The 72,089-nt window shown below is 37.9% G+C and overlaps 1 protein-coding gene across 1 annotated transcript; it reads right to left on the bottom strand.

Moving 5' to 3' along the window:
- Window positions 1-3,642: 3,642 nt before the first annotated feature.
- On the bottom strand, window positions 3,643-41,492 carry SLC15A5 (solute carrier family 15 member 5). Its single transcript, XM_026116978.2, has 9 exons — window positions 41,120-41,492; window positions 38,826-39,048; window positions 31,386-31,555; window positions 27,330-27,550; window positions 24,502-24,688; window positions 18,740-18,928; window positions 14,308-14,439; window positions 6,523-6,631; window positions 3,643-4,623 (listed from the first exon to the last, which is right to left on the bottom strand). Exons 1-9 carry the CDS (start codon window positions 41,490-41,492, stop codon window positions 4,479-4,481), a joined length of 1,749 nt encoding a protein of 582 aa, XP_025972763.2. The 3' UTR covers window positions 3,643-4,478.
- Window positions 41,493-72,089: the final 30,597 nt, after the last annotated feature.

A 72,089-nucleotide genomic window follows, 5' to 3' on the forward strand; every position in this document is an offset into this window, starting at 1 on the left:
TTCTGACTACTACTGCTGAGTCTTAACAACTCCCTCTTTCCCCTGCAAAGCTGCAGGCTTCAGCAAACAAAGCATTCCTTATAGCTAATTGGTACTACATGGAAACTCAACTGCTCTTATTTACAAAACTACAGATCTATGTCAAGCAAAGCCAATTATGCTTAATGTTTAAACTATTGCAGGTGCTCAATGACATTGTTGCTAGGCAGTAGAAGTGAAATTGCTCTTTTAATGCATCTTGTTCCAACTGGGAGCATGTGTTTTATCATCAGTGCAAACTTAACAGATGGAGATCTTAATCCTTACCAGTGAGCTCTTTTCACCCCCACCCCCCTCAAAATGGTGTCCTGTGTGTTTAAACTTCACTGAGGTGCCCAGTGAATTGTCTGGGACAGAACTTATCTTTTTCTGTACATGCATACAAGAATGCCGTATAAAACACGTTTAACCCTCAGAAAAAACTAAAACCAAAACAACAACAGAAAAACCCACACAATGCCAGAAGTAACCAGGGATACACATTGCTCTTCAAGTTTAGTAATGACCTCCTCACAGCATAGCACCTACCCTAATAGTTTGGATGAGAGTTGGTCAGCTGGTAGACAGTACACAACTGAATGAGGTTGTTTGTTTACGCATGACCTGGGAACCTCACTTAGGAAGCAATTTTTTCCCCCCCACACTATTTCAAAACTATGATTCGTTACGGTAAGAGTGAAAACATGCATTACCTCGTGCAATGCAACACAGATAGGTGATCTGAAACGCAGGCAATCAGATCTGAATATTTTGTTATCTCCTATGCAAATTGTCACAGATCAACAAAATGCTGAAGACAAGAAGGCTATCTTAACATTCTGCAGTTGCTTGTTACATTATTTCATATGCACACACATCTCCTTATTTATTCTGTCTCTCCATTTTGTTTTAATGTATTAACCCAGATGCTTGAAAAAGCTTCTTTTCAAAATGAAGAGTGAATCTACAGAATGCTTTACATTAATTTTATTGTGTGCTGGGATAAGATTTAGAAAAATTAGGCAAGGCTGCAGAAATCTATCAGTCAGTCACTCTTTTCTTTTGCCATCTATCCAAAAGTCCATACACATAACTAAGTCTGATAGGAAAAGCTTTTCTCCGGTCAACATGGGGAAGGTAGAGAGTTTTCTGTAGTCAAATATTCATTCCAAAGTCCATTCTAACCCTTCTTATTGTCCAAAGTACCTCTTTATGATGGCTGCCCAATTGCTTCTTTCTTCATGGCTGAAAGCCTTTGTTGCATGATTGCATGACAGGGAAGTCTTCCCTAACAGGAGTCAATTAATCCTTTCTTTCTTGCAGAATGAAACATCTACATCAGACAGTAAAATAGCAGTAGCTGCATTATGTTCTGTACAGTCACTAACTCCCAGATTTTGATTTCTGTTAAAGAACAATGTTAGGAAGTTTGAGTTCACTCAAACTCAGCATGCATCAGATGAAACATATCAGCAGCTAAGTTCACTATATTCAGAATTGGGAACTGAACCCAGGATCACCAGAGCCACAGGCTTCTACAAGTTGATTTTATCATCACAAGAACTAAATAAGTTTTGTCTCCAGTCACTAGCTTGACAAAAGTCACCAGGCCAGCACATTACAAGGCCATGCCCTTTCCCTCTAACATTCAACACTAAAATGAACATAAGCAGGAAAGGTTCCAAAGACTTAAGAAGTCTACTGCTTTGGAAAGCTCTCTGTCCTCAGAGAAACCTGGTCAAAACAGTGAGAGAGCAGAACAGCCCACTAAGAGTCATGGTAGACAGCTTTATATTACGAAGTGCTAAACTAATGAATGTGATGATGTGGCATACATATTTTCACCAACCAGAGACCTGACTTGATGACCCAGGAAAACCTTCTATTCTCATATGCCAAGAGAATCAAACATCACCAGGATTTAGAATTTAATTCGCTACCGAGCTCAGTAAAAAATTAATAACAGACTATTTTCCTTAAATCCCTATTATGTGAATTCTGCATTCTTGTCCTCAATCATTTAAAAATGCAAGTCAGACCCAATCTCATACAGTTGACCAGAAAAAAATTCAGTCTAGAAAAATATATTTGGACTCTTCATCTCAGATCCAATGATACTTGGGCCTTTAGCTTTCATATTTGAAAAATATTTTTTTTTTCAAGTGCTACAAATGATAGGCCAGCCTCTGACTCCAGAGACCCAAGGGACAGGCAGCCATTAAAAAGTGTACCAAGGCCTGGCTGCAAGTTGTACTCAGCACACATGTGACTCCTAAGAACCTGAGAAAGAAATTTCCTTGCCAGTGGCAAATCCACCAAACAAGTCTCCAATAACAAGTTTGATTTTTATCTTAAAAAGCAAGCTAGGTTTTTTGTTCTCTTATTGTTCTAAACTCATGTAACTTTTGTATTTTGGAGTAAAAAAACAAAACCAAAAAACCCAAACAGGTGTTAAGTGTCTGCAGCCCAGTTACTGGCTCATGTCTCAGATTTCATCCTTACATTAGACAGCTTTTGTGTGTCCCTCTGCCAGGCCAGCATGTTGAAAGAGGGTGCCTCCCACCAGTAGGGCAAGAGCCAGGGTTAGGCAAGCAGGCAGCCTTCCTCCTACATATCACTTCCCACAGAGCAAACAGTGAATTATAAACTCAGCTCTACCATCAAGTCACACACATTCCCACACCAGTCAGAAAGCACACCTCAGACATGGATCACCATATCAGATGAGCTTGTACCATGATTGTGTATGAAGACAGACACTTCTTGCATTTCCACCAGTGCATCCTATAATCACTTTCTCTTTTTCCATGAAAGATGATATTAAATATGTTCCACACAAATAACTCCCTTCCAGCTGGGTACCTCCCCTTTCCACAAAATCTGTTGCCACCTGGGCTTAAGCTAGTCCCTCAGCCACCTTGTAGCTCTTTTGCTGACCCTCATCTCCTCCACCTTTACTAGTTATTTCCCATGGGACGTACGTCAAATGCTTTACTGAAATGAAGGCATGTTATCTCTACCACATTTTGTTTAGAAAATGAGTTCTCATTAAACACAAGCATTAAGATAGTCTGACAAATCTACCTTTGATACATTTGATGCATTTTATTCCATATTCCTTTTATCGCATGACTTTAAATATTCTCTTTTAAAATTTTACAAAAACCTTAAATGCTAGTGAGATCAAACTAACAGCTCTGAGCTGTCCTGATGGTCTTCCTTTCTCTTAGATACAGTTACTACATTCTGCTCCCCCCTGCCTCAGTTCTATAGCTGCACCACTGAACATAGTTAACAGCAGAGAGGCTATTTCCTTTACTGTCTCTTTCATAGTTTCAGCACACAAGTTACCTCTGTGTCACTTTAGCACATTATATTCCTTAAATGTAGTTTCCCCTTTGGTACAGCATTCCTCATATCAGTAAGCATCCTGACTTGACTTCCATTTTCAATATAATCACCTGTAATATAAAGTGTTCCTTTAGTTTTGGGGTTCAATATGTACCCTTGTTGCATAAGGGCCCCACTTCTTTCCTTATTCTTTTTAGTAATACAACTTCAAAAAAAACTTTAATTACTAGATTAGCATCACTAACAATGCCCAAGTGAGCTAATTTTGGCAGTTTAGCACTATTTAGACAAAACACTTCTCGCTAATCATTTTTTCCCCTCACTTCCAACTGCATCTACCCTTTCCCACTCTTTTCCCTTCACCCCCTCCAACTGGGCTACCACTAGTAATTTTTATGTAAGAAAATTCTAGTCTCCAGTTCTCCTACTAGCACTTCTCTGTATGTCATCCTTTAGTGATGACAAATCCCATGGTGCTTCTGCCAAAAGATGCCTCAGCATAAACATTTCAAGCCAGACTTTATGGGCTTGTTCCCTCTATATAACTTCTAGTATATTTTTTGGTAGATCTCAAAGCAATTTGCAAGGAATGTTAGTCTAGCTGTGCTTGTTTCACTGAAGGGAAAATTAAAGAAGTGACCTGCTGAAATTTGGATAGCAGATAAGTAACAGAGCCAGGAAGACCATGCAAGTATCCCACATTTGCAAGCATCAACCAGTCAATACTACCTAAAAAATTCTTTTTAAATGATGCTGTCACAAAATAATTTGCTAAACAAATGTATATAAGAGTTTATTCATTTTGAACCATTATTAATTACAAATACATGTGGATACCTATCTCCCTATACAGATTAAAAACCTCTTTCCATCAACTATGCTAAGCAGTGAGCTCTCATTGTCCCCAACGTGCATTATGACAGTGCAGCATCCTACAACAGCAAATCTTATGATGCTTATATTACTTTGTAAACCTATAAATAACATTATTATTGCTAAGGTAATTCATAAATACATTGGTAGTTCCAATGAAGTATGCAGGTTAATTATTCATTAGAAAGCTGCTAGACTAAATTTTGATTGTATTTCCTAAAAAGAGTGCAATTTTATCAGGTCGCCTCCATAGGAGGCAAAATGGGAGAACGGTCCAGGACACTGTCATAAAACTTGATGGCTTTTTCATTCTGCAAAATTTTTTCTTCAGGAAGACTTCCTCTGAACTCTTTGGCATACTCCTGATTCAGATTGTTGTATCTGGGAGGGGAGATAGGGGAGAAAAATTGTAAAACAATCATCCTTTCCGGGATTAAATTCACCTATTGCTTTATTAGGTAATATTTTGCAAGTTGTAGTGTATTCTGGGTCCTGGGTTTCTAGAAGCCAAAAAAATAGGCTAGAGATATGGACTTTCCTGGAATCTTTCAGGATTTAAGGATGAGAAGTGCCAAACTGGATGTAGGTTTTAATAATAGTAGTACTGTGCAGTTTTAATAAAGAAATAGGAATTAATATCTGGAATAATGCTCAAGTGCTCGGTGCTCTGCAACCATGGTTTTCTCAGAGTTGTTTTGGTAAACTTTTTCTAATTCAGAGTTCTGAAGGCTGATTTTTTCCCCTTAAGTTAGTGTCTACTTGATAACCTCTCATGCTTTTTTTTTTCCTCCCCTCTATGCAAAATGACTAGCAGGAGAATTTTATTTAGCACAGAGCGAAACAATTACATTTGACCTCAAACAATATCTCACGTTAGTTTTGTTTTTCTTCTTGAAAAAAGAGGTACATTGATTTTGAAGTGAAATGTAATTTTGATTTTTTTTGTAATTTGTCTAGGAAGACTTAAAAGGAAATTCGGTGACTTTCAAAAAACTGCTAATTTGTGGCAAAATTATTTGTTGAATTCAATCTAACTTCATGACCACTTTTTGACAAGTCAAAACTTTAGTTTTCATCAGTAAGTGACATTTTACAGAAGAATTTGAAATGCCATTGTATAAAAGGAAAACACAAAGTACAGGGAGGAGAAACAGTTCTAACCATGGCTCGAGTTACAGTTAAAACAAGAAAAAAAGAGAACCACACACACCAGAATCAAGAACTAACCACTAGAATAAATGCTCAGGTGTGTCCTGTGCTACGTTCAAATGATTGACAACCTACTATGGTAATCGTTGGTGTTGCAAAGTTAAAACAATATTTAATAGAAAAAAAACCCAATGTTTTTCCTTAAAATTCTAATCAAATATTGCCCTTGGAAATCCTGTTATTGTCATTGTCAATTCATGACTCCAAAGTTTCTGAAATAATTTCACAGAACTGCAGCACAGTGCTGAGGATACGGAATACCTCTCACACATGCCCCCTTCCCACTCGCAATGATATAGGTTGCTTTCCATTCTGTTATTGAGTATTATGTACAAAACTGATAAGAATTAGCTGTGATTAAATATTATAGGATACATAGGCAGGCCACCTCTGAAACCATCCTGAATGCAAAGGTGATTACAAATGTGAATATGTGCATTATACAGTCGAAGCTCTATAGGTGGCTCAAAATTGCTTCCCACATGGGAGCGAATTGAACAATCCCATTGTCTCCACCAGAAAGTTGCATTTATATTATTGCCCAGCACTGCATCCGGAAATACTTGACCATTATCCTGTTGAGACTACTGCATAGTGTTGACCAGTAGTGCTCAATTGTCTTTTTGCAACCCCCTCACCTGCTATCCTATGTTTAAGATGTATGCTCTTGGGGACAATAGCAATGTTTACCATGTATTTGTACAAAGCCAAGTGCAGTGGAGTTCAGTTCCATGACTAAGATATCTTGGTGCTATGATCTTAATTCCATGCCAACATATTTATGGACTTCTGTAAAATCCTCTTCTTTCTTCAGGACATTTTTGTATTAATAAAACCCTTTAAATATTTAAGACTAATTACACATCGGTCTTTTTTTTAATCTTATCACATCATTTTTACTGTGCAATTTCTCTTTTCAAGGCAGAAGAAAAATACTGAACTCTGAAACCTGAATGATAATGTATGATCTATCACTACCAATTCTTCATTACACACTAGCTTAGAGATCTTACAAGAATTTCTTTCCATACCTGCAAATGAAACACCAAAGTTTCATTTTCTCACACATACCTGTGTGCAATGGTCCAGAATCCCAGGGTGTTCACCATCATTAAGGAAGCCAATAAGAAGAAGAATCTCTCCAATTTACCTTCATGCAACAAGTGTGGAAACCAGTTGCCTGGTAAAAGCAGACATTTGAAGCAGAATTAGTTTACCTTGCAGGATGAGACATGGCTCACATGAAAGACATGAAGATAAATTTGTGTAAGACAACCACAGCAGGTGCTTTGAACCTCCCCCTGCTCCATAGCTATTCATACAGACTTCATTCTCACAGCATCTATGTTTTCTGAGTCTACAGTGTACTATGCTCCTGCTTCGCAGACAGGCAATAGAGACTCAGAGAAACAAAAGAACTTTCCTGAGAAACATGAAGCACAGTGGAAAACCTAGGTTGGCACAGATATCACTTTAATGATGGTGCCATCTTACCTCTTCATTATCCTGTGCACATAACTAGATGAATGTCAAAAGTGTAAATTTTAGGAAGAGACAGAATTAAGGTCACCTACAGAAATTCTTATTCACTCTCCTCATGCTTTTAATAGGTTCTTAAAAATAGCAAGCTTTTTCAGTGCCTTGAATGGTACGCAATTACCAAGATGCTACCTTGCTTACTTTACCTTCCTTAGCCATGGGTCTGCAACAAGTCATTATCTTGTACACTGTATTCCTTTGCAAGAATCAGACTTTTTGCTACCATGGATTTTGCCAGTAGAGCATCTGAGACATTTTGGCAGCTTAAACACCACTCAACAGAGGACATTGCTACCCATAAACATCCAGAATCTTTCATGTTTATATGCTTGTGTGCTTCAGTTTGTTTTCAATGCTGTCCACCGCAAACCCTCTACAAACAATGAGCTCAGGTGGTAAATAACTATGGAAATCAAGATGCTTAATAAGAAAGCAAGCCCCAGTCCCTCTGCATCTGAAGACTCAGTACTTGAAGTACCATAATCTACTACAGAAAACCAAGGGGAAAAAAATTAGTGGATACAAAATATCACAGTAAGCTCTACAGTGAGATTAAAAAGCTCCTACACTATTTGGGGACACAGGTTGTGTATTGCCTTGAAGAAGAGAGACAGACTGTCTACACAGCAAGGTACAGACAGACAGACTGTGTATGCAGCAAGGTAGAGACGTGAAAGTATGTAGAGTGAAAAAGCTGGTGCTAAGAATCCAATGTCCACACTATATACACTACTCAAGGGGGTTTACATCAGACTAGATCCCATTAACAGCTGGAACGCATCACATTGTGATGCAAACTGATATACAAATACGCAAAGATGTTTGGGAGATTCAATTCAAAAACACATTTCTGGTCTGAACTAAAATACTAACATAGATAAGCCTCAAAGCACTTTTCTTTGCTCCCTGAAACTTCAGCATGAAATCCTCCCCCATCTGAACAGAGTAGCTATTCACTATTTGGATGAGCTAAAAGGAAGGGGAGGAGAAATAGCCTTCTTTGGCATAACTGTATGGTACAAACCATAATCTTAACTGTTCATTAATTGACCACAAGTGCCATCCATTGCGATTCTTAGCTTGTCAACTTTTTTTAATTAGATTTAGAGGGAAGAAACAGTTCCACAACTCAGAAGGGCCACCAGTCAAAGAATTACCCCCAAGATATTTACATTTTTCTTTTTCCTCCACATCCCAGAGTTGTGAACACATTTCTTTTCAAAGCCCTTACCTTTAGCTCTGCTGGGATTAATAGGGAACAACTGCCATCAGTGCAGTAGTTTTCCTCAACTCCTCTGCAGTTTCTGTGCCATGTTACCTTTCTGCCTGTCACCGAACAGCACCACCTCACCTCTGCACGTGCCATTCCTTTTGTAGCATTATCTCAGAGCGAGTTTTAAAACGTATCATTTAACATTGTCAGTTGACTGAGCTCCTAGGTACTATAACTTCATTTTAGTAGCTTATAAACTTTTACTGTCATAATTCACAATCAGGTAGTTTTTCATTTTACATCCCCCAGTGGCCAATAGAACTCAAGGAAAGAGAAGGAGTGTATCTGATGAAAAAGAAAGCAAGCATGGGGCTCTGTACTACAGCTTGTCAAAGCAGAGTTCACACTGTCTGTTAGATTATTTACATCGGCTAGTCTAACTATATGAGCAGCAGAAGTTTCATAATGGAACTCAGTTTACAATGGAATCTGAACAGAAAATATGTACTTTAAATAGTACAGAGCTGTTAAAAAAAAATCAAGCAGCTTCTAAGAGAACAGAGTGAAACAGACCTTTGAAACTGGCTTAATGCTAAGACAGACACCATATTCAAGTGTTGAAAGTGGCAATTGTTGATTTTATCAAGGTGAAATGCTAGCCTGGGAATCAGGAGATGCAGGTTCTACTCCCTACTTTTACCACCAGCCTCCTCCATGATGTAGGCCAAAGATCATTGATCTGTTTCCTCTCTCTTTTTTTTAATTGCCAGTGTTTAAAACCGAGACAATCACACAAAGCCTTTGAAAAATCAAGTATTACAAAACAGCAACAGCACAGGCAGCAGCAAAGATTTACTTGAGCCAGAATTAGCGTGGCCATGATGAGATTCCAGCTCTATGTCTAGATTATCGCCCTGGTCAAAGCAAAAGGCAGAAGCAGGGCTTTCTTTTCCCTTGTGTGAGGGATAATGATGTGGAGGCGAGGGCTCCTTTCTCTACAGGCAAGCAAGGGTGACAGCAGTACTGAAGATATCCAGATTCTTCTCCTACTGCCAAAAATGTATTTTCATGAATGGATACAGCAAAGATGAATTTAACCATTTCCTAGTTTCAATCAAAAATATTTAGTTCTCACTATTTTTTTAATGGAAATTGGAGTTTTCCATGAAAGCGGGGAAGACACGAACTGTATTTTCTTCTGTTTATGTTTGTGGCACAGAGAATCCTCCAGTGGCATGAAGTTTATAGCATAACAGCCACTGGTGCTGAAACTTCAAGCACAGTTTTCAGGCAGTGAAACTCTCTTTAGACACTTTAACACCTTATCCCACTAAAAGACAAGCTGTCTGCAGAATCCAACATCTTGCATTGATTGGGTTTGGTTCATGTTTTCAGGTTTTTACTCTCAGCTGTGAACGCTAGGAATTTATCGGGCCAGTTTGGTTTTGATGGAATAAGATGCCCTGGGCACTACTGTTTTGAAGAGTTCAGAATTTTCTCATCCTTTAATCAGCATGCAATATGCTAACAATTCAGTTTTCCCCCAAAGACACTGCCTTTGGGTTCTGTCAATCCTTTACTTTTCTATGGAGATTGCCAACGGAAGTGCCAATTACAAGGTTGGTTTGTCACACAGAGAATTGCTCACTGGGAATTAACTTTCTAAAACAAGCTCCTGATTTCCATTTTTATTCCAACAATGGAAATCCTGCATGAATCACCACAGGGAATTGGAAGTTTCCTTTAGCTGTGTATATTTTAAAGAGCCTTCAAAAAGCCTTTTTGGTTAGAGGTGAACTGGCTATGCTTTTCATGGCAAATTTAGAACAGATTAGGAGACGAAGACTAGGAACAGTCTGAGGTCTTCTTCCAGCCTGCTGCCACACACTGCTGAAATAAAGCACCTGGTGAACCTTCACTGACATTCTGCAGTCCTATCAATTTTGTATCAAAGATGCTCAGGTAGTATGAGAAGGAGCAATATTATAAAACACCTAGAGAAAACACCTGATCTTACAAACACAGGGAGAAAGGTAGGTGAACCAGTGATCGAGACATGGGCAAAAACACTTTCCTATGCTGCTCCTGGGGGATGACTGACAATGACAAAAAGATAGCGACACTTGCCATAAAAGAGGATGTTGAAGGGACTGTAAGCCAATGTTTGCACATATACTAGTGCACAGAAGGTATCTATTACTATGATGGCATCCTTAGAGTTCTCAAGGGATTCACAATGAAGGCCAAAGTTGCACAGGTAGGTATTCAGTTTGTTTACTGTTACCTAGATAACACCATAGTATTTTACTTTTGGGAAAATACCTAAGGAGCACAGGAAGAACATCTTACAGGTAAGCTTATTCTGTATGAATCTCACATTTTATAGCTAACCTGCAACTATAGACCGTGATTAGAAAAAAATTATAAATCAGACCTTAGAAAAGGATTGTATCTCCTTCAGTGATTTCACCAAGTTAGGGGATATATGAGTGTTTAATCATCTCCAAATTAAAAGCCTCAGTCTGCCTCTAATCCTTATTAGCTAAGTAGGCACTGGTGGACACTACCACCTGGACTGCAAGAAATATCCTTTAGCTTTATCATCTTCGGTATTTAAAAATCACACAAGGCTCCAAACTGAGGGCGGGGGAAGACCACACACACACAGTTCCCTGAAAATGAGTGGGAAAACTGTGTCTGGGGCAGTTTCCTTCCTCTGACATTTTTTTTTCTCCTCTCCTTACATATTTACATTAATATTTTTAGAAATACAGGTTCTGAAATGATTGGCATAGGAGGACAGGTTTGCCTTGCATCTTCTTCAGTTAAAATGTTAGGAGAGGTAAAAGAACTAAAAGAAAGCAATTTCCCAGCTTGTACCAAAAATATCACTGTCACCCATCATCTGTTTGCACTCGTCAGATTTCCAAAAAAAAAAAAAAAAGTCTTATTTTATCATATTCACACCATCCTCCACAGATGCCTTAAAAGTGATTAATGCAGCTTAGACTGTGACTGATATCTGATCAACTTTGCCAATAAAAAACCCAAACAAAGTTTAAGCTAGTGATATAAAACAGGATATAAAGGGGTTTAAATAATTTTTGTCAACACCTTCCATGCTTCAGCACTTCACAATACACATTGGAGGGTCTACTTTACTGTGCCCTGAATTGCCTCATGATAATCATGGTCCCATTGCTTAGAGATGGGAGAACCAGAAATAGTCTTGGCTCAAGTTCTAGAGAAACAAGAATCATGAAACAAGCCAAAAGCACCACAGCCAAAGAGCCACACACTGAACCTTGCTATCTTTTACAAAAGCATTGCTTAAACACTGCCTTCTTGTTTCAGCAAAAGAGAAAGAACTTTGATCTTCAGGTCTAACTAAAGAGAGTTTAGCTTTTGGGGGGAGAGAGGGGGAAAGACATTTGCCCCCTCCTCCCAGCACAGTTCAAGTTGGTTTGCTTTCCCTCCAGTTTCATAAATTATCCAGATACTGAGTGTTTTACAAGCTCCTTAAACAGACTTGGGAAAAAAAAAAAAAAAAAAAAAAAAAAAAAAAAAAAAAAGAGTGATGAGAGCTTAATTTGTGTCATTACCTAAGAGATGTCACCATTCTGTTCTCTGAAGCTCTGTCATCTTTAGAAGGTTCAATAGTTAACCACCCAGGTTTTATAAATTAAGAAAGGACTATGTTGCTGATCTTTGTTTTTTCCCTATCACAAGAACACCACATATATAGTATAGAGGAAAATTTGGAAGAAATATAGTATTTGATATTACTTACAGAAGGAACATAACACAGAAGAGAGTTTTGTATAAAGTGTTTCTTTTCAAACCAGGAAAAAAAACAACAAACCCAAATACATATTTTTGTTCTAAATAACTGATACCCAACTTCAGAAGTCTGATCCCAAGCCTACTGTGGTTTATGAATCAGCAGGACTAAGGTCTAGCAAAAGGGTGAGTAGAGGAGTATTCTAAATCTTTAGTCTGAGGGATTATAATGCAAATTAATATACAGGAATATTGCCTTTATTTACAAGCTGTGCATTGCATCAGTTGTGGTAACTTGTAATAATTCATCTAGTTGTAGCAGCAAAAACTGGGAAAGAGAAAGCCAGTGAGATGCTACATATTTGTAAAATAACCAAAAAACAAAAAACCCACACCACTGTGAGGACCCAATAATAAGCTGTTTACATGCAAATACAGAAAGTAATCACTAAGGGTTCTAACTGGAGAAAGTGTTAAATATTTTTCACTACATTTTCGCTATAGTTTTTCAAGCTTTGCATAGGAATTCCTTTCCGTAAGGACTTACTCAGGCCAATCAAAAAATCAGCCTGAACACAGACTGTCACCGAATCACTTCTGAAATTGCCACCCTGAGCCAAAGTCACCATTACAGTGTGGTCAGCTCCATGTACAGGAATGACAGTTCTGATGATGTAAGGAAACACATAAATCTTTTTTTCAGACCTAAGTAGATGCAGCTTCTTAAAAGGGAGAAGTACTTAAAAATTTTCTGGCTAAAGAATCTTAAGCAAAATACGAGAGAACATGGCAACTCCAGTCTGGGTGGAACTGGGAGAGTTCAGTGGGTTTTTTTTGGTCCCAGGCAGGATGAGAATTTGAAGCCTCCAATAAAACAGTATTTCTGGTAAGAAACAAATATTTTCTTTTTGGTCAATTAAATATTTTCAACCAGATTAGAAAAAAATCACTTTGATATAAAATTAGACAAAAGCTAATAAGTTACTGAATTGCAAACACAGCAAAAAATCAATCTCCTATTGTATTTTGTATAAAACAGTGCTATAACGGAATAAGTGATATATACAGTGGCATGACATAGGAAAAATGTTGTGATGCTGACATTATGCTAGATTATTTAGCAAAACCAACAAAAATGGCATTACAGGTCAAAAGACTATTCATTTGTTCAGATCTTGGAAGCATGGATTAAAATTTCTTGTCATACTTTCCCTTGTTTTTCTGCTGCACTTTTTTATATAGAAAAAAAAAAAAAATAGAGGAGCTGAAACCTAACCATGAGCAGTTCCAAAATCCTGCAACAATTGTAATTACAGCTGTCTTGCATTACAGTCAGCAGTTGTGCTCTATAAGAAAACAGCTCTCTGTAAGGCAGTAACAATGACGCTTATGAAGGTCAAGCATCTTTAGAAGTAGTGCTTCAACTAGGAGAACTATATTTTACATACGTAAACATATGGATTCCTGTCCTTTGCTTAAAGGACTCCGGTGCTTTATTTATTTACTTATTTATTTAAACTTACTTACAAAAGATATCTTCTGTATTGAACAAACATTCATTGGCAGAGGAAAAAAGGAGTTAAACAGAGGAAAGGCAGATTGCCCTCTCTTCAAAGTTACCAACCTAAAGAAACCTCCAGGTCCAGGCTTACACTAAATACTCCTCAACAGACTGAATTTGAAAAACTTGTTTTGAAAGATAGCAGGTTCCTTGGGAACTGCATGATTTTTCTGGAAAGGGTAAAAATACAGTACAACTATATTGTCACAGAACCTGAATGTAGGATTTTGGGTTCTTCCAGCAGCTCCGCAAAGGGGGGAAGTGTAAAGAAATGGAAAGAAAAGAAGGGGGTCTGGGAAAGAAAACCCTTTGACAGCTTTGAAACTCTCAATCCAACCTCATTTCCCTTACGACAATGAAGAACATATTTTTCCTCCTATTTTGCATTCTATAAAACACTAATCTTGCTCTCATGGCCAAAGGATTCCATGTAAATGTGGATAAGGCACATGTATGTGTGTGTTAGATGTTTTAGTGGCCAAAAGGTACTTCTTGTCTTTCAGAACAGAAATACAGAGATTAGAAGTGAGGGCTTCCCACAAGATGCCTTTCTCTAATTAAACCACCTATCAAAAGTAAGAGGACTCATTAAATTGGATGAATACAGCTGCAAGTTTATTTCCTATCTTAATTCTATCTTAATTGTGAAAGCAAATCAATAAAACATTGGCATCCCCTCTTATTCTACTGCATTCTTCTCCAAATCAATAATCGATAGGATTAGAAGACAGCTCAGGAACACAGTACATGAGCACATTCTTACCTCGAGTGCCTGTGTGGACTGTCTGAACAATAAAAGCTCCCATAAAGCAGCCAGCTCCATTGAAGAGAGTTAAAAAATGCATGGAAATCCCTCGAATTCTTTCTGGCACAAGCCGGAATGATAGTAAGGAACCTTTAGAAAGGAGACAAATACAGTTACACGTTAAAAAAAAAAGTTAGGGATGGCAGAAGACATTACATAGAAAAGAAAATCTGTCTCTGTAATAGGGAATTTAACATAACCTACTTGCTGCAGAAGGGTAGTCACACTTGTTAGCATTCACCCTATTAACAATGAATTCTCAAACAGTTTAAGTGAATCTCTGTAAAACAAAAAACAAACAACCCCCCCCCACACACACACACATCCTACATAAAACTAGTAATATTCAACAAGCTTGCAGTGTTCTTCCATCCAGACAGTTGCTTTCACCTCTTAAAACCTCAGGCATAACAAGACAAGAAAAACACAATAGTAGCCATGAAGTGTGAAGAAAGCAAATGTGATGTTTAACAACTGCAGGACAGGGGGACCTCATATGCCAAAGTCTGTACAGCAAGACCACTAATATATACTTCTGAAGTTCAGAATACTGCCTTAATTTGTTTCAGGCTGGACAATGCTCCTCTTTCCTAGAGGGCAACACTCAAAATCACTAGCTAATATTGAAGACTCATTGTTCTCCACTTTCTTGCCTAAAGACTAAAACAGAAAAAGCAAGAACACAGGAAAAAAGGAAAATGAAGTTGCGCTTGTAGTACCGATAACTATAATCCTACCAGTTGTAATTTAGCTAACCTATGCTACAGTAAGTATTTATAATAGCTGTCTGCTTTTGGGGTTACTTTCCTGAGCTATCAAAACCTCATTTTCCTAATCTTGCATCTTCAGCTCTCATCCACACCCAGTCTGCTATATTAGCAGAGTCTAAGTGACCTCCACGTTGAGAAACTCGTCAGCAGAGAATCTCACTGGGATACTGAGTTGCATGAAGCATCACTGAATACAAGTGAAAGTCTGCAATAACCATCTCCCACTCTTTTTAATTTGCAGGTCCAAACAAGGGTTTTGGAACCATATTAAAGAAATAATAAGAAAACAAACAAACAAAACCCGCAGCACTTTTTCCTCATTCACAGTAGGAACCAAAAGCCTGCCAGCAGTAGAAAGGAGGTGATCACACTGTATATGGAACAGCACAGTCTGAAGTGTTGCAAAGTCTGAAACGTACAGCCAGTGCCCTAACTCCTTCGAGTCACTCAGAGCCTGTAAATTTTCCTTTTCCTAAAAACAGGGGTGCAAAGCATGCATGTTGGCCAAATTTAGCTTGGGTAATTGTATCCTGCTTACCAAAATTACCCCTGCTGTTTCAACTGCATACTCTGTTCCTCACTTCTCCCAGAGAGTTGCTGTGAACTATTAAACAGCTGCTGCATTCCCCCCTGGAGACTATTGCATTTCACTGGTGGGTGAAGTGATCCCCAATATATCCTTTAACTAACAGAGCTGTTTTTTTACAAGGCTTCTCATTTCTAAGTGCTTTGAGACATTTTGATGGACAGAATATTCTTGCAATGCTTTAACAAACACTGCAGATTTGCTAACTCTTTGTAGGTCAAAGCAGTTACATTATACCAGATCATATGTTCACCAGCAGTGTACAAACCTGCTGTGGCTGGTAGGCTGGCTTCCCATCACCCACAAATTCATGCATTGTGGGGGCATATGTCTGCTAATATTATCCCACAGAATTGATTTTTTTTTTTTTTAAAGCATTGGGCTTTTAAGGAGTAATTTCCTACTTTAAAGCAAACTAGGGTTACATATTCAAGCTGTCAAAGGCCTGTGCATTCTTATAGTGGCCTTCAGTTACATTGTAACATTGTGGGGAGAGCAGTTTTATAATATTTTTATATTTTATTTTTAATATTATTTTTATATTTTTTTTAAACAAGACCTCATTCAGTGCTAGTGGAAATGTTAAATGCTGCTATTAATTATTTTTAAGAGATGCTCATGCCACTTGAAGCAGATGATTCTGTAAAAACTCTAGTAAAGAGATAACGAAATATACCATATAAATACAATTAGAAGTATCAGAGCTCAAATGTAGATAGAGTTCGATATGCCAAATCTAGCTCTTCTAATCAAGCACTCCAGAAATGAGATACCTCCTCTCTTCTCTCCCACAAGTGTGAACATTTCTCTCAACTCAGATCATGTACTTTCTGGGCGAGTAAATTATTATGATAATTTTATTTGATCTTCTGCCTAACACAGATAGTAGAATGTCAGCAAAAGGTGAAACAACTATTTAGGTGTCCAAATAATTTAAATATTTAGTTTTACACATCTAGGTGTCTTTACACATGAAGATCCACTGAATTGCTCCTGATCAGCAATTCAATTCAAACTGAAGTAGAAACCTAGAGCTCAATTCAGTAGCCTAAATACAGATGCCCAGTGTTGCTTGAAATGCTCTAATGCACCTGCATGGGGCTGACTGATAAGGGTGCAGGACCTATGGGAGAACCACCCTCTTCTACAGCAGCAGCTGGAGGTCAAGCAGGCACCCAGCAGAGCCTGGAGTGCCCTCTCTGCTCTGCCTGTCTTAGATACTCCATCCCCAAAGGTGCCAGACACTGAACTGTGGGCAAACAGAGGCCCAGATCTCCACCAATTACAGCAGAAACGTGCTCTTTTTGATACCTACTTTTAGTTCTCTATGTGCAGATTAAACTTAGGCTTAGTCCCACTTCCCTGGGTTCTTGAATCACGCCTGTTACTACAGCTCTTAAAAAGACACTTTGTCTTTATTTTAATGTAGTAAATTATGAAGATGACACTTCTTCCTCAGATATTCTAATGATAATCCTTCTTTAAGCAAACAAAAACAAAGTTGAGCTTTATGCCTTTTCTGAAGGTTAATGTCATCTTCCAGTCAGTGAACTTCCATTGTGTCTCAGTGTGCTAAATTAAAGAGCCTTATTCTATCAGAAATATCCTTCTCATGCAGAAGCATAAGAAGGCTGTAATCAAGCCACCTTGTAACCGTGTGTGTGTGTGTGTGTGTGTGTGTGTGTGTGTGTGTGTGTGTGTGTGTGTGTGTGTGTGTGTGTGTGTGTGTGTGTGTGTGTGTGTGTTAAGCTAAACAGAGATGGTCACAGTTTTCTGTTACACTTAGCCTGTAACCTAGAAACCACATAACCTGCCTAGAAACCTGTCTTAGTTAAGTACTTGAGAGCTATCGGATGAAGAGGCATTATGAAAGTGCTAAGTATTTAAAACTAGGGAAAAATTACCTTTATTGTGACAGACCATGACCAACAGCTCTTAGTAGTCTTAGAGTGTAAGGATGAAAGTTGAGACGCTGAAGTTATTTTCTGCTCTTGAATAGAAACCTGAACAATGCTGGAGTTGTATTGGAACAATAGACACTCAAGTGGTGGAATTAAGTGCTTGTAGAGATCAGCTAGTCAACTACTTTACCTGTGTTTCTTTAAATGAATGTTGATTTGATTATTTTTCTAATACTAACATTTTTTTAAGCTCTGGAAGGTAAAATGCAGGTAAACATTTTGTGTGCTCCTCATCAGAAAATAAGCCTCAGAAATGTCAGTATAGAAGCAGAAAAGTAAATTATGGAAGGGGCAGAAGGTTCAGACTCACAATCAAGAGTGTGTCTACATAGTTTATGGATGGCAGACATGAGCTAAGTTCTGCCTGTGCTCTGAGAAACAGGAGTTTTTAATCTCCAGCTCCATGCCACAAGCCAAGGCATAATGCTCTGTGCAGGCATGTTCACATGACTCCTGACTGGAGCACAATCTGACTGCAATATTCTTCAAATTAGCATGTCAGTTGAATTGTGCTAACTGCATGCATATGTCTGAGTCAGTGATAAACATGCTGTAATTCTATTCATCTGGACGCAATATAAAAAGGGTTAGGCTAAATTGCCTCACCTTGCTTTGGTTACAGCCTAAAAAAAAGTGTGTGACGTGTATTTGTTTAGTCTCAATAAAATCATCATATTATTGTAGAATTAGATTCAGATTAGAAGGGACCTCAGGAGCCCGTCAGGTCCAGCCTCCTGCGGGAAGCAGGTTCAACAGCAATGTCAGCCGTTCATCTGTGCCCAGAACCCCACTGGTCTGATAATCTCTCCCCCCTGTTGAATGGTGGATTACTGAACCTGATCATCTGACCAGGCTGTTTCATATTCTAGTTAATCTGTGACAACATCATTGTCACCGTATATTACAGCCAACAAGACCTGCTCCTTTGAAGCAGGTAAAGCATGGATCTGCTCATTAATCCTGTGGAAAAGAGCCAGGGATAAAACATCAGATGACAGTCTAACTATTTTTAGGAAGCTGATATTCTGTGCCAGTCAGGACACTCTCACTTTAGCCTATTAAATTTTACTTACAAGAGGGAGTTACCAAGGCTTCAGCCACTCCAAGTAAAATGTACTGAGGAGCTAAGTGGAAACAAGGCATGGAGGAGACCAGGAGAACCTCTTTGGAAAGAGTCTGTTCCACCCGAGGAAAATGCTTTCGGTGTATTTCAGAGATGCCAGCAACCATCACAGAAAGTGCAGCAGATAATTGACCTATAACTGGGTAGAGAGCATAGACAGTATTCATCAAGGTTGTAGTTAAAGGATTACAACGTATTTAGAAGAAAATGAAGCAGAGTCTCAATACATGCAAAAGGCATCCTATCAAAATGCACCCTTTCTGTGCACATAAAAACAGATAAAAAATACCTACCCCACAAGCTTAACTCTAAATAATACAATGGCAAAGAGACCAGCTCAGCACAGGAAGAATTTAGGAATGAAGAATATATGAGAGAGAAGAGTTTTTCAAAAGAAGAAATTCATAAATGAGAACTTTTTTTGGGGGGGGGGGGGAGGGGAGGTGGAGAGAGGCAAAGAGGGAGAGAAAAGGCGGCAGCTTTGCTGGAGAGTGCAAGAGATCAGGTAGGAATAAGACTACCGAGGCCAGGAGGAAATACAACCTATACAGCCACCAGTAAGATTTTGAAATACACATGCGCTTTATGTTTTACCTGTTTTTTATGCAAGAAAAAGCATGTGACGCATCAACAACCACTGGACTTCTAACATGAATTTAACATCTCTTATGAACCAGGTTGCATCAGTAACTCTGTCATTAAGACTGCACTGAGCAGAAGCAGAGTGTTTAATCCAGTCATGAATCATGGCAGCTGATCCCCTACAATTGTAAGCAACCATACAGGCTCCAACTGTAAAGCAATGATCTGTCCTTACCCACTGAACTGAGGAACAAGGACTTTTCCTGGATTGGGAATTTTTAGCACCACATTTTTATAGGTAGGTTTACATCCCTCGATCTCAGACAGCATGCCAGACTGGCATACTGTTACTACTTGGTGCAAGTCCTACCCATTGTAAATAACAACAGCAAAACAGGTGCTTTGATTTCCTAGAAATTAGACAGAAATCATTCACCAGCTGAAGAAGCCAAGGCAGTTGAAGTACTGTATTCTTAAACCTGCAGGCTAGGGTACATGGGAGAGAAAAAGGGATCACCACTTAAGATCACACCTTAGTAGATCAAGCCTTCCCATATTCTTCCTTTCCCCCTACAATAGAATAGTCCTGACCTACTTTTGAAAGTTCATTTGCTAGACAGTAGTATTTGCTAGAATGGTAAACATTTTAGGATTAGATGAGCTGGATTACTGGAAGAGAGAATCTTCTGCTTAAATGATTTTTTTTTTTTTTTTGCAGTAGTGAAACAGGATTCTCATTAAAAAAAAAAACAGATCTTAATTTTCTTCTCAGTTCCTGATAAGAGAGAAATAGCATAAAAGCCATGCTGTGGACTTTGGAAGTTTGCAGATATACTACTAAGTGCTTCACATAACCCACTGGATGATTACAGTTGCCTCCTGCATGTCCTGAAGATGTATCATTGCATGATTCATAAGTCATTGCTCAATATATTCTGGCACATACAATGCATGAAGTCTTACCACCTGCCTGCACAAGTCTATACAGGAACACAGGGATATGAGGGAAGGGGGGGGGGGGGGAAGTGTCTAGCCTTATTACATAAGAAAAAGCTTCTAATAAACTTGGCTGTGCTTTAAATACCACAGACTTCACCGCAAACCATTGCATGAAGAACACTACTTAAATGTATTATTTTAAGCTTTTTGATATGAAGAAATGATCATAACTTCTCAGAAAGGCAAAGAATCCAGAACTTTCAAATAAACCTCAATTGAATTTGAAGCATTTTTACTTCAAACGTTTTGAGCTCCCATTGACTTTGACTAGGTTGTGATTCCTCAGCATTTCTAAGCTATGAAGTATAATGTACAGGTGTGAGAACAACAGGTGTTTAAGTACAGGTGCAAAGTTTCTTTTGATAGCTTTGGCTCAAATACCTGGACTGTTCACTGTTTTCTCCTTGTCTTAAGCAGCCTCATCTTACTTCATGACTGGCAAGTGCTTCACTTATTAGGTTTGACAGTCAAAGGGTTTTGCTTTTTTTTATATGTATATATATGTATACACATACACACACACACACCCCTACCTGTGACAACAGAACCGAACTTATGCAGGTACCGTAGACAACAGCTCCACTGGAAAACACATCACCTATTTTTGTGCTGTCAGAAAGCCTTCCCCTATCAGAAAGCTAGAGCAGTGCTAGTATCTGGCTACTGTCTAGCAGAAAGAATACATTTCATATTCCTTCCAGCCTGATGCAATTGCAGGCAACAAATATGAATGTACGTGCATACATGTGTAATGCATCAATACATTATACTCTCATTAAAGGAAAATTTCTAGCTCCACTTTTAAAACCAGACTGAATTTCTTGTGTTCCCACTGAGATCTTTTACTGCTCTGACCATTAAAAACCTTCTATTTTCTCTGTATTAAAGTGGTCAGGGTATACCCATTATTCTGTATTAGTATCACTCTTGGGTTAGAAAGTTCTGTTGCTTTCTTGTACGTATCCTTAAAGGTATTCATAAGCAGCAACTACAACCTTTCTGAGCCTCTACTTTGTTATCCTAAATAAACCAAATTTCCCCTCATAAGATAAGTTTCCTTATGTGTATCCAGAGACATCTGAGTCCTTCTGATCATGACTGGAAGCCTGGGCACAGCTTGTTAGAGGAGAGTTTACCAGTTCCTCAAGAAATGATACTTATATTCCTTATTGTAGCTGAAAATACCTCATTTAATACATGTGCTCTTTGATCACATTTTTTCCTTAATAGCCAAAGTAACTACTAATAGATATCATGCAAATAGTTTAGATTTGTAGGTTTCTTTCCTTTTCTCTGTCTTCCAGATGATGAGGCCCATAGTTCCCATAACAGAAGTTACACAAGTCTTCTCACTTTGTACTATTACATCACATCCTCTCTCCCTTTTTTTTTTTTCTTCCCCCTCATTTTTCTTTTTAACCTGGCCAGCTTCATAGTCAGCCAGCCATTCCTGCCTGCTACTCATGGAACATCTGTGTCTTCACCTACCTCACAGTCCTAAATTAATCCCTCTTTTCACTTATAACTTCAGTAACAATTATCTCTTCTCATAACTAGGTCTCCATGCTGTTACATGAGCACAAATGCTGGGTGAAGGGAAGGGATGAAAGGCTTGGCTGTAGGCAGAGCAAAGCTGAAGCAGCCCAGGCTTCAGTGCTCTTGAGCTGCCAGATAAACACTTTTTGATTGTATTTTCTAAGTAACCTCACTGCAAGTGAGGGACAACTATCCAGTCAGCACAAATGTGCAGTCTTCTTCTGAATCTTCTGTATTCTTGACTACATCAAGCAGCAGAAACAAGTACGCAACTGGAAAAAAACCCCCTTTTTAAATTTAATCAAGTGTTCACTTTTTTTTGTAAAATGGTCCAAATAACATACTTGGGACACAATTTAAATTCACTTTAAGATTTTCATATATGATGTTATATGATGTTACAACAGGTATGATGTAACATATATGTTACAAATAAACTAACAATTATAGAAGTAGTAATATAGATTGCCGTTTTCATGTAAATCCTAACTACAAAGTTATTAGGGATATTATAGTTCAATATGGTCTATATGATTCATCTTTGAAAACTGATATTCTTAACACACTGAAAATTACCAGAAAATGATTTAAACTTTTTCCTGTTACAAGACTTGCATTAAAATATAGCTAGAGGCTGGCTTAACACCAACAGCCTATTTATACTTTCATTTTTGTTCCTGAAAATAATTGTGGACCTAATTAACTGTTGGCAAAAATATTGGTACTTAGAGGTCAACCGTATTTGCAGGTGCAGTCATATACTTGGATATCTAAAGCCATCATCTGTACTCACAGGTATTTTTGTGCCTTAGGTAATTTATCACCCCTAACAGGAGGCTATTTTCATAAATGAAGCTATTGAGAATAAACCACTGCATATATTCTACTGCTGTTCAACATAACAGGATAGAACATTAATACTAACTTGAAATTTTCATAGTTTTAAGGAAAACTATTATCTCAATGTGTTTTTTGTGTTTTAATGCAGATGTTATTTTAAAAACTAGGGTAATTGCAACCTGCTGCGTTACATGCATCTGGTTTGTGTAAAACTTAATAACACTCTTAATTAGGCTAATTTAGTCAGATTAATACCTCTGTGTGTTTCAGTACTTACTGTGCTGCTTGCCATGGGGCACTGAATTAATAGTAGCATGCAGAGAAAATAGTCATTTATAAATATTTTGTCTGAGGTTTGTAATGCAGGCTGGATGATACAACATATATGAAGAGTAGTTCACTTTTCTAATGGGAATATCTATGAAAGGAAGTGGATTTAAATGAATATAGAGTGGAAGCTGCTTTTCTGGTGCTACAACATGTTGCTGGCATCAGAAGGGGGTTGCAGAGAATCCCTCTAGATCCCAAAACACAGGAGGTCTGGAAGATTGTGGGGGAGGGTGATAGAGGGGAGTGGCGGGGTGGGGGGAAAGTGATGCCAATGCAGCACCTCTAACTTGATGATGCCTAGTACCTGCTAAATCCATCATTGCTTCTAGGCTATGAATTTGTGAGATGAGCCTCAATCTGCAAGTCTGAAATCACATGCTTACTGATGAAAGTATTTAAACTCATGACAGAGAAGACTTGTTTGTACTACTTATATGAGAAAGAAATAATATTTCAGTTTTGGAGATCCCTCTTAGCTTCATTTTGTGAAAGTGAACATATGCTAAGGTATTTTTCACTTTAGAATTTTAGTAAATATGATAATTGTCCAGGTGTTTGTTAATTTTATATTAGATATTCAATTTAAAATTTAATACTAGAGAAGAAACCTGCACCTCTCAAAGTAATCTACTTGTGTTCAGCCTGCTCACTGAGAATAGTGGTCCTGTGATACATATCTTTTCTTTACATAGTTGTCTACACGTTTTCTTTTGCTTGTTGTCAGTTCTAGAAGCACATATTGCAGATAGAATTGGACCACATACTTCTATTTCACTTGGGTTGCAACTACAGAGTCTGAAATAAACTATCTAGTGATAATACAGTAGTCCTCTTATAAGCTGCACTCCTAATATAGATGTAATTACAGCATACAAATATGAAAAAAGGCATGGTGTCTATTGATAATGTAAGCATTTAAATCCAAGCCTAGTATCTTCAGCAACAGAACATTTCTCCAGTATCAGAGAGCCACTAACTGGAGGACTCTCCCATCCTAAAAAGATATTTCTGAATTAGATTAACTTTGAAAAAGTTACCAGGTAAACAAACATATAGAAGATTTGAGACTTTTGCTGACTTGGTTAAGTGGTTAGCACTGTTTCTCTCACTAATTCCTCAGCATTCCTCCTAGTTATTTCTGAGCCTTTGTCTCAGCATCTTTTATTGGACAGAAGAAGCTCAATTTCTGTCCTAAATAAATGCCCTAAACAAATGCGGCGCATTTTTTCATGTCATCTAATCTAGTATTTCAGGACAGCCTTTGCTTTGAATCATATCCAACTCTGAGAATCATTGCAAAACAAGTTCATCTTAATATTTATAGCTTAGAATAATTATATAGGATCAGTCATCAATTACTTACTTTTCTCTTTCAAAAACAGAATACATATTAAAACTATGTGAACACATGTATTTTATACTTACCAACGTAAATTGTTGGAGAATGTCTACTTTTCTTGAAACTAAAGAGACATGAGTTAATGCACTCCAAAATAGGAACAAGAATTAATAACGGTACAATGCTTATCACATTCATTGCTGCAATTGGCAAAATAAATCCACTGAAGTTCAAGTTGGAATTCATGGTTTGGAGATAATATCCTGAAGGAATCTGCATTGTGGAAAAAGATCCAATTCATTAGTATACCAGTTATACTTAACGGATGAAATTTTACTATATTTGGAAACTTTTCCAACTTTTTTTCCTTCTGTTTTCCTTTCGAAGGAGCCACAGTAAACCAAATACCTGCTGACCTAAAGGAAATGGCCATTCATTTTAAACGCCTTTTGGATTGTGACAGGCTCTGCCAAACATCATTTTCCTTCTGTTTTATTTGCTCCTCTATTTAACAAATCTAAGCACCAAGTCAGCAGTTTGCGCTAGTTTAGTTGACCATCCCTAGTTAGGGCTATGAGTCAACATACTAAATAGTTCTGCCTAATAATTTAATCACTTCTTATACTTCTTTACAGGTAGTGCTTAATAGAACAGAATTACCTTTCCATTTTAGAATAGCAAGATGCAGTTATTTTGAATTTTTAATTGTGTGCTCAAGATGGGAGTAACTTTTAAATACACTCTTGCCAGCATATGGCTTTAAAAGCTATATGGAATGAAGACTTGGGCACAGTCTTAGAAGCAGCTTAAATGGGACTGACAGCCTTAGCAGTGTATAAAGGACTACTTTCTACATCTGGAAACAGAAAGCAAGAGAAAACCAATAATCAGAAGATCAGCAGCCCACCAATGGCAGTCATCTGGGTATGAAATTAAAATAGATTTATAAGGCTGTCTCTCAATTCAAGAGCAATTCAAGAGCAAATAATTCTTCCTCCTTGTGTGAGGCACTACAAAAAATAATTATTAAATTTATTTTTTAAAAATAAACAAATAAAAAAGCTCTCATCACAGTGGCTTCCACCAACAGGTTTTTCTGTCTTTTTTTTTTTTTTTTTTGAGAAATCTTTGATGAATTAAGCATTGCAATTTTATGTGCAACAGGAAGCTGTAATCCATTCCATTTTACAGACTGACAGGAAGAGAAACAGGTAACTTCAGCAATTCACAAAAAGCAGTCATGACAGAGCTGGATGTCAAACTGATTTCTTAAGTCTTATTTCTGTACATGAATCTTATGTTTTTAGAATGTTCTGGATTCCTGCACTACTCCACATGGCTCTTCAATATGACTGGCAATGCTAAATCCAGGTAGAATGTTATTGTTTTTTAGTTATCCAAAAAAATTAAAGTACAGTTAGAAACCCAACTCAAAGGTTATAGTTAACACTATTCATCAAAAAATCTGTTCTGCCCTTAAGAATTGCTCAGAATTCTAGTTCTTAATAGAGATGTCTTCACCTATATTTCACCTCCAAATGAGGATATAAATTGCAAAAGGGTGAATAAATGGTAACTAAACTACGAAAGATCGGAACTGAGCTAATTTTGTTGGTTCCTGGTTTCCACTGCCTATTGCAAATCAGAACTGACTTATTCATAGGAATTAAGTTATCACTAACATGAATCACAGGCACTGAAACATGTTAATTTAATATGGAGAAAATACTATGACTCTTTATATATATATATACATATATGTACACACACACACATCCCCCTCTATAGATATATCTGTACATAAAGATATTACCTAGTCTTAAAAAAAAAAGCCTTAGAGACTTACTGAGGCTTCTGCTGAAGGAATAGAAGTCATCCCTTTCAGAATCACAAATACTTTTCTCTTCTCTCTTATGGATATATACCTGAATATTACAACTCTGATTAATGGCACTTGGTTCATTTTTCATTTCCATCTGGTAATTAATGTCTAACATCAGCTACATTTTGGGGGGTGGGGGGCTGTGGGGGGGGGGGTGGAGGGAGGAGGAGGAAGGGAGAGATGGGGGGGAAATGAGCCAGAGAGATGGAAATGTAGAAGGATGTCAAGAAGGAGCGTTAATAAAGAAGCACACTTAAGTTACCTATTTGTAAGAATTTCCTTAAGCAGACTCTGCACTCATTTTAACACCAATAAGTAAAAATGAATTTCCAAGCTAGCTCATGATTTTCTGTTATGGCAGTTGCCAAAGGGTAAGCTACCTCAAACTCCTGCTCAACCAGGATCATCCAGTCAGAAATGAATTTGAAGGAATCATGTCAGCTTAAGTAGCTTTTTGACCCATTTACATTTATATAACATACACAAACTCAGAAGCAGAAAGAACTGCATGGTCTGATAGAGAGGCTATGAAAGGACTGCTGCTTTCCACAAATGGAAAGCCACCCATTTCCAGTGTAGGTATACCGGCCACATAACCCTGCCAAATCAACACGTAGAAGGAATATGCAACTAAAGAAGCAAAGAAAGATTTTCTACCTCTCCCCACAAGTGAGTGACCATTTAAGAAACTGGAAAATCATATTTTTTTCAAAAGAACACTGAGCCTGAGTTTCTAATAGGTATGACATACCAGCTTGAGGAGCACAGGATTCCCTGGCACTAGATTTTTCAGCCAGTAAGGATTCAAAGAAATGAGTAACAAGCAGTCACACAAGCTCCTTCATGAGTCTTGACCAAGCCAATTTTACTTATTTGATGAGATGAGATCACAAGGTATATTCTCATGCAATTAAAACTACTCAGCCATGTTGCTCTGCTGGTAAAGCAACTGTTAAAAAACATGCCCAGAAACATAGTAGTAAACACATCACAATCTTTTTCAAGATTTTCATTTAAAAGCTGATTACTCACCTGCATGATACATGTTCTATATAGAATTTGGAAAGCAAACAATGGAAAGAGCCTGGCAAGTGATTTTGTGCTTTCCACCTGAGTCTCACTGTACCGACCACCATAGTTTTCCTTGGCATGATCTAACCAGTTTGTCACACCTCCACTAAAGTAGCGATATCGGACACAGCATGTTTTCAGTGCACTAGCAATTACCCCAAAAGTCGTCAGGAGGGAACTGTCTGCAAACAATCAGAGACATCAGGCATTGGTACATTTTTACTTGCTGCCAAAGTTAACAAGCCAAGACAAATCATTTTGTGAGGGAAAACCATAACCTGATATGATCACCCTTATTTCCTTTCCCCTCCCGCAAAAGAACATAACAGGCCAGATTTACTCAAAGCTATTTTTCGAGGCCAACTGGTATGCAACTTAACTGTTACAAAAGCAATCCAGCTGAACTTTCGCACAAAGAGGTACCTTTCACTACCAGTTATTTAACATGCTCTGAGAATTTGTTGTTGTAGTTGAGCAGATGAAGTATTACTTTCCTTTGCTTTTGCTTTCTGATTACTGAATGAGGATAGTTTCAATTCAGGACAGTAACGAAATCTTCCATGTCTGTTGAAGTCCAGGAAAGGAAGGGGCATAAGAGGTGAGAAGGAAAGCAAGCTCAGACAAGGGCTGCTGTGTTAGAGAATTTTGATGGTTGAGCTTCAAAGCCAGAAATATTATGTTAGGACCTCTCATCCCTCACACCACACCACTTGGAAGTTTTCAATCTAGTTTTTGGCATATTAAAACTTGCCTACTGGTTGTTGGGTTCTGGAATTGCTAACTTGGTTCTCAGAATCACATGAAACAAAAGGCAAGGATAGAAAGGACAGGCTTAGGGCTTGGAGATGCAGGTTCATCTAGAGGGGAAGTTTGTCTCTCTATTGTCTCTGGTATGGAAAGTATTTTCAAGAATTGTCTGTCAGATACCTATTGCAAGTACTTAGTGTAGATGGAGAACTAATAAAATTCCCTTTCTTAGATAACTACCATTTAAAATTCTCCAATGATTAGTTAGCATTGATTTGCAAACTGTTGGCACTGCTGAATAAAGTCTCAAATATTACATATCCATCATTGCAAATACAGAGATTGGGTAGCTTTAAGTGTTCTGTATGACTGCACCAGGTAATCATTCCTACCATATACCACAAGTGATGTTTAAGATCCAGAATATTTCAAGACCAAATCTGAAGGCTAAAAAGAAAAGTTTGCAGACTTCCAGAGTGACTTCATTAAAAATTAATCAGAAAAGAGAAAGGTGAGTGAATCTTGTGAAAGGTGAGTTATTTTCAAGAGTTAAAAAAAAGTGGCAGAAAACTCAAGTCAGTTTCAACTCAACTCACCAGAAGAGCATGTTTTAAATCAGAGAAGTGGCAATATCTCGCTTTTTCTTGTAGGAGAGTCTGGACTTTCACAAGAAAGGAATTATCAGCAGTTATGTGGTGTTATTACCACTCTGCAAGGGTTTGGAAACCAGTCAGTGTTGAAATTGGTTCTTCAGGAATTGCTCAGAATACACCAGGATCAAACCACTGGATAGCTCAAAGTGATGACAAGGATGCTTTCCGATTTATCTGACCTTTTCCTTGAATACAGCCATGGCCATTTCTTTTCCTTTGGAATGCCAGATATAGGACAGATTCTTTCTGCTTATTCCTCATTAAAAAAAAGGCTAAAATAATAAGAAGAAAGTCCTGACATTTCAGTGCCTTTCCTAATGGATCAACCGATGCCCTCTTTAACATAATCTCCATCCATTACCTATAAAAATGTCATTTTGTACTAAGCAGAATAGGCAAATACATCATTTAGTTGTGTTTCTCAGCATGGAATCCAAGCAGATTATAAACTCTAGCAAACTAGGAAGAAAAAGCTGCTTAAATTGTAGTTTTAGAAACATCTTGGGTGATACATAGACCTAATTGATATCAAGAGGATTTTGCCAATAATATAGTTAAAATAAAGATCTCACGCCTTCTTTAAAAGCAAAGTAATAAACAAAACCCACACGACTCCAACATGGTGAATTCTTCAGATTGCAAATCTGATCAGTTAGTAAGAGATATATTTAAAAACAAATATTTATACTGAGACACATTGTATACATCAACATCATATACTCTATACTTTTGTTTTTAACGTTTTCTTAAAAACATCTATCTAGATAGATATCTACAACTTTCAGAAAGCAATTTTTCCTTTCCTTTATACTGCAGTCCTTGGCTCTAATGTTCTGCTATTTGACCTTGATCTAATCATGAATATCTATGCTATTTAATTATAATAAAAAAGCCTACATTGCACCCTAGATGGTAGATACACATTTTTCCTCATCTTTGGTCACCTGCCAGTCCTCAAAATTATAGCAGTGCGAAGAAATGCAAATGAAGTCCACGCTTGACAGCTAAGCATAATTGAATACATGATCCACATTTGAAGAGTTACCTTAAAATAAAAAGGTATCATATATAAAAAATAATTTCTTTAAGGTCACCTATGGATTTGAATTACAGTTCTGAAGAATTTCCAACTTAGCCATCTCATTGGAAGGTACAAAGTGTATTATCATTTATTTTGACTAAGGAGATGAAAAACTTTGCAGATACTAGCCTACAGACTTGCATTCTGCAAAAAATTGGAAAATGTACATTAAAAAGAATATCAAACACCACTGATAGGGAAAACACTTAATGATACAAAAAAAATATTCTGCTAGTTTTGTGCAATGTCCAATATTAACATAAATGCACAGATTATGTCTATCTGCTTAGTTTAGTTAAACTAGTTAGATGATAAACCACTACAGATTTAGTGCATATAAAACAGTCCAGCTCAGGGGTGAATATGGAGGAACATATCCAGGTTCTTAACATCTGTAGTGAGCTCCACTGAGCCAGTCAACCATCATTCTCGGTATAAAGAGCCAGCTAATCTGATGCCAGTCTTTGCAGATCTCAGTCGGGCATTAATAGGATGTTTTGGGGGATGCATGGAGAGGATATATTTCTTTGGGTCTGTTTGTTTTTACCTTATCACTACGATATTCCTAGGCACCTGACTTAGCCATTCATCTCCTCAGTGCCAATATATTTTTGCTCAAGTTATACATATAATAAAAATACCAAAATAATAAAAAAGTTGCTTTCAACTTCTGGAGTCTATTGGAAAAAGAATTGCAAGGTTTGGGCACTTATAGCCTTATGCAGATCACCTAGGTTCCACCTACATTTCTGTGCCTGGTCAACTGAGAGAGGTAATTGCCATCAGAAGATTTTGAAGAGCTACGTAAGGTACTACACCTGGTAAGATTCCAGAAGTGTAAAAATTTCTGCTTTAAGATATCTCCATATCCCACACAGCCAAACACTATTTAGCACTATTCAGAATTTCTAATTATTTTCAGTTATGTACAAATGCTTGATGTTGTATTGGCAAGCACTCCAAACTAAAAATATGCACCAGACACTCTGCAAGATAAAGGATATTATAAAACAGCTTTGCTACTAGCTTATCTACACAGGCAATTAGGTTTAATTCCTGTCTTGCTTACCAACCACATTGCTTGGTTGCTCAGCTGCAAGCTCAGGCCAAGCTCTGGAGCACACAAAGGAGAAAACACAAATGTGCTTGTGACTTAGCATAGGCCTAAACTCTGCTTCAATTGATCTAAATACATTGGGCATAGGTTGAACGAAATGTGCTATAGTAAAGACCTCCAGCAAGCATGCTTATGGTACATCTTCCTGCATAGGCAAATGCTTTGACCTAGGAACATGACAGAGGATATTTGTAAGCTTACCAATGGCCACTTTCAGTTCTTCAGTCTACCCAGAATCTACAGCTCTGACTCCACAGGGGATGTTCTATTTTATACAGACACCCCATAGAGCTAAAACCCCAAGTATTGCCAACAAAACAGGGGTTGTGTTGTGGAAAAAGCTTGTTTAGATGTGCAAGTTGATCTCTTTCATGAAAATAATCTTTAAAGACATTTCCTGAGAAATCATTGCTTCTTACCTGTTTTGGGTTTGTAAATCATTTCACCACGCATCATGTGAATTGTGATCATAGCCATAAGGACAGATACAAATGGGATAAGAAAACCAAGGTTCCTGGCCACAGATTGCTGGATATAAGAAATGCTGACAAAGACAACTGCTGAATTTAAGTTAACCAGCCAATAAAACCTAATACAAATAAACAAGAGAGAGAACAGTGGAGAAGCTGAATAATATAAATTCTTTACAAGAGATATAATTTAAAACATTATGAATTTAAAAGCATGGTAAGCATGGGCAGCACCAGTATCATGCACACATTGACACAGCAATTAACATCAAATTTCACTTGGATGTCTTAGCTCCAAGAGGTATATGATTAAACTAACTCTACTAAGGCAGTAGAGCTGAACAAATCATCAATCTAGTTCCAGAAATACACTGTGGATTAGAGCAATTAAAAACTTCTACATTTATAGTTTACACATTTAATATGTGAAAGCATAAGTTTTGTGTGCTATAATCAAACCACATACTTTAAGCTTAACAGAGAAATGTCTTACTGCCATCATCCCTTTTTTAAAGGCTGTTAGAATTAGATTTATTGGAAGGGATGGCATTTCCATTAGCTGCATGGCCTGCTGGCTTAGCTGGAATTTTTGTTGGCTCTGGAAACATCTTGATAAAGGAGTTCCCAAACATAATTTGCTCTGAGACCACTTCTAGTAGTAGAGGTGTTTTCTAACTGAAGTGTTTCCCAAATAAGTGCTGAGCCCTTCCTATGCACAGAAGACATTAAAATGAAATTCATATACTCTTGGAAGAAGCTGATGTAACACTAGTGGTAGGCCTAGCACAGTTTGAAACCCTTGATAATAGCACATTCAATATGCTTAAAGGAATTATAAGGCTAGTAAAAAGCAAAACAAAAGACACCGAAACAATTCATGTTCCCACCAGGATTGTTATTTTATCCTAGTATATCAGTTTATACCTGCACAATTAAGACTATACTGTCACCATATCTTTTTTATTGGAATCCAACTCCTTACATAGCCCATTAATTAGTACTTCTTCTAAAATCCACTTTTTCCTAAAATAAGCTAGTTAACAGCATAGGTATTCATGACAAAGTGAAACAAAAAATGTACTGCTTATTCTTCTACTGCATAGTCCTTGTCACTCTTCTTATGACTGTTCAACTTTTACTGTACTATTCATAATTATAAGCATTTCAGCTGTAACCCCTCTAACTCATTTCACACTCCGAGGTGTTCCTCACACACTGTTCTTCAGGCAACTTGCATTTCCTTTCCTCTTCAGCAGAGCTTTAACTGATATTTCCTTTAAAACATAGGTCTCAAAAAAACAGGGGTTTGAGGCTACAGACCATACTCAGTGAATGTTTGGTGAGCATCTCAATGTAGAGAAACCAGAGTTAGGGAGAACCTGCCTTGGTGGAGTCACATTTTCAAGAAATTTTAATCTATCAGGGATCAGTATGAGAATTCACTTGAATCTCTTGCATAATACAAACCAGAGACTCTCATTCAGCAATCTTTGCTTCAGCTTTGAATCTCACTTCCAAAGGCTGCCTGCTTAGCCTTTGAAATTTTGCATTAAGACTTTTAAATTGATGAAACTTCTAAGTTTCAAGTTGGCTTTAAAGGCAACAATTTTATTTTAAACAAGAGGTATCAATAATGCAATAATACTATCTCAAGATATAGCTTAGATTTGTAAGATATATAAGATATTGTAAGATATTGTAACTACCATAGGAGATTCTTCACCTTTAAAAAATCCCTCAGTTTCACTCAAAGGTGAAATATACATTGATATATATGTAGATACCTCAATATACATTGCTTGAGGAAGCAAAAAAGCTTTCTTGCCTTCTATCACTTCTGTCTCTTGTATGGTATTGGACTTGAATCTCTATGTCTCCCAATTAGTACAGAAATCACTTCTCAACATTTAAAAAAATCTTAACATGTTTTAGAAGACCAGTTATTCTTTAACAATTCAACTCTTGGCTTCCTAGTCTGTTACCTCAACCAGAAATCAGCTGGTAGGAGAAGAGCTAGGTATCTGTCTTCCATCACAGTCCCCTGTATCAATCACAGGAAAATATTTTGAGCTACAAACCTTAAGAGGGAATTGCAAGTCTCTCTTGACACCAAGGACCCTTCACCAACCCCGTTTCATCCATTTAACGTGACTTCTAGTCTGATCTGCTGTAATTGCCAAGGAAATCATGATCATATAACAAGTTACAGTGTTGAAATCATTACCTTACTGCTTCTGACTGTTCTACCATTGCCCTTTACATTGTATCCAGCTAGAGCCAAGATAGTAAAGTCTCTATCATGTCAGAAGCAAGGACCTTGGAAGTGAACAAACTTCATTAGTGTTACCAACTAATTCATATCTCACCTTACTAAGGAGGGGAAGATTATCACAGAGGATGTGCAGCAGTAGACATGCAAGCATGGCTAAGCAGCTCAGCTAGCAGAACATGGAGAGCAAGCAGTCAAAGAGTAACAACGTACTCCATTTGGGTAAACTCATTGCTGCTGAGAGCCACACAGCAGCTCTCATGGAGCTAGCGAACTATGCAGAGCAGTCAGCAGGTGTTCTCTGCCCTCATGTATTTCTCTGAAGTCACACCAAAACATGCCTGAACTTTCAGCATCAATCGCTGTTTCCTTCAAATCATTTATGTTTCCAATGGACGATAGCCATCCCCCCCCCCCCCAAAAAAAAAAAAAAAAAAATCACAGACTTTTCCACTCCCACAGAAAACCATCTCTAGGCACTTTTGAATGATGCTATTACAGGACAATGATAGAGTTGAAGGGATTTTGTACATAGATGTGTTGACCCCTGTTCTGCTAAAGTTTCTTAAAAATATATCGTTACACAACTGGGTTAGCTATAACTTGGGCAGATGTTTTAGACGTTATTAGCTGGAAATTGTTTCAAGTTAGAAGTTTCAGCCCCTGTTTTCTAAATTTTCTACAAAATGTGCCTGAGATACCTAAAAGGCCTGAAGCTCCTTATGACTATGACTGTTTTACCAGAAGCAGGAGCCTCCAAAGAAAGCCCTTAAGTGCAGGGGAGTGCTTTGGGTTTTCAGCAGCTGGAGCTCATAATAATAAAATATCTGGACCACTGTATAGCAAAACACTCAGACTGAGATGTAAAGCTCCTGTCCTCTTGCAGAAAGAAAAAAAACCCAACATGTTCCAGCAATCCCTATGAAATAAAAAAGAAAAATAAACTAATCTCAGTGCACACACCAGAATTCTGGGAGTTGCTCATATCATACTGGCTGTACCAGATCAGAACCTACACAAACAGGAACACATCTTGCTGGCTCTGACACACAACAGATATTAATATTGAAATATTTGGCGTAAAGCATCTAAAATATCCCAGTAAGGCAGAGGTGAATGCTTTGAATATATCAAACTGAATACTGTGTTCAACTTCACAGTTCAGAACTCCTTCCTGGTGGACACCAGCTGGACTACTTCAATGAAGGTGAGTGAGGAGTGAAAGATTTTGAAGGATACAAAACTTGGTCACTACTCAGCCTCTCCTCACATTTCAAATTCTAAACTGTAAAGTATAATCATCTCTTGATAGAGTGATTAATCACAGCAGGGTAATAAAACCAACCAACTAATCACTAAAACCTAGACAAGATCTATATGGCTATATCAAGCTAGACTCAAATACATAGCACGTGAATGCAGCAGACTGAAAGCTCAACCTCAACATCAGGAGATAACTAAGACCACTAGCTGCTAACAAAGGGAATGTATTGTTTATATAATGTTAAAAACCTACTGTGTATAACCACCTGTCAATTACTTCCTCTGGTGTAAAATCAAACTAAATATTTTATCCTAATTCCTATTCTAAAGGGTATTTGTACAAATAATGTTCACTGAAGCAACAAACCAAGATCTCCCACTTCCAAAGTAAACACCTTGGACAAAAGGATTATTAGGATAAAAGAGTTTCTTTCTGTGGCCTAAGAATTATTTTAATAGAGTTTAAATAAAAGAGATTAAAAAGCCCATTTAGAGTGACCAATAAGCCATTCTAGTGTTCAGGCAACTTACCTGCGACATGAATGTCTTGTGTAGTTCTAGTCTAGTTGCCTAGATTATGCAGAGTAGAGCACTGAACTCTGTACCTCAACCTGGTTGAGCGGCCATACTGAGCAAGTAGTGTAATCACTAACGAATAGTCTTTCATCTTTAACCTGAAAAATCTTGCCTGGTGGAGGGCTTTCAAGAAAACATGCCATTTTAATGAAAATCTTCTGTTTTGAGGAAATCCCTCTTCAAATGAGAGACACTTCCCCCCACCCCCATCCCAGAAAATTTTCAGGTGTTACTTCTACTTTAGCAGCTAGAACAGTGCAAGAGATCTGTAGAGCAATATAGCTTGCGCTGAGGACCTACTGTCCACATTATATACACTGAGGATTTTACTTTGCAATAGTTCTAGTCTGGTCCTATAGGACACTAGTGGCTTGTGACACTCAAGCCAGCAATGGGCTTCATTATCAAATACGTATCTGTCATTCAGTTTTGAGTTTAGTTCTTCTAAAAGGAACCGTGCTTATGCACTTTGAGGTCTCTCCCCCGTGACAGCCAAATGCAGACAGTTGGGAGGTTCATTTCAAGAACATAGTCCTAACATAAACTGAAATGCTATTGTGACACACACAGAAAAATTCAGTAGTCTTATTAGAATATTTTATAGGGATGTATTCATTATGATCACTTCAGAAAGTAACAACTAGATAACTTCTCATTTAAAATTATTATTGATGCTTAAGTAAAAACATTTCAAGTACTATGTAAAGTAATCATCAAAATGCATTTTGCAATGCTTGCTGAATCTCTGTTCCAAACAAAAATTTTGAAAATATTCCCAAGTTGACCTTTTGTCACTTTTTTGGATTAATTCATCAATCAATAGATTTCCTATTTCTTGAGAAATTATCTGCTCTTATTTTTTAAGCACATCTAGCTCTGACAATTCAAGTTCTGATTTTAACCAAGTTCAGATCCAAATACTCTGAGTACATAAGAATGGACCAGTCTCCACACTGTAGAGATATACTTCTCATTACAAAGTTCAGCTCTGGTTCTCTGCAAAGACAAGGTATTAAAGGAAGAGAAGAACAATGATAATAATAATATTAAAAAGGAGTCAGAAAATTGTGTCCATGTTAATAGTTGAAGCTTATTTGCAGTAAACGGAAAGGAAAATCATCAGAAGAAATGTAAGATAGAAAAGAAGGAAGGAAGAGAAATACTATTATATTTTCCCATGTTCTCTGCATTTTTACAGCAGAACAGTAAGATACAAGTTAACTGCTAACTGCCATGCTTAGTCTGGATTCTACCCTTTGCTCTTATCCTCCACTCCCTTGGACGGAATTAACTTCTCAAGCTGTAAAAACAGTAGCAGTCCATAGCCTTAGCCTCCATAAAGCACAAGTCCTTAGGGAAACTTGCACCAGCAGAATACAATTCCCTTCTTCATTTAACATTGGTATATTCTGTTTAGATAAATCATTACAGTCATGGTCACGCTAGAAGTTAGAACACAGCCCCTAGATGTACAAAGAAGCCTTCTTTGTGGGTTGAACTAGATATCAGGTAGCTACAACGTAATATCTGGCAACTTTCTAACCATTATCCTTCCTTAACCCAACAAGTCTGACTATTTAAATAGATCTTGGCTAAGAATGCAGGCTCTTATACACCAAGAGTATGCCACCATCTATTTTAATATATTATTTTGAAATTCATTCCTGTGACAAAAAACTACCAAAAGAAAATAGCCTACCAAGAGAAAACGATTATGTTTTCAGGGGTTGTAACAAGATTAACAATGCTAAGAATGAAACCCCATTTTTAAGTCTTAAGATTGCAATCAAAAAGCCCCTCCTTGCATGCCATTGCAGAAATTATTATTTTTTTTTAATTGCACGTGTGCCTTTCTTGATACTTACAAAGCCCCATGAACTGACCCATCTGGATTCCCCCAAGGAACTGTTTTATTCGTATTATGTCTCCTTTGTAATCAACACTGAGAAGTGTCACTTTGATTAAACACAATTCTGAATGGCTAAGACCACAGTACAATAAATTCTCCAGAGCTATCTTTCAGAACAACTGATTGCTCTCCAGTCTTAATCCCCCAGAGTCTTATTTAATCAAAATGATGTTGCTAATTAAGGATTAAAACTCAGAATAGAATAAAAAGGAAAAAATTTTTTCTTCTCTCTTATGGGCAGGTCAAGGAGGCAGAATCTGCTCTAAGGTTTCATCCACCTCTCGTAAAGCTGCCTTATTCACTGAAGTTCAGATTTAATTCACAACTCTTTGATATTAACATAATTGGAGGAAAAAAAGAATAGCCAGGAAAGCCATTCCCAAAGGAACAGAGATCTGATTCACTAAGATCTTCATTGATTCTTCAACATTGCATTGTCAATATGGAAATACGCTGTTTTGATTTTAATAACTGTGGAGGGTGTGTGTGTGCACATGTGGGAAAGGAAAGAGGGTAGTTTAGAGTTTATTCCATCTCCAAATTGCTGCTTCAAGGCAAGGTTTCCACTGATATTTCTACAGTCCTTGGTATTACCAACAGCTTAACCAGAAATGTATAAGTGAACACACACAGTGCTCTTTATAGTGCTACAGAGTGGTAAATAAAGGCAAATATATAATGAAAATCACCCCCTGAAACACTGAAGGAGAAATAGTTAATATGAAAAACATTTTAATTTTAGGAGACTTTCCCTCTCCCCTCAAAGTTGTTCTGAAAAATATGCAAATATTTAAACTCAAACACAAATGTCAAGTGGTTTATCTGAGGCATCAATTGACAGTGATAGAACTGAAACAATACAGAAGATCCCTGCCTTTAAGATCAGCAGTTAGAGGCCACTAATAAACCCTAGTTCTAACAAACCAGCAGACTCTTCTGCCTGTTATGTCTAAAACTCTGTTGTGATGTTAACTCTAACATATTGCTGAATTTTTGCCACCTTTAAGGAGCAAAAGCAAAATATCCTCAAGGCATATCCTTGCTAAAGCTAATAAACCAATTGGAATATGTTGTTCTAATAGCAACTAGGTTAATTCTACAAGCATTTGGATGCATCAGTTGATGCTAACTCTGAAGATTTCTGAAGGAGGCTAGGTTATCACCTACTGGTCATAACCAAGAGAAAAAATTTAGGAAAAGTTTTTATGGAAAGAGCAATTCTTGGAAACTCTTCTAAAAATCTGAATGTTACAGTTCAAACAGCAAAACAAGAAACCCATCATCTATGGAATCTGCCTTGTAAATTAACAAGGAAGTTCAGGACAATGTTCTACGATCCCCACAGACCCTTAGTTGATACTAAGTTACTAACCAGTTGAAAAAAGAAAGAAGTTCCTTCAGTCCACAGTCCTCAAGGTTATATGCACTCAGTGGACAAACTATAGCTCTTATGCCTCCAATTCCCAGGCTAGCTGTTAATAGTGCAAAGTAGAATACTATTTTCTGCTCCTTTTTGGTCAGCGTGTGAAGAATATGGCGTCTGTCAATGTAAATATCTTCAAAGGGGAATGCCACAACAGGTAGTAGGGCTGTGCCTGGAATAGGGAAGAAAATTGACATTTGAAATGGGTTAGATTCATGTCATTGAATAATTTAATTCAAAACCCTTTGATATTAACATAACTGGAGGAAAAAAGAATAGCCAGGAAAGCCATTCTGGGCTTTGAGGGTTTTTTTTAAGCAGCTATGTTGAAGTGACTGACAAGGAATCAAAGATCCATGACATAGATGAGTGCAAAGAGGAGCTTCTTGACTCTCTAGAGAGTTAGAACCTTTTTGAATGTTGCTATAGGAAGGGAAGACCAGTAAAGGCCTCTCAGAAAGTGTAATTTTGTTTTGGAATCCTTGTAAGGATTCAGGTCCTTCAATCAACTGAAGAGCTCACATGTGAAACCTAGCTCTGTTCACTGTGCCTTCCCCATTTCCTGCATCTAGAGGGTAGTAGCTCACCATGTGCATGAGGGCATGAGCTAAGGCATGTAAATTTGCCTGACGAACAACAAATCAAGCAAAAAGAAAAAGTCCCCAGTGTAGAGTACGTTTTTTTTTGTATTGTCTTTAAATCCCAGCCTTCTAAGGAGAACGATAATCTAGCAAATAAATTTGCATCCAAAGTTTTTTTTGTGGAGAAGTTTCTTGTTTTTTGCTGCAGATATGTGTAAAATATATGCTTTTCAGAACTTCTTCTTGCCATGAATTGCATTTACCAGATCTCGATTGCAAAGCAAGTCTTTGAGATTTGATCAGCTACAGATTCTCCAGTTGTAACTATAGACTAAAACCAAAATATATTCTTGTATGTAAACAACAACCTCAGCCTTCACTAAGGCTATGATTGTGCCTCAACCCCTAACAGATGAGGAATGCTTAATGATCTTTCCTCCCAAAAGAGTCCTTTTGTACTGTATGCACGTAAGAGGTAGCCGCATGCAACACTGAATACAAAAGCAGTATTCAGCCATGATTCCAACAAAGTTATCTAAATTCCTCTTCGGCAACTGTTCTGTGATACTGCCAGTAGTTATCAAGGCAAGGTCTAACCATTTGATCTGACAACATGAGCAGGTATTTGATGACTTGGTTAAAACAACACCCAAACACATAAAATTCAGTTTGTGTCACCTGTGTCCTACTGCAAGATCTGCATTGAAAGGACAAATGGCAGAAGGAGATTCCAAACTAGACATCCATGGGGAAAAACAATGGAACATAATAGTAATCATTTTCCAGGCTGTTCGCACAGTAGTTTTGCAGTGAATTCAAGAAGGTTTGCGAAGCTAAAGAAGATGATTTCATGCATGACTAATTTTTCCTTACTGTGTTACACGTCTGAATAACAACCTGTCTGACTACTGCAGAAAGCAGACTTGCTTACGCTCAGCTCAAATGCTGCTGCAAATAAAAAAGTTCTATTTGCTCAATTTAAGTGGAAAAAGTAATCCCCACCTGTGAATTTCATTAATTATTTCACAACAGCCATACTTAGCCTGAGCAGTGCTTGTATATAACAGATCTCCAGAATAACAGGTGGTGAAAGTGTCAGAATGTGCTAAGAGGAAGCAGGCTCTGAGAATTAGCACATAGCTTCTGTGCTTAAGGCGAAGATTGTTTATAACAATACGTACTTAACTACATTTTTCCCACTTGTCCAACTATAAGTCACATACCTTTACATATAATAAACTCTTACTACCAACAGCTGGGAAACAGTTTCCAAATTATCTCACAAAAATGGCTAAAAATCTCACATTTTCCCCAAACACTAGTAACTTCAGATGCTTGTTAAAGGGACCAGCTTCAAGAGAGAGCTGAGTATCTGTCTTCCAACTCACTGAGCCACTTAACAGGAGTGAATTTGGGGCACTAAATATCCATAAGTTGTAGCAGGCAAGAGTACTTCAGTTTTGTTCAAAGAACCACTTTACAAAACTATATAGGCAAGCATACTGCAGTGCATTTTGTAGAAGGGAAACTAAAGTAATAAGCTATTAAAGAAGTTGGCCACAAAGTTAGGGAAACCTGACAGATTTCCAACAAACGTTGTCATGCATTTCCATAATAGAATTATTAAACTGCACATGAAATAGTCACCAGGGTATCACCTACCTAGGAAGTGTAGAAACATGCAGATGCACACAAGCTTGATCCTCCCCACAAGACACTCTGCAAGCCAGCCAACCAGTACTGGTGTTAACATGGAGGTGCCCACAAAGCACATATTGACAATGGCTGCCTGGTAGTTGCGATAGCCAAGTTTGACAGTACAAAACAGGATCATGTTGCAGACAATGCCAAAGAACGTGAACCTCTCACACAACTCCACCAGTAGCAGACAAATAGCTGCTTGGAAATTCTTCTCAGGCTGAGACTGAGGCATGTTTCCAGTATGATTGCTTCTCCTGGGTAACAGTCTTTGCTGCTTGCCATCAGCATGGTTCAGAAGTTCCTTCTCTTGCACATCTCTTCTGTCTGCTGACATGCTTGACTTTTTGGAGGAAGACTGGGTAGAGCAGCTTAAGTTACAGGTATACTTCTGTTATCCCACACTGTAATTAACAAACTGGTAAGACTCTCACTTTGAATTCCACACTTCACTACTACAATTTCTCAGGGCACCTGCCACTTTTGTGCTACTACACAGAGGATCAAAGAGTATTAAAAAAAAAAAAAAAAAAAAAAATCAAAGGAATACATCAACATTTCAACTTCTGACTTTAGCAACATTCAGAAACTCAGTCTGTTTTTTTTGTTTTGTTTAAATTTGTCCATTTGGGGATGAACAAGCTTTTCCTCTAAAATTACATTACCTATTAGATTATGTGCATCCAATACAATATGTGCAACTGTATCTGTATGCTAAAGATAAAGGTTTAAATACACAGGAAGGCTAAGCATTTTCCAGCAGAATTCAGGTAATAGATCAAGAAAATAATTTAGGAAAAATAATCTGATACTTTAATTAAGCAACAAGTGAAAAACTGCAAACAGAGATAAAGAGAAAGATTTTTTTTAAGGTTAATAATTTCTAATCATTATTACATTTCTTGTTATTTTTGGTTGAAATTCAGATAAGAAAGTTAATTATAAAGGTAAGCAATGCTTGTTCATTTAAGTTAGAAAAGCAAATTTTGTAAGAAAGTAACTTGAGTGTACAAAGATGAAAAAGCAATCAGAGAGCACCCTAAACCAGAACTGTTTCTCTAAACAGATCTTATGCCATAGCTACAATGCATCATGAGGGGCAGGAACATAGATGATACATTCTCTCATATCAACCAGATGCAATCACCAACTTAAAAAAAAAAAAAAATGATGAGAAGTGAAAATTATACTGCTTTATATTGCCATGGTTGGTACCTTATTTACAGAGAGGTTTACAGATTTTTCTAGACCAATTTCTCTATTTTGTGGAGCTCACTGCAATTAATAACAGCTCTCCAAAATACTGCCAAATAAGAGTGAGAAGTATTCTGCATCTATTTTGCACAAATGTAAATGTATACATGTTACAAAATAGTGGCAAATCAGGCCTACTTTCTAAATAGAACTCTCAGTGCCTCTGATGGCTTTTCCGGAGCTATAGGCTCTGATGTTTGTTTCCACCTGTCCATATAATTCCTCAAATTATATCTTTTCAAATCTATTTCCTATATGAGAACTACTACATCCTAAATCAAATGCACAACAGTGTATAACCAATATGGATAAACATAGATTCCGAGATTACCTCCCAAATCCTATGAATGTTGCTAGCAAGTTTGGGGTTGCTTCCCTCACTTGTTTCTAAAACAATTATTGCTGAACCCAAAACATAGAAGCTCTGAAACCTAGGTCTAACTAGCAATAAGATTGTTGCCTAAAATAATTCATACATATATATATATATAAAGAATCTAAAGCCAGAACTCAGACATCAGAGAACTTCTATTTTTCAGAGAGGTCCAGTCAGGGATGAAAATGGCTGTGATTTACACCATGCCAAGGACTCTTTGTGTCTTCTTATCTAAGATGGGCTAAATTGATCTTCATTTGGAGCAACTGACCAGCAAAATCTAAACTGGAAATCACTTATAACTCAGTTTCTGCATCAAAGCCTAATGAAGCCAACCACAAATCAAGCCAGAGGAGAAGATGGCATTTTGACTAAGAAAAGCACATACACCCTCTGTTTTACAAAGCTACTCTTATCTAAATGTTAATAAACAAGTTTAACTTTCCTTATTTTTTTTTAAGGGAAATCTGACTACATCTTAGAATCAGATAGAAAACATCAGGATAACTACACTCTTACTCCTATTGATATTTCAACATCAAATAATCTCTGTTTTCCTATGAATTATTTTTCTTTAAAGAAAGCACACAAAGTTTACCTGTTCTCACGAGTGTGAGCAACTGAAAGTGAATCATATCACAGAAACTGGTAGAGAAAGCAGGGTTACTATCTGAAAAGGCTGTATCTGAATCCTCATGTGGTTTCAATTGCCCTAATTTTGGAGAGCAAGCTAGTGAAAAGCAATAATTGACTGAGCCTTATAAATGCTATAGAGAAGCAGAAGGTGGGTGATTTTCATTGCTGTTTCTTTTAAATTGCCTTTGCATGTGACTGCTATAGTGGTGGTGGTGGTGGTTTTGATGATTGAGGACTGTAATCAGTAAATGAGTTAACATACTCAATGCTAAGAACATATACAACTTCATATAACAATGTGGCCTTTATTGATTTTTTAAAAAAACACTTCTGCTGCAATTATATGTTTTCTAATTCTTTGACATCATAGTTTTAGTTGAATTTGAGTTGAATCAACCTGTGTTTCTTCAGCTTATCCTTAAAAAAGAACATTGATAGGACTGCATAATCCCTCATGAAAAACCCTATTATTTTTATTAATATGTTCAGTGTTTTACACACATTCAAGCAGCTGGAAACCAGCTGCACTGAACTACTAAAAGGGTTTTGATATCAGACCCTTCTTCTGGCAGTACCTCTGCCTCCTTGTAAAAAAAAATTGTGTTTTTTTAAACAAACCTTCTTTAAAGGACAGCTCTCAAAATGCAAAAGTGAGATCTTGCAGAGAGGTTTATAAAAACACTTGCTCTCTAACATGACTGTCAGTTCATTAGAGCACTGGTCACTAATAAAAGGGTTGCTATCTGATAGCTCATCAATCAAGGAGAAGGTTACTTCTACTCATACTGGAACCTATAAATTAGCATAGGCAAATGAATTAAGTTGGACAGGCTGGCACTCAATTACTCTCCTATTCTTTCTCACTTAAGTGACTGTTGTGAGTGTTTTTATTACGGGGTAGTTTATTGAAATTGAGGAGTTAGAACTTCAGTGTCCAGTGCAACAGTTCCTCTGGCTAAAAGGTCATGGCTCTAGACCTCTATTTATGTGCTAGAACGGCCAGGCTCTCTAACGTTTTAGCAACTTTAATTGAGCTCTTGTCTTAATCTTCCAAAGAACTTGTGAGACGTGCTACCCTTTGTCAAAGCAGCAGCTGTGGTGCCTGCTAAATACCTTTGGGCGAAAATGTGATTGACGTGGACGGACTGACAACGCAACACAACAATTTTGACATTGTAACTAAAAAATTAATCACATGGGTCAAATCTTTCCAGTCTGTGCCTGAGTTCCCACTGACTTCCCTGGGTTGAGAAGCCGGCTCAGTGATCAGTGACCGAGGGACTGCAACTTCCAAGCCAGAACAAAGGAGGGCTGAAGTTCTGGGGACGGAAAACAGGGGCAAATATGCCTGGGGTTTGCTGCCTGATGGCAGGAACACAGGTCTACAGTGGTAGGTTGAGCAGGCAGCCACGGGAAATAAATACAGCTCAAAGTCAGATGGCAGAGGGGGAAAAGTAGGAAAGTGCTGCAGAGATGAGTTTGGAGAAGTGCTCCAGGCACCACAAAGTGTCTTGCTACAGCTCCATGTGACTAATTAGAAGAGTTACAACTTCTGTGACAGGAAATAGAAATGTGGTAAACGCAAAGGCTAAAATTTCCTGTTTTTCCAAGGCTTCACGTTTTGCAAAAACACCACTCTAATTTACTGCTCTCTTATGCTTATGAGAAGTACTTAATTTAACACAAATAATAGCAGTGACCAGTCCACCCCGCTGCCATTGCAAGTCTGTTTCCTGCGGGATGTGCTTCGGCAAGGGTAGTTGACTAACCACAGCTTTCTGCAGGCACTGCCTAGGCCTGCTTTGGTCTAAGGCAGCATGTGTAGCCTCAGAGAAAGGGTCAGTCCCTCTGTTATTAAGTATATCCATTTCTCTCCTTCTTTCTCTTCCCCTCCCCAACCCTTGCAGTTACATCAACAATAGGGGAAAAATCAAGAGAGGCAAATCCCAAGTCTCTCAGCCACAAATAATTGCTGGAAGCAATGTTCTTGTACAGGTTGAAGATGACCTGCTACTTGTAAATGTGCCTACAGGACTTTAAAATGGCTGTGAGTATAGAGTTTAATTACAGATAGGGTAAAGCAGAGGCTCATATTCAAAACAGTAGTTTTTACTTCCAAACTTTTTTGTCTTTTGCTGTCACCTTTTGTTCTTTTTTGTTGCTTTTGTATCTTTTGCTGTCACTTTGGACAATGTCACATAACACTGGCTCCCCTTTTCCTGAACAAGCATGATAGTTCTACCCTATTTCAGGGGACAATAATGAAACTTAATTAGAAAAAAAAAAAAATGATCACAACTCCTGAGGAAAGGAAATAACTAGGCTAGGCCAATTAGCAAAATTAACATCTTCAAAGTCTTACCACTGGCAACCCTTTTAGAGATTTCTGCACTCTCAGTACTCTAGCTGCTTTGCAGACAGCCTTGAATCAGGACTGTGATGAACTGGAATAAATTCTAGAACAGGATGATGTTTCTTTTGGTATTCACACCATTGGAAACAGGTATCTGATGTTTCTGAAAGAACTTTGTCAGCATCAGTAAACATGCTGACTAATATTTGTCTGACTGCAAGCCAGAAGAACAAATACATACAAATACTTACAAAACCTAAGTGCTTTGTAAATAATGTAAAAGGTCAATTAAGAAACTGAAATGCAATCATCAGGAGGTTGAGAAAGCTTATTTGTGAAATCTGTTAGATTAGCAAATCTACTCGAAGAAAATTGTTTTCTAGTCTATAAACACCTTCTAAATGTGGTAAAAGTACACTTTGAAGGCTGGAAAATAGCTGCTACAAAATAAACTGTTATTAAAATTATTGACTGTATCAGAAACTCTCTGGGAAGTTATGGGATTATGGTACCATATCATGTTTTAATAACTTTATTCTCCCTTTGGTAAGTATTGCAAAACTTTCAAAACTTTAGCCAGATGTAACTGGGAACCCTAGCCCAGTTCTGCCCTGCAGCAGGATAAATGTAACACTTTCTGTCTTGTACCATGGAAACTTTTGTCTGTGAAAGTGCAAGGCCAGGGTGAGAATTTTAATTTGGGGAAAAGTAATATTTTAAGAAATACATTTGTTTATTTTTCCTTTTGTAGTTATATATTAAAAGAAGGTGGGAAAGCCATTTTTTTTTCATTCTTCTAAAAGGAAACATACAAAGAAGTAGAATCAAATCATCCTCTAAAGAATACCTAGGAACTGCCAGTGGGGACTGCAAACAGAAGTTCTTTAGCAAAAAGCTTTCTTTCTCTGTTTGTCCTATGAAATAGCGGTGTAGCCATTTATCCCTGAGATCTGCTTTTTCCTCTGTGCAATTTTTTCTCACTCTTCCTCCTATTCAAGTGGTAAGCATGGTAAAGTGTAGAACAGTTTTCCCACAGAATGCCTTTGTGATTGTTTGTGTCATGTTTGCTTGGATGTTTCTCCCTCCATCTTGAAAACAGGAATAATATTGAATTAGTTCACAGGGGTGTTGAGAGACTAATTCACTAAAATGCATAATGGTCTTCTCATTCTCAGGTAAAAAGTATTACAGAAAGACAAAAAGTTTTCATCAACAGACACACTTAGGTGTAAGTTGCAAAGCTACTAAAACATAGGAGAATGCATAACACTAAGTACCTAAGCAAGTATAAGAAAGTACAAGATGAGGACATACCGGAGTGAGTCCAGTAAAGGGCCAAAAAGATAATAAGGGATCAAACCACCTACGATATGAAAAAAGGCTGAAAGAGCTGGGATTGCTTAGCCTCGAGAAGAGAAGGCTCAGGGGATCTTATCAACGTGTATACATTGTGTATACAATGGGTATACAAATACCTGAAGGGGGGAGTAAAGAAGACAGAGCCAGATTCCTCTCAGTGGTGCCGAGAGAAAAAGCAAGAGGCAACAGGCAAAAACTGAAATTCAGCAAATTCCATTGGAACATAAGAAAAAGCTCTTTTACCCTGATGGTCATCAAACACTGGAACAGGTTGCCCCAAGAGGCTGTGGAGTGTCCATCTTGGAGATATTCAAATCCTGACTGGTCATGGCCCTGAGAAACCTGCCTTGGCTGACCCTGCTTTCAGCAGGGGGCTTGGATCTCCAGAGGTGCCTTCCAACATTAATTATTCTGTTATTCTAAACAGCAACATGAAGTACCTTGCTAAAGCAAAATCTAAGCAAGAAGGCAATAGGGGAAAGAAAATAGTTTCTTGTCCTGTTGTCAGATATGCCCTCTATGAATACCTGGAGAGAAAGGTCTGTTAATTTACTGTTATACTTTTTTTCTCATGGAGATGATTTTAAAATTGCTGATCCCCAAACCTTTGCTATAAATGAAAATTATGTTGGCATGATTACTTTGTTCCTTCAAAGTGCACATTTTATTTTGGGGGTTTTGTTCAAACATATATAATTATCTATGCTAAGCAGTTTTTCATATATTCTCAGGCTCCTGTCTTATTGCACCTATTTGACAGTTTTATAATTCAGGAGTAATTGAATTGCAATTTTTTTCATGATGCATCATACAGTTTTATATCACATTGTTGGCAGATATTCTTTATGATGTTATTTGGTCTAATATGAAATTTAAAGTAGTTCTATCATATAGAAAGATGGCTTTTTTTGTGTCATGTTATAGTTTGCAGATGGCACTCAGGATATTTTCTTTTGACATATAGATTTTTAGGTAGAGTTTGAAATGAGATTCTAAAGCAGGGTTCACAGTTGAGACAATATTATCTGTACATCCAAGATGATTTCAACTATTCTCCCACGGTGACAGTTCATTTATATTCAAGTCCACTTAGTAGACTGTGTTTTGTTTTCCAAACTAAATACAAAGTATTGTGCGCTGGGGGAGTTTCTGCTCTAAATTTATCCTTGATCCAACTTAACAAGTTTCAGAGAAGCCATGAAAGGATGTCAGCATCTTTTTCAGAAGCAAATATTCATCACAACAGGGGACTGACAGTAGATGTCCCTCCTCACTAAAGAGCCTTCCAACCACTGCACTAACCACAGTTAATTCTGTCTATGAAATTCTGTCTATAGTTAATGTCTGTCTATGAAATAGATAATTCTGTCTATGAAATAGATAGTCCGCAACAGATAGGAGTGAGAAAGCACTATGTGCAATGATCATATGAAACACCCAGTTCATCCATCAACACAAAATTCTCACAAACAGAAGATCACTCAAAAGTTGGTAACAGAAAGTTTCAGATAGCCATCTTGAAACCTTTTTGATATGCCTCCTCTGTTTGTACACATTCCAGGTGTACAGGAAAGAATGTCAGCAGGTACAGGAAAGAATGTCACATAACTTATTTATTCAAATGCAAAATTGAATGTCCAGAAGCTGAAGACTGTGTGAATTACTACGGGCCCTGTCTACAGTACCTCATGTAGCTTGCTTGAGGGAGAAACCGGCAGAGTTGAAAATGCCTCTTATTCTATTGGCCAACACTTCTTTATTAAAATTGTTTTGGAGAAACAAAAGTTTTCAATTATTTTAAAAGACATCAATTCTGAAGCAAAATGTGACATTTTGAGTCTGTAGTTGCAACTCAACAGGGTAACAAAGCTGTGCTCTCTCTTTCTCATCCACTCTTATGCTCTCAGTCTCTTAGTGGTCTTCAGCTCCAGCGTAACTTTCTGTCACTTTGCAGTAGTCGCTTGTTCAAATGATTTGTGATAATTTACTGAAACACAAAGTTTAAACCTTATCTCAGTCTTCTTGGACAATAAATATTCTTGCTGGAATGCAACTTCTCCATGTTATATAAACTCTTTGGAAAAGATAGGTTCCCTGGATGAGAACTTCTTAGTGAACAATCAGTCATATTTTCATTCTGTTTTCTCAGTTCAGACCTCTGTGATTTCTTTTCTATAGAGCAATTTTATTAAAATAATCTATTTTAAGCTCTACTGTAAGCTCAGACTAGATGATGGATCTCATTTTGTTCTTACAGACAAACACATTGTCTCAGATAACTCAAAGTGTTGAGACTTACATCTCAGCTTTAGCACTTAGATATTCTCCATTGTCCATTGTAATTTGCCTAAAATTAGTGAAATGGAAATTCTACTCCTAATCTGGTGGAATTGTTTCAAAATTAGCTCTAATTCTTATCTCTACGTTATTTAAGTCAGTTACATAGTTAAGTTATATAGTTAAGGAAAAGGCAGGCAGGTTGAAATTTTGTACCAAGTGTGATCTAAACACTGTCTTTTGCTAAGGGTTTCAAGATATATTGAGATGCAGATCTGAACTGAAACCATAAATCTGAACAGCTCTGGGCAAGCTTGGATCCTGATGTGATCTCCCAAGTGTAGGTACTTTAAGCTTCCTCTCAGGTTTAACATTTAGTGTGGAAGCCACATGCTTATTCTAAAGTAAGGATGTCTCTGTAGGTACATTTCTTTGTTTCTGAGGCATACAGCCATGCCAGGGCCTCCATTTCACCTGCCTTTAACTTTTGTAATGACCTTTGGCTGATACTAATTGGCACACCCAATTAGCAGGCTACAACTAGTACAAAACGCTACTGTTGCTGCTCGGATCTAGCAGAAACAAGGGTTAATCTGTAGCTGCAGTTGTACCTTTAATCATGAAATAAGAAACTAAAAGATCTGTTAGGATACTCCAAACAATTCAGTCCAGGTTTAGCCATTACTGTATGCTTTTTCACTTTTCACAAAAGCACTATATCCAGCGTTTTTGAAACCTTTGTGAAGAAAAATGAGCTTGAATAAAAATCCAAAGTCCAACAACCCTCAGAGGCTGGGAGTGAGGTCCACCCCTTATGTGGATGGAAACTCCTCATCAGGAGTTCCTCCACTTGCTGAGGATTGTATCATGTTACCTCCACGTGGTTAGATGTAGATGTATATGCTTCCTAATAGCCAGCCTTCCTTCTGTTTGTTTTCACCCTGTATGTTCTTACAGTGAGAACATAAAAGTGACAAAAAGTCACCCTCATCATATGGCTGTTTGAAAGGTATTTGTCTGCAGACTTGTACACATTTTGGCCTCAACTCGCAATTTTGTTCCAATCAGCTCTTGAATTCTGATAATCAGCATTTTCAAATAGAGATACCTAAGAGTCAATATTTTAATAAGAATTCTGGAGATTTCTTTGGACAGCTTCTGAAAGCACAGTCTGTATGTAGCAGCAGGCCAAATAAACTGCTTTATTTCATCTCCAAAGAAGACAACCGGAGGTTCGGATGGGACACAATATTCAGACAGTGCTATGTACCGTAAGTTTCCTATCTTCTCTTCCCAGTCCCCTTGCAACAAAGTCTGAAAAAGAAGCCATATACAGGCCTAGAAGATCTCACCATATCTGCCTCCAGGGTTTTTGCAACCTCCAAATGTCATTCCAATAGCATATAGGGATCTTTAAAAAAGGCAGAATCCTTGATCCAAACATTAGTATCAAAGCAAAAAATGGCTTGACTTGTCAGAAGTGCTCAGCACTTCCAATTTTTACATAAATCAGCAAAAGCTAGAGTGTTTGGTGCCCACAAAAAGGCACAGGAGGTAGACACCTAGCTTTTGGCACCAACATCTCTAGATCTCAACACAATCCAAGTCATCAGTTGATTGTTTATGAGTTGCACTAATTCAGTAATATATGCTGTCACTGAATCCATCTCCTACTTTCTTCCCACAGTCTGCCAAAGAGATATGATAGAGGTGAGTCCACTGTATATAGGCAAAAATAGAAGAAAATCCTGGATTCACTTATATTCTCTGACGTTCATTATTCAGCTGGAGTAAAACACGGCATTAAACCACTGTACAGCTTTTAATAAAGCACCTTGGATTGTCTTTTAGTATGTTAAGGCAGAATGTATGCTACTGATTACTGGAAACAAGACAAATTAATTGTTATTATACGTTCTAAGTGATTTGGCCAGCATTTCAAACAAAGCATGCTTTTTCATTAAAGTTCAGTTCCTTATTTTAAAGCCACCAATAAATAGAAAAAGGAAAAGGATATCAGGCATCAAGTTAGCAGAGAGAGAGAAAATACTATGTTGGTGTCCAAAAAAACAGATTTGTAAGAGCATGGCTGAGAAATCATTATTCCAGAAGTATGATTTTAAAGGCCCATTGACACTTACAACAGAGAGTGTTCAGCTCAGACAGGATAGGTGCTCTGAAAAAACAATGGACACTATGATACTCCAAATACATTCAATGGCCTGTAGTGATGACCTGTGAGAGTAAGAAAATATATTTTGTTAAATTGTAAGTGTAGGTGGCTTTTATATTTAACTTCTCTGGATGGATTACCACTGAACATGGCAGGTGAAAAAAACTGATAATTAATTTCAACCTAAATAGAGTGGATTAACTTTTTCAACTTCAGCTACTGTTTAACTTGAATGATTTTGACTAAAGCAGTTTAACGATGGCTCACGTAATCCTCTCTACTGATAGAACTGATGGGTGCTGTGATGTCTGTCCCCAGGTAGTGATGTCTTCAACCGCAAAGGTTTATGAAGAGAATATCTGCAAAAGCCTAATATGCTGAGATAAAAAGTTCACGTAACTCTACAGCAGGCTGTACTTCTGGACTTCTGCTATCTGATGATCTTTATGTATTTTTTTCCTGAAAATTAATGGCAGTGAAAAGATGCCACTGAATTTCTGAAAGTATAGTTATTTCCCACCTAAATTCCAGTCTAGGAGATCTGAATTTGTATTTGGAAATATTTTTTCATGTCCTGCTTCAAAAAGATATTACAACCAACAATACTTATTACACCTGCTATTCAGTGCCCACACAAATTGCTTTTCATATCTAAGAACTACCTGCAATATCCATCTGTGCAGTCTTTAATGCACAGAAGCAATCTGGGAGAATGAAAATCAGAGAAATTCTTATTAACTTTCTTCATATTTCATATATCCTTAAAATTACGAGTTGTTGATTTTTAATCATTGGAATTTAAATTTCACTCTTAATTGCTGATGCATGAATTTCAGGATAGAAATACAATTGCTTATATGGAATTACACAGTATTTAAAAAAAATCCTCCCCTTCCCATTTGAGACATGCAATATACCATATTTTGAAATTTTCCTTTTTTTCAGAGGTTTGCTTGCTTGACTGTGCAATTCCAAAACAATATAATCAGACCAAATAGCTTTATCATAGACAGTAATTCAAAGCTTTTAGTACAAATGCATCACAAACGCTTACACTTAGAAATTCTCTTTGTAAGACTGTGTTTACAGACTCTGCCACAACAGGTAAAGGAACAAAAACATCTTTGATGATTTAGCAGAGAAAAGGGTAGTACTGAAAAAGAGATAAAGTGTGGAATGCAAGACTATTGAAATATAATTGATACTGTTATAGGAAGAAAGACTAAAGTGAAAAAGGAGAAAGAGGGAATAATAATGAAATAGATTTGGTATTAGGTGTTCAAATTTTACAATTAGGTATCATATACATTTGTGCATCAGTAAAACTTTGTCACAGTCACACTACAGGTTGACCTAAAACTGCATTTGAGGTTCTCAAATTTTCTCCCTATTACTTTCTCCTTGACAGACTTTTTGAAGATCTTAGGTATGAAATCTCTTAACTGAGACATACATCAAGTAATTATATTTGCAGCAGAACAGATGAAGGTGGAGGGATGCAAACCAGGTTTTGGTTATCACGCCAGATCTGACAAGAAAAGAGAAACAGAGAGACACCCTAGTAGCTTTATCTGGTTCCTCTGGCCAAGTAAGAAAAGTGAAGGAGACACTTAAGTGCAGTATGATGCACAAAGGAACGACATAGACTGCACTGTTTCACAATGATACAGCCATATCACTAAAATGATTTCCTTTCTGCACATGTAACGGGGTATGAATCATGGAGGAAAGACCACAGGCCGTAAGACAAAATAGTCTGGAAGTGGCTCAAGAAATCAGTCTGTACACATACAAAAAGGAACTGATTCCACAGCACCTTTGCAAACACAGCCTTAGCAAAGATCATACGTAGTTCTACTAGCATGGTATCTCTCCTTCTACAATACACAATTCCTTTCCCCCTGCCCCCAAATAATACACTTGAGAGAACAATAAGTCTTTAAGGCAAGTGCTTTAAAAACAGTTAAGTGCTAAACTTTAGATGACTTGTGCAAAATCTGATTTTTTTTCTCCTGAATTGTGAACAGTGTTCTATTAAAAAATAAAATTTGTTAATAATATCAATGCACAAGATATACTTTGGGAATAATTAGTGTCAAATGAGACTTTCTATAAAACTCAGCTTTATTTTACACAGACTGTGAAAGTGTGGAGTGTCTGATGTAAAGGAGTACAGATGACTACTAACCCCAAGTGCTAAGCTAAAGAGATCATGCTGGCTTCCATCTTCTCCCTGCACTCTCCAGTTTCTTTCCTCTTGCTATAATTTCTACCAATTCTCTCCATTCCTCTGCCCTGCTGCTACTTTTACTTATCTCCAGTTTAACCTGGCCTTTGTTTACTTTCCTCTATCCTGGCACATTTTTGTTATTCCTCTGCAAAGAGCAGCAGGAGTTTTCCATATCATTATTCCTCTTTGGACCATTCCCAGAGTTCTTCTCCTTGTTTCCTCTACCTTTTTCTTCATTCTGCCTTCATCGGGCCCAGTACTGCTGCCTTCAGAGGGATGAGAGGTAAAAAAGAGGTAAAAAACCTGGAACAGAAGTAGGTGAGAATTTATTTCTGTTAGAATATGCCTTTTTTTTTTAATTGAACAATTATACCACATAGGTCCTTATTAGCTAAAATATGACAGAACCCTGCTTTTCAGGCAAGACTCCATCCAAAACGTTCCTGTCTTCCTGTCCACCACTCCTTTGGTAGCCTGCTGGCTGGACTGCCTTCAAGTCAGGAATGACAGAAGCTCCAGAGCTGACATCTCTTTAATCAGCTACCAGGGTTGGGAACCTCAGGCCAACAGCTGGATACCAAACAGCTGGAACACCCCAGAACTGGATTGCTATTTCCATCTGTGAGAACTTAGAGGTATTTGTCTTGTTCCAAGCTGTCACAAACAAAACTGTGCAATATGGAGCATCTCCTTGAAGTTGAACATGAAGTTGAATTATTATTTTTTTTACCCCTCCCAACACTGCAGGCTGCATGGGACAGTTGGGAAATGTTTTTTTTTTTTCTCCTGTGTGGTCCAGTACCCAGAAGCCCAGCAACTTCAGACAGCCAGAAGCACTAAAACCAGCAAAAAGGTATGCAGGTATATGTGGTTTGGTACATGCTTAGGAGCAGGAGGGGATGGAGTATGAGTTTTGCAAATGGAATCATCTGAAGATGCAGGTGCTACAAATCCAGTAAGTCCTTACTGGGCATATGAAATGGAGATTTCTGAGGAATACACTTATTAAACAGTCACATGTTTAGCATATTTGGCGAGTATGTCAAGGATGAGAAAGGAACTTTTGATTCCAGTGCCGTTCCATAATTTCAAGTCCATGTTCCAAAGCATGGTATAGAAGACTTAGAAAGAGCCTGTATCTCCCAGATTATCATACCTCACTACATCAAAATAAACACTGAATTCAGATCATATTTTTCATTTACTTCTGTTATTGTTAATAGAGCACACTGGTTTGGCTCCTTCCAAGAGAAAAGAATCAGGCTTGTTGCTGAAAAAATGGCAGAGAGATGTTCAATATGATTGCAAATAACAGGTAATATTCAGAGAGCTGATGTAGGAAGAAGTAGCATATAGCCTCACTGTGCACATGTTACATTTGTAAGATAATCTCCCATACAGCTTGCAGCTCATGTTTGTTCACATACTTTAGAGGAATGTTTTCTAATTATCCAAAAAAGTTTACACTGTTGTGTTGAGTTGACACTGGTTGAAATCAGGTCAGCAAGCAAGAGAACCATAATGAAAACTGCTGTATTGCGCCTGTATGTGCTCTGCAAGTAGCTGCTGCTTTCAGTTTTGTAATGAAATCATTACATGATGCATTTTATTCACAATGAAAAATTTTGACAGTCACACAAATATGCTTTCATAGACTTGTCAAGTCCTGAGAAGATCTAAGACTGAATTTTAAGTTTTACAACTTTTTCTCTCATAGTCAGTGGTTTGTTTCACTTCTGGATTTTGCAGGTTATCCTTAGTAGGTTTGGCAGAGTTTGCCCTCTGCAACAAAAGACAGAGAAAATGGGATAAATCAACCAAGAGCGGGTAGGGTTGTAAGTCTTTGGCACTGAATAAGGGAAAGAATAATAGGTGTTAGAACATGTGTATGAAAGTAGCCATTAATCTCTTTGCTACAGTATATAGCAGTGTATTTAAAACACATCCTATCAGAGCACCAACTGCTTTTCAACAACTTACTTGTGAATTTTCAAGTGTGAATGTGTGTCCAGAGGCCCAACCTGATAGTCTTTAAGAGCCTTAATTTTCACAGGATGTCTCTAACTAGTCACTTTTGAAAACATTGTTTGCTGCTAATTAAGTCTGGCATGTTTCTGTCAGACAGGCAGGGAATGTTATTTCCCCCACTATAGATGGGTCAACCACGATACAGAGAATTTGTGGAGCTTGTCCAAGGTCCCCTTGCAAATCAACAGCAGTGCCAAATATATAAATGAAGAATCCTAAATAACATCAGAGGAGAAAATAAGCTTCTAAATAATTATTCTACTTTGCATGAAGATGAAATCAAAGTCATTGCAAATTTAACATGTTAGGGAAAAAAAAGAAGCCTTTTCAAAATATGCAACAGCTTGGCAATCAGACCATGTGCTCGACGTACTGGACACACAGTTTAAAGCCTTCCTGTCTCTGATGCAGACCATTATGTGAATGTCTCTCATCAGGAGAATAAATTCTATCTTGAACCCAAAAAGCTTTTCTAGGTGGAGTTTTTCTGTCAATTGTTCTGCTTTGTGAAATTTTAATATAGTGAATCTGTATTTTCCAAAATTAGATATTAAAATAAGTCTTAGCTAGCTGTAATCCTTACTGGAAACCCTTGTCAAACTGTTTTTCAGTATCTATTTGAAACTGGAAAATAAATACTCTCCTCAAAGCATTGCAAGCTATTTAGCAATTTTTACAATGGCATGAACTTCCCTTCAGTTCTGAGGAATGATTTTTCAATATGGTAACACTGTAACTTCTGATAGTTAGCAGGTGTAAATGATCTTATCCCATGTATCTTGATGTATGAGAGTTGGATCTTGAGAAATTCTTCCTATTCACAATCTTTCTGATTTGGGCCTTATCTGCATTTAAAACCTTTGCAGTATAGCATTTTGGTTAGGGGCACGACCTTTTTCCTTTTAGCTGTTACAGTAACACAAATAAAAACTTCAGTGCACACGCAGTGTAAATCCGTGACAGTTATGTTCCCCCAACTATACAGAGACAACTACATGACTAAATGCTGTTTTACAGGGCTGTAATGACAGCCAAAGGGTTATATTACTTTAACTATGGCGGTATATTTAAAGTGGCACAATTTTGGAGTACAGACAAGGCTGTATTTACTACTTTTGGTATAACAGCTGCATAAGAATTATACTCCATACATAAATCATCACATGCTGGTGTAAAAATACTGCATCTAGCATCTCTCTGTGCCCATAAAGAGACCCAACAAAGCTTCAGGCCCTTGCTGATGGAAAATGGAGAAACTGCCTATTTTTATTATTACCTTCAGAGTTTTGGATTCTAAGCTTGATATTTATCAAGAATTACTGCATTTCTTTCCGTGTGGAAACCCAAACTTTGCTGAAAAACAAAGAAAAAGCTTTACAGTGTTATCCCCATTTTTCAGCGGGCTCTCATATTCAGCTTTCCAAAGCTGTGCTGGCCGTATCTCAGGAGACATTATTGCGGAAAGAAATCTCTAGCTTTATTGTGGACTGAGTGGACATTTTTGTGCCCCAGAGGGACAAGGTACTTGTCCCCTGGCTGCTGCTCCCTGAGTGTTAGGTCAGGGAGTTCCCTGTCCCGTCTGGTTCCCAGAGGAAATAAGAACCTCCTAAAGCAGAGCTAGTGTCTGCCGTTTGGAGACAGCTAGAGTATAGGAGTATCTGGACACACTCTCATTTCTGAAAAACTCAAAGAGGATATTGGGATTTGCTGGAGATCCAGCTTTTTTATCTACAATCTGTGCCATCAGTTGGGTACTTTGGCAGCTCAGGCTTAAGAAAATACTGGCCCAGCATGTTTGGGTTTTTTTTGATACCTGCATAGACTACACTTTATTTCTCAAAACACATTACGGTGAGCTGCAGTCATGGACCATACTGGGAACATAATTTAGCTTTTTCTCTATACTTTACTATTCTAAACTCTTTACGTCTTCAGGCTATTTAGTACTTATTTGTAAATTCACAGAATATGTGTGAAAAGGAGAAATAAGTGGAATCGAACTAACATTACTACTATTTATAGAACTTCAACATGGCGGGAATTTATTTCACAGTAAGTAAGTGTATGACAATGGCTTGTATTCTTCCGGGCTGTGAACACATTCTGCGAAACTCAGCCCTACTGTATCAAACCAACAGGAGGGATTTTTTTGACTTTTGATACATTCAATATTGTTTCCGTGTTTTAAGCATTCAACTGACATCTCCCTGAAAAAAATCCACTCATCCATTTAGCAGGAGTTTGCCACATACACATCGTCCGTTTCTGTACCTGGATAGGGAGGAGTGGAACCCTATAGAAGAATCCACCATGGAGTCCTTGGATTCCATGAGACATCACTACAATGCTTCCAACTGGGCCATGTATCCAGAAGCTTGTGCTTTAAAATGATGTATGCCTTCAGAAAGTGAGGCTAATAAACAAAATTACTCTAAGTGATATTAAAGTTTTGTTCAAGTTTTAGTTCACTATACTCTTCTACTCAGCTGATTTTTCCTAATTCAGCTGATAGCAAGGATCCAGTGCAACTCTAGCCTTGAGACAGAAAGATACTGACCCGACAATGAGAAGCTATCAGCCTCAGCAAACCTGCAGATCCCATGGTTCACTGGCTATCTAAATTGCATTCATACAGCTCTTGTCATAAGAAATATGCTGGGTAAGTTCAGGGACAGGTTAACTTACCATTGATTTATAAACTTTACTAATTTTTTTTCCTGAAACAGTTTCTAAATAGAGGGTCTGTTTTTATTTTTTTTTACGCAGTTCTGAAGTAAGCTAGATATCAACGGATGCTGTCAAATACACAGTAATGGGATTTTTTTTTTAAACAGAATGATAAAGCCCCATTTGGTGTATCTAAATGCTGGTCAGGACACGCCCTCTCCAAGAGTTTAAATTTCTGTTGTCCATTCAGTCTTTTGCCTGTTGGCTGCAGCTACCAACAAAGGCTTATTTAATGAGTGCCAACTGTGACAGCACATTTTGCAATGCTGAACGACCAAAGGGCACAAAACTTGCTCTGAGAAAAAATGCCTACTTTCACACAGGGAGAGTGTGAATGCAAAAAAAGAAAGAAAGAAAGAAAAAGGCATTGAGGAACTTCTGCCTGATGAAAATTGAAAAATATTTTAAACCTCATTAGAAAAATAAAGTTTGCCCATTTCTCCTGTTTCATACACCATGCAGGGCAATGAACACATATGCTGTCATATTTGTATTTTAAGGGCTCTTTCTCTCCCCCAAACCTTTGTACCTCAGACTTGAACTTTAAACTTGTGACAGTGTTATGTTCATTAGAATAAGAATCACTTGCTATTTCCATTGCAGAGCTCCCCCCCAGAGGTTATCTTAGCGGTTTTACAAATCATATCAGGAGAAAAGCTGGCATAAAGGTTGACAGCTCACTCTAGATAATAATTTCACCTTCTTTTAAGTGACTTTAAGGAGAAAGGAGCGTGTAGCTTTCCAGTTCAGTTTTTAGTGGTCAAACACCCACATCTAAGAACCACCAACATACTGACTAAATTAACTTCAACCATTTTACTCATCAACCATCAAGCCTTATTTTCTCTGTACTCACGGTGCAGAGCTTATTACACAGAATGGTGTGAACTCCAAGACCCTTTGACATAGGCTCTTGAATGGAGGCTGGGGCTTAGATTTACTGTTGATTTATCAGCTACCTTAGAGTCAGACTGATTAGACTAATGGCTTTGATGGGATATGATCTCAGTAGAAAACTCCTGTATCATGGGGGAAGACAAATAAAGCAAGCTGGTTCATGTAGGAAATAGAAGCTACATCTCAGGCTAACGGATTATTAAGTAGAAACTTTAAGGCGATAAATGGGCGCTGAAAGAATCCTGGTTTTAGGAGAAAAGGTTATCTTATGTACTATACTTCTTCTATATGAATTAATAAAACTAAATACGGGGCAGAGAGACTGAAGCAGAGTCTGGAGACAGTGCCAAATCTTCCCAGGCTGAACTAGGGGGAAAAAAAAGCCAGCAGTCTGTCCCTTTAAAACTGTACTTCACCATGACCAAGCTATCTGAAATCAACGGGAATCTTTCCACTGTTTCTACTGGACTTTGCAGCCAGTTGCATTGGAAGAGAAAGGCTCACTACAGCAGGGGTCAGTGACAGTAGATCTAAAGCTTTCCTTGCAAGTTGGGAGTGACAGTAGCAAATAAAGGAAGAATAAAAACTGACAATATTAATTTAAATATGAGCATGATTCATCTGTTAATCACTGCACCTCTCCCTGAAATTGTTGTCTGTTGTTTCAATAAGGATAATAACTGTCCTTTATAAAGTGGATAATCTTGAAAGTGTGTCCGAGTAACTATGATAGAGGGAGCTTATTTTCTCACTGTCTCGTAATACAGAATAAGAAGAAAAATTCAATTCAATGACATTAGGAAGAGTAAAACCCAATCCTGATAAAAAAAAAAAGTCTTTATATCCTGCAAATAACTGGACTTTGAAATTAATTTCTCTTGGAAGCCAAAAAATTTATGAGATCCAAAGAAAGGACTGGACATTTATGCAGACAATGCAAATATACAGAACTATTAGTTATGAGTAACAAATGTTTCAAAAAGATGTTAAACTTTATAGTTTAGATATTTAACAACTGTAAATTGACCAGTCCAAACTGACAGAGACAGTAACTAGTTCAATTTGGTTAGCCACAAATAAATAGTTAATTGCCCTAGTGAAGAAATACAGGAACTTACAGAAGTAGAACAGAATCTGAATCTTATGCAATAACTCGAATGGAATATAGCCAATTAAAGAGATATTACATAAAGGTCACAGATAGTACTGAGTATCCTTGTACCTTTATTAAACTGATCTCACCTAGTACAATAGCCCCAGGAACCAGATTAACCTTGCATCTAATACACTGTAGTAACACAGGGTAGTTACAGAGGTTGGCAGCCTATCTACATTGAAAGAAAAGTTTACTATTATTACATAGTTATTATCTTCTTACACACCTAGATCTTAAAATGCAAAGGTTTACATGAGATGGCACCGTGTAAGTGGGTGAGAGTTAAAGGCATGTTTGTGGATCGGCAGGACACTGAATAGCTTCCACTATCAACTGCTTGCTACGTGGTACTGGGTCTTTAGTTTCCAGACCTGTCAGGTTCCCTTTAAGTCCATATGAAGAAGATGTTTCAAAATGCACTGACTCCTAGTCTCGTACAAAACCACTGAAGAGTGTTTACCTGATCTTTTTTCCTTTGTTAATGACACAAAGAGTTTTCATTACCAGTAGCAGAGAAGTGTGTGCTTTCTGTTAAGCAGGTAATATTCCTAGCTCTCACCTGTCACCGGGTTAAATGCTGGGAAACAGAACTCGGAGACAAATCCAAAATCAATACTGTGTTTGCTCTAAAGGAACCAAGGAGGCCAGGAAATTCTGAGCTAAAGCTGCTGCATGGTGTCTTTGACTCAACTTGTTTTCAGTGTTGTAAGATCTACTGCTCTAATTGGTAAATATAACTGTATAGTTATACTTCAAGGTCACTTCCATGCTCATTAAATGCAGCTTCTCTGGATGGAAAAAGGGAACTGCTAAACAGCACCCCATGATTTGGGCCAGGAAGTGACAAATCTAACTTCTAGTGAAGCCACCTTAAGAAGATAAGTAGCCAGAACTGGTTCAGTTTTTTGTATACTCCATAGACAGAGACCCATTAAATTTAATGAGAGTTTGCTCAAATAAACATGCAACTATTCCAGAAGCTGGCCAAAAGTCATTACTGCAATTAAAACTGATGTGTGCTTTTACCTTGCTCATTGTGATAAAAGAAAGTTGCTGCATCAGTAGGAGCTCCTGGTAATATTTCTGTAGACTCCTAGAGATTAGCTCACTGTTGCTTTATGACCATGTAGTCAGAGAGAACAAGGCAGTATGTATGCGCCATGCTCGCTGATCGGAGCAGGAGGACTGCACACCCAGCTGGGTGCTGAGGTCAGGGACAAGCTTAGGATGCAAAATTATAATCACTTAGACTCATTGTTCCCCAGAGCACAAGTGAAGTAAAGCATGTTTCAGGAAGAAGCTGTATCCTTCTCCCACTGGGAAACCAATTTCTGCCTGCTATACTGCACATTTTTAGCTCTGGTCAAAGACATGACAAGGCTGGGGTAGTAGTCACTTCCTCCTTTGCGCTTTCCTGAAGGTTTCTAAGGACATAGCTTCATTTCACTTGTGTATGCTTCCTGAGAGAGAAGCAGACAAAGGAAGATCATTCAAATGTGTTAGTAACTTTCTGGGACAAGAAATGCCTGTGGAAGAGGCCTGTGTATGGAGGTCCATTTCAATTAGAATTAAATATCAATGCATCTGGAAGGCCATTTACATTTTGCTTTTGATTTGGACACTGGAAATATTCTTATAAAAACATAGTTTATGCAGAATTCATATCAATATCTGATACAGTTGGAGTTACATCTCAGCGATCTGAAAGCACTGGTGTGTGGTGTGGGAGAAAAATATTGTCTTGTTTACTCCTGACTTACTTCAAACCCCAACACAGATTTTACATAGCTTTTTTGCATTTTGCTATTATAGATGCCAAGCCACTACTGTACCTTCCCTCTTCCACTAAGCTGAAACTAATAAATTAAATGTTTATTATTATGACTGTATTTCCTTGTTTCTTGAATGGGGATAGTTCAATACAATTTCTAACCTGCACATGCTCGCAGCCTCGGGGCTATGAATCATGTTTGTTTTAAAAGAGGCAGCACTCACAGACTGTCAGTCACCTGGGTTATTAGAAACAGAGCACTTAAAGAATTACTCTGCCACCTCCTCGCCTCTAAATATAGCTAGTATGCGTGGGTCTAAGTGAGTTAGCTAGTCTGAGAAAAGGTCTCATTCCAAATAATCAATCAAAAATCCATCATTTTAAGAACTATGTGGGCCTCAGGTCAAATGCATCTTGGATGTAATACCTTTGACTGTTTAATACTGGTATTAATTATTTGTATTACAACTCCACTGAAAGGTCCTAACTAAGAATAAGATTTCTTTGCACTAGCGAGTAACAAGATCTGTTTGAAGAGGTAACCATTTAAATAGGCATGATAGACAAAGGATGGAAGAAGAAAATCATCTCTAACCCCTGCTTCACGGATGGGAAACTGAAAGACAGATTCAATGACCTGCCAAGGGTCAAACAGGAAAAAACTAATTCATAAATCCCAGCACAAGGTCTTAAGCCACAAGATTTCCTCTCATTCTTTAATCAATAATAAAACACCACAGATGTCTAAGAGTCTAATATCTACAAAATTGCTCCAAGGTATTTAGGCTCGATACAATTAATTTCCATTAAGAACAATGGGGTGTGAGGGCACTCTGTACTGACCAGAAAAGTAGGCTCTGCAGAATTTGACATCTTTTAATGTTCTTTTAATAGAGACTATAAAAACCAGGGATGGTCTAATTAAAATAAAAATGAGTAGAAACAGTTGCCAAACCTTTGACCCAAGCTAAAATCAAAGTGACTGATTCAGGAAGCAAACCAATTTTTAAAAATTTTCAGGCCTAGAAAAAGCAAACTCTGAGAGTAAAAATATTTATAACACATTTTCCTTTTTTTAAATTAGATAGTGTTTTTGTAGTCTTATTTTATATATTTTGTTGACCTGTGCTTTTAGGCTGTATTTGTTCACAATTTTAAACTCTCTGTTCCTCCATTAGCACAAATCACTACCAAGAGAAATCCTCACAGAATCACCTGCCTGAAGGATTTGGACTTCGGAAGAAACATCTAATATCAAAGAACTTGCAACATGATCACAAGAATCAACAACACTGAATTGCTTAAGTCAATACCTGCAGGTTGTAAGGAAGAGGTTAAGCATTGTGGGAAGAGTTCACCCCTATCAGCCCCCAAAAGGCCAACACAGGAAGCCTCTATGCATAACTGAGCTGCTTATGTCCAAATCTCTCTGTATTCTCTTCGAGATTTTTCCATAAATGTAATAGGAATCATCATTATGTTGTGCTGTACATAGGCATCGGCATGTATAGAGCATAACTGTTGAATCTTCCCACTACCCTCTCTTGTTAAATCAATTTTTTACTATCACTCAAACTTAAGACTGCAGTCTTACAATGTGTTGTGGTCATGCCTAATATACACATTATTGACATTAACGCAATTGCACAGTTAAGCATATATCCTATTTTAGATGTTGTGACATGTCTTACTTTTATGTTTTTAAAGCACCTAGCTCAACTAGGATGTGTAGCTACTGATTCAGTTAAAATACCAAATAATAGTACTCATGTTCTTCTTATCAGAGCATTCTACATTTATAGCATTGATACTGCAACAAAAATGGAAAAATTAAAGCATGTTTCATTACATCTTATTCTGACCCTCCACCGTCGCATGTATGTAAATCAAACAGATAAAAAAAACTCAGAGAAAACCCATGGTTAGTACGTTCTAACGACCACTTATTCTGCTGTAAGACATGACACTCCCATACCCTCTATTTGCATTCCTTTCAGTGTGATATAATGAACTTTGATCCTCTAAGGCATTCACACAGGTAGCTTACTAGCATTCTTCATTGAAACTTTTGCACAAAGGTGCAAAAGCTAAAACTAAGTCTGCTGCTTTATAAGACATGTAGAGATTCTTGGCTGGCATGGACTCACTAAATGAAGACTTTGTCCCATTAGTGTTTATTCTGATAAGTTATCTCTAACTGTTGTAGGGTGAAGTTCTTAGGAAATATTTCCAGTCGCTATCATTCTTTGTGCTTGTGAGAATTAAACAACACATAGGTCCTACTCATTCAACATCCAGTCTAAGATGAACCAAAGTTAAGGTCTAAAGGAGGTGCCACTACGTGTGATTGGGCTTATTCTTTCAGAGCATAAAAATAATTGAAATCCTTGTAAGCCACTTATACTGAGTGTTAGTCTTATCCCACAAACCAGAAACACACCCCTTAAAACTGTTGGCTTCAACAGGATTTGGATCAGATCCATTGCAGTGGAAGAATCAAGTCCACCACAGTTATGGCATCTACATTGCCAAAGGTAGCCCTAAACCTAGATTAAGATGCAATACAGGTAAAACACTGGATATGGAATAATGACTTACAGATGCAATGAATTAGGAACTAAGCCCACAGGCAGACAGTGTACAATACAGCTGACTGTCACTCACATCACACTGGTAGTGTGAAAGGGCATTTAATTAACACCAGTGACAGTTACCAGTCACAGAAACTTCTCAGTTACTTTTGTGGATGTGGCAAGGCCTCTTATTTGGCCAGAATGGTAACAAAAGGGCTTTAGTCTACCTATCAGCTCATTAAGCAATAACTATATTTTACATGTTTCTGAACATACCTTTTGTAAAAGGTCACAAAACTTTCTAGGTGACTCGTTTATTCAATAAAACTTAGTAAAGGAAGGAAACTTGCACTGATTTTCATGATTGAATGGAATGTCCACAGAGCTTAACAAGACCTTCTGTGGAAGATCAGTAGCAGAAAGACCACATTCAGGCAAATCAGGGAACTGTAATGTGCCCTTGACCTCCCTCATGTAGCATTAGTATCAATTTATCTGCCTTGTCACTGGAAGAAAAGAGAGAATACTGAGTGGTTAGTAGGGGTGATAAGAGTCCCTGAACTGTCTTGAAAAGTAGAGTAGGTACAATTTCAGGAAGGCTTTTTAGAGCCTATAAATCAAACAGGGCACCTGAAAATTCAGAATTAAATGACTGAAGTAACTTCATGAGAGGTTTAAAGAAAACATTGACAAAGAGTAATGGTGAACATATACATAATTTAAATATATGGGGCTAGAATATGCCCTTGGGTTATGAGGTTATGTAGAGGGAATAGAGAGGTTCATTTATGTTGCTGAACGGCTGCTAGACATGACTGGCTGTAGACTGAGAAGGCAATGGCTGAGTGCATCATGCCCCCTCCTTCTAAGCAGGTGAATAAACAAAGGGGAATAGGAAGGGTGGGAAGAGCTTCATGCCTTTTGGCATCTGCTAGTAAGGCTGACAGCATATAAAGCTGGGAAAAATGAAACAAGGATGGGAAACAAACTACACCCCAAACAAGGGATAGTCACTCATCTCTATCACAAGTCTAACAAGTAAGGGGCAAATCCTGCAGTCTTACCTAGAAAGAACAGTTCATTTCAGTGCAAGGGAGGACAGGACTTGGCTTCTGCCTTAAAATAAGCATAACATCTAATGTATTCTCTCCGAAAGGCTGCCCTTCCATAAGAATGGATTAAGTATTCTCACAGAAGTTTGTGACAAAAACAGCCCTGTGACACCTGAGTGTGGTCCTCACTAGCAGGTTTCAACGGAGATGTCCAGGTGAGACAGTTGTGGGTTTTGGGTCACCACAGTTCAGACGATGGAGCACGGGGAGCTACAAGGAGCCTGTACAATTAATGGACTTGAACTTGTGTTGATGAATTTAGATATGGAGCTTTTCAAAGAAGAGACAAATGGATATTTAACATTTACTGAAGACAAGGCCTAAACTTTGGTAGACTTCGGATCATAGTCTGAAAGATCATAAGCTACCTTGTTCAGTGACATTTATGAAGTCCACAGGTTAGAAGTGGAGCATGAAATCTTCATCCCTACTATGATAATGTCAGGATTGCTCGTGACTAAAAGTCATCGTATGACAATTAATTGTTGAGTTGGTTATTGAAACAAGTTCAGAATCTTAGTCCACTTCCCAGCAAACAACAGTATGCAACTGTCACACCAGCATTTCTGTCAGACTTCACAGGAGAACTAAAGCTCAGCGCTGGAGTCCGCATTGACTGGTCATTCGATCATCTTTTCTAGTTCACTCAGATCGTTGTTAAGGTGGGTGGTTTCTATTCCTGTCCTTAGAATAAACAGGAGAGAACAACTTATCAAGTAATATCTGCCCATTTAGGAAGATTGTCACTTGCCTTCCTCACCTCAGATTTAGTTATCTGCTTAAACAGGTAACTCCCTAGTCAGTACAACACATTACAAATGGAACTTGGCTAGTATGGCCCACATTATTATTCTTGAATTAACCTTTCATTTGTTTGGGTCTTATGAACTGTACTGCACTGGTCTCAGAGTGACTGCATATACAGTGCTCCATACTGCACGCAATTGAGCAAGATAATTTTCCTTCATGGCCCCTTGCTGAGTCTGAACAGTACAGTACAAAACATAAAATGATATAGACATCTAAAGTCCCTAAAAAGAGCTAAAGGAGGCTTTGGAAAACTTCTGTTGGGAAAGATGTTTGCTTGGTGATTTCTCTGAGTTCAAACAAGCCCTTGAAGAAGAAAATATGTAAACGTAATGAATATGACTGCCATTGAGTAAGTTTTTGACCATTGCTGTCAGTAAACTGATCTGAAGAAACAGAAGCAAATGAATTTCTTAGACAAGGCATTAGGAAATGGATTTTCACACATATGACTATTTATTTTTTGTTACAAAAAGCACCATTTTCTAGCATACTTCCACAAACACTAAAAGCATGCATACATACACATACACTGGCCCTTGAGGGGCCAGTGAACAGAAAATTAAATGCACTACAAAGTAAATAACCCTTTTAAAAGAAGTAGTGATGCTGGAATACAAATTCATCAAAACAAAGGAATTAATTCTGAAATCAGGCTGCATTAGTACCTGAGTCTCTATCAGTTTGCAATGCCCAAATATGTATCAGTCCAAACACGGTTTATCTGATGGTAGTCATGCAATCTCTCTAAAAGTAGTGAAGCAACATTACTACGATTTTCCCTTCTCCTCTCAAAATGTACCCATCCCTTCTCTGACTGCATTCTAATCCAGTCTTTTGATAGGCAAATTACATTTAAAGGACACGTCCTAATAGCATTAACAGCATGGGTCCATGTGATTCATTCCACTTTTTGTGTTCCATGCTTCCTCACATGAAACAGATTCTCAGTTTGCGTAAACATCTACAGCTTGTTTACTTCACTAGAGTTCAAGGTCTAATTCATGATCTGCATACTTTGGGACACTCTTGTAAGGACAATATGGCATGGTCAAGGAGGAGGATGTTTATCAAATACCTTTCCTTGGTTCTGGTCTTCAGGATACAGTCAATCACATTTCTCCTACTCTCTCCAATGTGTAATGCCACCAAAACTCCTTACTCAGCTTCACAAGAAAGTAATGTTTCGTTTTTCTTTAATGCGAAGACAGTTCATGCTAGGGGCCAATAATCAGATATTGCCCTTTGCAAATATGCACCTGTATGGAAATCAGGATGGGATAAGGAGCAGAAAGAGCTCAGTTCCCAACACTCTTGCTGCATCTGAATGGACATATGGGGCTGGGTAGTCAGTTTTCCATGGAAGGGGACAAAATCCCTCTGTTCTCAGAGAATGGGAAGCTGAATAATTTTCTCTTAGGAACACCTCAGCGTTCTCACTTGCTGCACAGCTCCTAAAGTCATTTTATATATCTACATATTGATGAGTCACTATAGGCAGTGTCAAAAGCATTTTTTTCCCCTCAGCTTCAATATACCCAAATACATAGGTAAAATACCTTAGCCAATAGGAGATTGGCTCGCTACTGCTGAAAGAAGGTGAGATTATTGCTTTGCAATCCTTCTTGAGCAAGGAGTTATGTATGATTTTTCACGGCTCAGAAAAACAGCAAGAAAAAACTGATTTTGCTCCATGAGGAAGTGACCTGCCCTAGATATATACCATCTCAAAATGTGACGACTTCTCTCCCCCACTGAATTCCACACTATTGGTCAGAATGCTGGAAATGAGAAGGGAAGAGGGAAGGGGTGAATTCAAGGTCTTTCCCCACTGCATAGCAGAACAAGGCCACTTGCCTCCACCCCAGACAAGGCCTGTGGAAAACCTTGCCTGCAGAAGGGCATCAGGGAGTATTTCAGAGTTCTTACTGCTCTGCAGTGCACACAGATAAGAAAATCTTACCCTAAATGTGAAAAGAAAGATTACACTGGGGAAAAAAACAACTACCCAACAAAAAACTCACACAGCCACCAGAACTCTGTTATTGAGGATGCTATTTGTCATCTGCTGTATAATAGAGTATACATTTTGAAACTGGCTGGCAATTCCATTTCATTCACTTCTTCTCTTTCCTATTCCACAAGTGTCATTGAAAGTAAGCAGCAAAGTCACCCTCTTCATGAATTTCTCAACCTGAAATGCTCTCTTGAGGATGGTTATCCTGCTGCTGTGTGATCTAGGATGGGAGCCTGCACATACGGAATTAAAGAGGACTCTATGAATCAAAGCTGTGAGACTTGATACTGAGGGATATAATGAACGCAAGAGCATATAAGACTCCATCCTGCTTCCAGGAAATGAGCAGCGAGGGTCTGATTCTGATTTTGCTTATCCAGCTATAAATCAAGAGCAGCTTCACTGAAGTCAGAAGAACATACTTCAGTAAAACGTGAACAAGCAGTCTCTCAGTATCAAGCCACTAAACTCCCAACATAGTATGCATTATATTCAGTACAAAACACTGTCCCAACTTGACTTTGCCTGTGGGGTCATTCTGGGAGAACACACTGGAGGGAATGCTCAAAGTGTGCCTTGGAGAAAAATGGTTATGCTACTGTGGAGGAGTGGGTTAGCAGAGCCTACTGAGCCCCCACCAACTGCCCATCTGCAGGAAAAAAGAAATGGATCTTTCTCATAGCCCCAACTGAACAAGAGTACTTTTCTCCCTGTGCTGTACTGCCAGCTCCCTTCTGAGTCTGCAGCTGGCTGAGTTCTTTGATGAACAGATAGCTATGATGAAAGCTGTTAATTGCTGCCATAAAATTTGATGCAAGTATGAGCAGTCTTTATTCAAGCTAAATAAAAGGAACAGCTAAATAACCCTTTGTACAGTGAGACTTGAAACAATATAGACCATCGAAGCCACAACTGGGTCATACTGACCAATGGATTTTCACAAGGACTGGTTAGAATTGCAATGGCAGATGAATTAATTAGTTGCAATAGAGTGAAGCAGAGGGATACTAGTAATCATGGCTGGGGGGAAAAAAGAAATGGCATTTTTGTTAAGGCATAGTACTCATCAGAATGGGAAAGTTGAAGTTACATGAAATAAAATTGCCCACTTCTACCAGAGTAAAGAATACATGATTTTGTGATGGTTTTTGTAAATGGGATTGCTCCAAAGAACATTATCACGACCAGATAGAATAATTGTGTCTTTACCTTATCACCTCTTCCTCTTTTTAATGAGAATTGCCTGGCAAAGCACCATACACTGGGTCACAACTCTGCCCAAAGAGGATTTGTGTTTGGGTAGTGGTTCGATATGATTTAGTACCTATTATTACTGGGCATTATAAGGACCACCAAATGAAAAATGGTCCTTGCCCCAATTAACTTTGAAATCACTTACACAACTCCTTTTTTTACAAGCTAAAAGACAGAGCAAGATGCAGACTCTTGTCTTGCTGCTTCGGTTTGTTTGTTTTTATTCCCCATCCGAGGGCTTTAGGGAGTGTGTGTCTGCTAAGTATTTCTGCAGCTGTTCAAAAGCAATCTTATTGCACAATACAGTGTCTGAATAATTGTCCCAGGTGACTATTAAAGTCTACTGCTGCACCATAAAATCATGAGGAGTAATCTTGCACCACAGCAGAAAATACCCAACAGCCAACCCTGCAGAGTGTCATTCCTGTTAGCAGAGAGCTACTGCAACCAAGTAAAGATTCAGGAAGACAGAAAGAGCACAGGGAAGGCTCTACACCTTAAATTGTTATTTTTCTTGCAAACTAAGCAGAAGTTGCTGATTGTTAAATATTGAATTGTCTGTATTCATCCCTAGCCAAATGAAGTCAATGGGCTTACATGAGGGATGACTTTAACCCATTGCATGTGAAATGTTTGTCTTTTTGTTTTCGTTTCCCTTTCCCTCTCTCTCTCCCTCTCTTTTATACACTGCAGTAGAGGAACCCCTTTAAAGCCTAATGTATGGTAATACAGTTTAATTGTGGTTGGTTGGCCTGTTGAGGATAAACGTACTGGTTCCAACTCATTTTGCTGACTCTAAGCTTGGCTCAGTACAAACAGCTGGGAGAGAGGAGGATGTTAGTAACTGTAGCTGTGCTACCTGGGAAGTCTCTGCATCTGCAAAGGTATAGGGCCTCTTAGAGTAGGCCCTATAATTGTAGATAACCGTTTTTTTTTTAAACAATGATGTTTGGTTCACACTGACTACAAACTATGCACCTTAACCGTTAAATAAGAACAACCTGGAAACAAATTTAAAACAAATTTAACTCCCAGATAAAGAGACTACAGGCACTTATCCCTCCTGGAACAGAATATACTAACTTTGCCTTATAAAACTTCTTTCCATTTGTGAATTGGAAAGAGCTGAATTGCTTAAAGCAGGAATCCTCAGTCTCCATTTCCTTTGGCATGATAACACACGAAAGCAAGGGCCTCTATTTGCTCTTCCCATATCCTCTTATCAAACACTTCTACAGAATCCTACCCCACAGTCCTATCACCAGATCAGCAATACACACCAGTGTGGAGCTGGGTCCCCACAGCTCAGGACAGTAGCTAATGACAGGTGATCATTATTATCAATACCTTGTTTACATGGAGCACTTAAATTTTTCCGTGAAGAGAGTTACTCCTCAATAACAACCACTTAAGCAGCGGTACATCTTTCCTCTCCCTGCTTCAGCTCAGATTAAGTATGTCCAAAGGGGCAGACAAGCTGCTCTTTCTATTAGCTAAACATGATTCACATCCCATCAGTGATACACAAACAGCGAGTTAAGAAAATCCAGTTCTAGGTGATTAACAATGAGCAACAGGTCCATTCAGCCTATTTGCATCAATCTGTGATATGAATTCAGTTAGGATTAACAGTGACCAAAGGTTTATACCATCGTAGAGCTGTTTAGCACTCCCACGGAAAAATGAGCTTGCTTCAATCCACCGAGCCTAGTTCTTTTACTGTCTTACATAAATACCTACATTTACATAGGTATAGAAAGCTCACTTAACTAAGGTTAACTTTACCTCGCTGCCCATAGATATAAAGGTATAAGGCAGTAGGCCCTTTCATGACAGCAGTTATTGATTAGTCTTCTTAGTGAACCAGCAGCCAGTCCAGGGCTAATGATTTGAAATTAGTTGAAACTAGCTTTAGATTCTTCCTCGTCAGAAAG

This window comes from Dromaius novaehollandiae, chromosome 1 (assembly GCF_036370855.1).
Source record: "Dromaius novaehollandiae isolate bDroNov1 chromosome 1, bDroNov1.hap1, whole genome shotgun sequence".
In the NCBI taxonomy this organism is placed as follows: Eukaryota; Metazoa; Chordata; class Aves; order Casuariiformes; family Dromaiidae; genus Dromaius; species Dromaius novaehollandiae.

What these genes read in the sequence shown, in the direction of transcription:
- SLC15A5 (XM_026116978.2), bottom strand. Translation starts at nt 41,492, where the DNA reads ATGTCAGCAGACAGAAGAGATGTGCAAGAGAAGGAACTTCTGAACCAT. An exon ending in CATGTTTCTACACTTCCTAG is followed by an intron (nt 39,049 to 41,119) that starts GTAGGTGATACC and finishes TCCCTATTCCAG; the next exon opens with GCACAGCCCTACTACCTGTT. An exon ending in AGCCTTGGTAACTCCCTCTT is followed by an intron (nt 14,440 to 18,739) that starts GTAAGTAAAATT and finishes TCCTTTCTAAAG; the next exon opens with GTTCCTTACTATCATTCCGG.